The 60,948-nt window shown below is 31.4% G+C and overlaps 6 protein-coding genes, 1 long non-coding RNA gene and 1 pseudogene across 8 annotated transcripts; 5 read left to right on the top strand and 3 right to left on the bottom strand.

The window, feature by feature from the left end:
* The first annotated feature begins 576 nt into the window (after positions 1-576).
* Positions 577-3,343, top strand: LOC111810126 (uncharacterized). Its single transcript, XM_023696709.2, has 4 exons — positions 577-1,122; positions 1,544-1,780; positions 1,875-2,092; positions 2,763-3,343. The coding sequence occupies exons 1-4, from the start codon at positions 841-843 to the stop codon at positions 2,941-2,943; spliced, it is 918 nt and encodes a 305-aa protein (XP_023552477.1). The 5' UTR covers positions 577-840; the 3' UTR covers positions 2,944-3,343.
* A 7,050-nt stretch (positions 3,344-10,393) lies between these two features.
* Positions 10,394-14,905, top strand: LOC111809825 (protein TPX2). 2 transcript variants are annotated; one of them, XM_023696265.2, is made up of 17 exons: positions 10,394-10,794; positions 11,191-11,334; positions 11,438-11,527; positions 11,695-11,848; positions 12,164-12,266; positions 12,557-12,607; positions 12,950-13,047; positions 13,144-13,216; positions 13,307-13,369; positions 13,501-13,616; positions 13,714-13,792; positions 13,867-13,932; positions 14,028-14,087; positions 14,187-14,264; positions 14,394-14,438; positions 14,581-14,684; positions 14,767-14,905. In XM_023696265.2, the coding sequence occupies exons 1-17, from the start codon at positions 10,626-10,628 to the stop codon at positions 14,783-14,785; spliced, it is 1,512 nt and encodes a 503-aa protein (XP_023552033.2). In that variant the 5' UTR covers positions 10,394-10,625; the 3' UTR covers positions 14,786-14,905. The 2 variants fall into 2 exon arrangements, with proteins under 2 accessions (XP_023552033.2, XP_086973323.1); XM_087117197.1 differs by lacking the exon at positions 14,767-14,905 and having other exon boundaries at positions 14,396-14,438; positions 14,581-14,690.
* On the bottom strand, positions 14,885-18,472 carry LOC111809824 (guard cell S-type anion channel SLAC1-like). Its single transcript, XM_023696264.2, has 4 exons — positions 17,900-18,472; positions 17,362-17,823; positions 16,891-17,234; positions 14,885-15,675 (listed from the first exon to the last, which is right to left on the bottom strand). The coding sequence occupies exons 1-4, from the start codon at positions 18,440-18,442 to the stop codon at positions 15,333-15,335; spliced, it is 1,692 nt and encodes a 563-aa protein (XP_023552032.2). The 5' UTR covers positions 18,443-18,472; the 3' UTR covers positions 14,885-15,332.
* A 1,585-nt stretch (positions 18,473-20,057) lies between these two features.
* On the top strand, positions 20,058-20,741 carry LOC147789581 (putative F-box protein At5g55150). The gene has a single exon (XM_087117318.1). The coding sequence runs from the start codon at positions 20,058-20,060 to the stop codon at positions 20,739-20,741; it is 684 nt and encodes a 227-aa protein (XP_086973444.1).
* Positions 20,742-23,570: 2,829 nt separating this feature from the next.
* Positions 23,571-24,541, top strand: LOC111810486 (uncharacterized). The gene has a single exon (XM_023697193.2). The coding sequence runs from the start codon at positions 23,612-23,614 to the stop codon at positions 24,434-24,436; it is 825 nt and encodes a 274-aa protein (XP_023552961.2). The 5' UTR covers positions 23,571-23,611; the 3' UTR covers positions 24,437-24,541.
* A 7,498-nt stretch (positions 24,542-32,039) lies between these two features.
* Positions 32,040-33,891, bottom strand: LOC147789580 (uncharacterized). Its single transcript, XR_015411766.1, has 2 exons — positions 33,624-33,891; positions 32,040-33,264 (listed from the first exon to the last, which is right to left on the bottom strand). It is a non-coding gene; the product is annotated as an uncharacterized LOC147789580 (long non-coding RNA).
* A 3,185-nt stretch (positions 33,892-37,076) lies between these two features.
* LOC147789579 (putative sugar phosphate/phosphate translocator At1g12500) lies at positions 37,077-38,286 on the top strand (annotated as a pseudogene).
* Positions 38,287-39,074: 788 nt separating this feature from the next.
* On the bottom strand, positions 39,075-39,899 carry LOC111810482 (putative F-box protein At5g55150). The gene has a single exon (XM_087117317.1). It carries the CDS (start codon positions 39,897-39,899, stop codon positions 39,075-39,077), a length of 825 nt encoding a protein of 274 aa, XP_086973443.1.
* Positions 39,900-60,948: the final 21,049 nt, after the last annotated feature.

Below are 60,948 nucleotides of genomic sequence, written 5' to 3'. Positions count from 1 at the left end.
AAAAACGAATTATCCAATATTTTATAAAGTAATTTAATTATGATTATTTATTTTTTATTTTTAATTTGCAAGTGGATGCCACATAAGGAAAAACCGAATAAAATTTAAAATTTAAAAATTAATAATAATTAAATCCAAAATGTCTTTCCCGTCACCGTCAACGGCACCGCCCAGGAAACTAGACGTTAACTAGCGGCGCCCAACCGCCCATCCAAAAAAGAAAAAAGTAAATTATTTTAAAAATTATTATATAAATTAAATTTTAATTTAAAATAATAATAATAAAAAAATAGTTCGAATTTGGCGACGCTGAAACTCGGTGTAAAGCAGTGGACTCGTGTAAATAGAACGCGTCATGAGTCCTTATCTCACTGACCGTGACGGTAAAGCCACGACAGACCAATGACAGAAGAATCCACCATAGGATTAGCCAATTACACTCTGCCATCTGTTACCCGGCCCTTCACAACCACCACACGTGTGAGCCCACTGGCGATTAGCGAAATCTCAAACAACGGCAATATTTATTTTTTATTTTTTATTTAATTATTTTATTGTTTCAAGGAATTTATTGCTTTTCAGTTTCAAGTTTTCTCTTCATTAATCAATCCTTCTTTCTCTGATTCTCTTCCCCTTTTCTTGTTCGCTTCAAATTGGTCTCATTCCTTCTCACACCCTTCTTCGAATCATTCATTTCCCTCTCTCCCCCTTCGTTTTCTAGGGTTTTTCTGATATTTCCCATCAATTTTTTCTCGCTCTTGACAGTTCTGACGTGGGTAATCACCGGAGGAAGTCCATTTTTGTGATTTTCGAGCTTCTGGTCGGGGGGTTTTGCCACCGATGACATATTGTGAGACGGATAACGGCCGGAGAGGGGAAGTGGTGGCGGAGGATATCACGGTGGGGATTGGATGTGATGATGGTAATGGGGACTATGTTAGGTTGGGACAGAACCCTTGTAACTGTGAAGCTGAGGTCTCGTCTGATGGGGGTGCTTCTCAGCAGCCTTGTTCTCCAGGAAGGTCCTTGTGGCTTTGGTTTCGTTTGGTGGTGTTGTTCATTTTCTTGGTGTCATTAGCTGTTGTTTTTTTCAAATGGGTTGGACCATTCTTCATGAATAAGGTCAGTGTTTATGTTTAATTTTGACTGCAATTCTGATGTTTTTCTATTGGAATTGAATTATAGAGTGTTGTTGCTTGGATTTTGCTTTTGTATTTTAGGTTTTTGTTGAATTCTTCATGGAATTGCCTTGTCTCTGCTGTTGTGTTTCTGGGTTTGATTTACTTGCTTGGTTTTGAACCTATAAAACTTGGTTCATAACGTTATTTATTGTGGTAAGATCAAATTCCTCTTTAAGAAAATTCTTTGTATGTTAATGTCATATTGGAATTCAATCTTACGTTATTAGGCATTATTCAGCAGCTTTAGATCTTGGGTTATCTTCTGATTATGTTATCTTCTAGTGAAAAGATAATAATCTTGAAGAGTTTAATGAACTGTGTAGTGTTTCATTTTAGCCTGACGGATATGTCATTTGCTACAGGAAATAATACCGATTATAAACTGGGAAGCTGAAACGTTTAGTACTCCGGTGCTGGCAGTTCTCGTTTTCGCCTCGGTTGCACTGTTCCCTTCATTGTTTTTGCCATCTTCACCTTCTATGTGGCTGGCAGGGATGACATTTGGTTATGGTTTTGGGTTCCTGTTAATTATATCAGCAGTAACTATTGGTGTATCACTTCCATATTTCATTGGCTCCCTATTCTATCGTAAAATTCAAGTTAGTGCTTGTTTTAAGTTTATCTTCTATTCGTTAACTGCTCGACATAGTTCGTATCCCTTTGTAGCTAAACTCTGTGCCCCTTATTTTGCAGGGATGGTTAGAAAAATATCCTAAGAGAGCTTCAGTTTTAAGATTAGCAGGCGAAGGAGACTGGATTCATCAGTTTCGCGCGGTAGCACTAATTCGAATTTCACCGTTTCCTTACATAGTATATAATTACTGTGCTGTAGCAACAAATGTCAGATATGGTCCGTACATCTTGGGGTCGCTGATTGGAATGGTGCCAGAAATATTTGTTACAATATACACGTACGTATGCTCCTCAAACCACACTCATACATACACATGATGAATTCCATCTTTCTTGGATGCTTGCTTGTAAATTTACATTCTCTGGCATTTGAAAACTTACGAATCAGCCTCATATTCCTGCTGCAAGAAACGAGAACCCTTTCCACGTCGATACAACTGTTTCATTAGCTAGCTTGGGAACTTTTATGCTGTAAAATGTTAAGGGCCTTACTCTCATTTAAGTCGAATCTGATATGACCACATACGTCATAAGGAAATTCGCCAAACTTTTCATTGACTCATTGATCATAAAGTACATTATTGTGGAATTTATGGAAAATACTCTGAAAAATAATTGAGGTGGTGATAATTTAGGGAGTTAATGTCCAGTGTGACTGTGTTGCAGTAAACTAAACTCGTTTATTGTCGCTTGAGATTATCCGATGCATGTTAGGTAGCTCAAATACTCTCGGATATAGGTAAAAAAACACGGTGTAGGATTAAAGAGTACTCTTTAAACTAAGAAACTAAGTGACATATGTACTTACTAACCCTTGTTGGTTTCTTCGGATTAAATCTACACTGTTTTTCCTCTTTGATATTGCCTGTCTAGTCTTTGAAAATTTCTGTAAAATATTATGGATAAGTTGGATTATGGATATGATTAATCTTCCTTTTGTCACTGTAGTGGCATTTTAATCAGGACATTGGCAGATGCTTCACAAAATCAGCAGTTCCTCTCGGCCCCTCAGATCGCATTCACGATCGTCGGATTTTGCGTTACTGCAGCCACGACGGTTTTCTTCACTGTATATGCAAAAAGGAAACTCAACGAATTGCAGACAGAAGACGAACAATTATTGCAGTAGTGAGGCTAAAGTTACTTATTATTTGAGCACATAGAGCCACTGGACAAATGGTTGCATCGATCGAACAATTTCATATCCATGTTCGGTTTCAAAGAAGCTTCGAGTGAAGGTAAACAAAGAACTATCCAAATATCTTACACTAGATATCGTAAATCGATTATGAAACTCACACCAAAAGCATCAAAATGAAACGAAACGAAACAAGTATGTTGTCTTTTATCACTTCGTCTGCTTTGAAATCTCGATTTGTAGTGGTTGGAATGAGGTATAATGAAGTGAATTAGATTGGATTTAGGCAAATGCAGGGTGGTGGTCTGTATATGAAATGTTGTAGTGTTGTTTGCTGATTATAGTACATAATAATATTCATTCTTCTGCTGCTGAATAGTTTAACAGTGAATCAGTGTGTACAATTCCCATAATTGTTGGCCTCACATGGAAGTTCTTTGTGTTTGCCTATATCTGTATGTTTGTGATGAGACTGAAGGATAATTCCACTGTGAGATCGAAATATCTTTAAAAGAATCTTATCTTCTGCTGCTGCGGCTGCTGCTAGGTCCTACTTACATGGATAGATTAGATAAAATGGATGACTTTCTTTTGGACTCTTCTCGAGAAGAAGAAAATATCGGTCGTTCTAAGATCGTTTTATTACTAACTTGAGAATATATGATGTTTTAAGATTGTTCTATTACTAACTTGAGAATATCTGACGTTCTAAGATTGTTTTGTCGTTTTAAGATCGTTCTATTACTAACTTGAGAATATCTGTTGTTCTAAGATCGTTTTATTACTAACTTGAGAATATCGGTTGTTCTAAGATTGTTCTATTACTAACTTGAGAATATCTATCGTTTTAAGATCGTTCTATTACTAACTTGAGAATATCTGTCGTTCTAAGATTGTTCTATTACTAACTTGAGAATATCTGCTGTTCTAAGATTGTTCTATTATTAACTTGAGAATATTGATCGTCTTAAAAGCGTTCTATTACTAGCTTGAGAATGTCAATCATTCTAAGATCGTTCTCTTACTAGCTTGAGAGCTTGAGAATATCGATGGTCCTATTACTAGCTTGAGAATATCAGTCATTCTAAGATCGTTTTATTACTAGCTTGAGAAGATCGATCGTTCTATTACTAGTTTGAGAATTTAAATTATTCTAAGATCTAACTTAAGCATAATTCAAATAATTCAATAAAATCTCCGACAACTATAATTTATAAATTATCATATGTATAGTAATTTACTTAAATATATACAAATATATTTTCCTTAATAAAAAATTTACAAAATTTCTCTACTAAATTATTATATTTTCTTTATTGCCTTTCATATAGTAACATAATTTTTATTCTTTAATATGAATACATTTTTTTAATATGTTCTGAATTAATCTATTTTTATAATTAATGCTTTTGTGTGTTGTTTTCCTTTATTCTCCCTTTTATTATTTTTGCATTTATTAACGTGTACGCATTCTCTTGATTAATTTATTTATTTTTCAATCTTTTAATGCTTGCATCAAATAAATAATATGGAGCTATATTTTTGGAACACACAATAAATATATAAATAAATTTAAATCAATAGAAAAATAGGAAATATTTAAATAATAATAATGGGCCGAAGCCCATGGGCTTAGCCCAATGTGTTGAACAAGTTCCAAGCATTTGTCTGTCCCTTTTATTTTATTCAAATTTTTATTTCACAATAATTAAATAAATAAATACAAATTGAAAAATATAAAAATAAATTAATTAATTAAAAAGTTGTCTGATGTGTTAAGGAGAGTGTGAGAATCATTCTCAAACATGCCAATGGGCACCAAAATGCGTCTGAAAAACATGCGCCTAAGGAGGGGACCGGCTCTGAGAGTGGGACATCACATCCTCCACACCCATCTTCACAATGAATATCGTCCGTTTTGGCTCATTATGTATGCTAGGGAGAGATTTCCACACCCTTATAAGGAGTGATTCGTTCCCTTCTCCCACCGATGTAGGATCTCATACTCCACCCCTTTAGGGCCCATTGTCCTTGTTGACACACCGCTCAACGTTTGACTCCGATACCATTTGTAATAGCCTAAGTCACCTCTCTTGGGGGCCAAAGTTCTCGTTGACACACCCGTCCATGTTTGATTCTGATACCATTTGTAACAGTCCAACCCTATAAATAACATACTCTCATTCATAATTTTTTAGAGTAAAAAAATTAATTATTAGTGAAATTGGACAATTAAGATTTATTATTATTATTATTATTATTTTATATATTTCAACACAACTATGTTTAAATTGGTACGACAATATTTAATTTTAAAATTTTAATTTATAATATTGATTTTACTTTTTATGATTGGTTTGACTTTTTGTATTTTAGTTTTAATTTATTGACATTTAATGAAAACGTTTGCTTAGTTTGAAATTAAATTTGCATCCAAAAAAATTAAACAAGACCATGACTTATATGGGATCTGAGTAGCAATTCGTTTACTGGGTCGATAACGTTCGAGGTTCTCGGATTCAAGAACATGACTTATTTATATCTTAACCAAACATCATACCTTTGTAGGCTACGTCGCACTCGAGTTGACTCAAACTTTGACCGCTACTAAAAAATGCGACATCTATAGTTTTGGAATCATTCTACTCGAGTTGGTAATAGGGAGGAAGTCTGTTGAGAGTCCAACACCAAACTAGCTACTCATTTTGTGTCAATATGTGAGTTGTTGGACACTGGTTCTACTTCCGACTCTTTCAATCTAAACTTACGTGGCACTGCTGAATATGACCTCATCCAAGTCATCAAGTTGGGATTGATTTGTACGTCTTACATCCCTTCAAACAGACCAGCCATGGTCAAGGTTGTTCAAGTTCTCGAGTCAATCATAAATGGATCAGGATCGTAGCAATAGGAAAATCCAGTCCTTCATTTTATGGTTTAAGACAAGGATTCTTTTGTTTTACTATTAACATCATTGATCCATCGCTTCGGTCGTTCGTGAAATATTGTAATTGAACAATAAAATTGAGGAATGTTAGATGGATTTTGACTTTTGCATTTCTTTCACCTCGGCTCGATATGTAACAACTCAAGTCCATCACTAACAAATATTATCCACTTTAGCCCATAGTCATGGCCCTGAGTGTGAGTTTTTTTTTTTTTTTTTTTTTTTTTTAAATATTAGAGAAAATAAAATAAGAAATATATCATATTTATCCTTTATTTAATATTTTAGATAAATTTAAAATTTTTAATGAAAATGAATTAAATTTATTTTGGGCCTTTGATCCATAGTCATGGCCCATGAGTGTTGAGTTTTAATATGGGCCATAGATTATTAAATAAAGGTTGTAATTTGCATTAATCAATTGGATAGATTTGTAATTATACTCATTATATTTTTTTGTCCAAATTACCCCTAATATATGGGATCTGAGTTCCTTTGATTTTGAATTTGAGATTTGAGATTTGTTTTAATTACTCCATAATTCTAGGATTTTGGTCAACTACTTTGTCAAAGGGTGTTTTAGTCATTTGGTAAATCTGAATTAATATTATTGTTTGGTCATTTATCCAATATAAAAGTTTTTGTGCTATATTTCAAAATGTCAAGCTTGAGCTAAGTTGGTTGGGCTCCATTTAGTTTTAAATTAAAATTCGGTATTAATTTTTAAATATGTCTTTAATAATTAAGGGTGTTATAAAAAAATCAAATTCCTAGAAATTTAAATTAGTTTTAAATTAATTTAAGTTAAAAATAAAAATATTCTCCAAAAGAGAGTGAATCTTAACTTAAAAATTTATGATTATAAATTATTATAAGTTGAATAAGTTGACTTAAAAAACTCGAAAAATGAACCGACTTAATATAATTCAAACTAACTTTCAACCCATCCCAAATTGTATGAGTTCGATAAGTATACTTGCCCTATTCGAGCTACTGTTTCTTAATTAAATATATTAAAAATCATAGATAAAAATAAAATTTAAAATTTAAAGTCAAATTACCATTTTGACCCTTGAGATTCGTGGACGGTATCTAGTAACCGATTTTTTAAACTTTCAATGTTAAGTCTGTGTATTAAAAAATCAGAGATAAAAATAAAATTTAAAATTTAAAGTCAAATTACCATTTTGACCCTTGAGATTCGTCAGTATCTTATGAGTCCATAAACTTAAAAAATATATATATTTAACGGGGTTTTTAAGCTTTCAATATTAAGTCTAACGAGTTCCATAATTTAAAAAATTGTCGATAAATTTTATAATTATTTTTTAAAATTGATAAATTTAAAATAAATTAGTGAGTTGTGGGAGGACATGGTTGGTTCTCATTAATGTGTTTGGCAGAAATTATGTAAATAGAGACAGTGTCAGGCTGAAAATGGACCAAAAAAATTTAATAATTTGTAATTATGAACACAAAAATGAATACCAAGAAAGGAAGTAGGTGGAAAGTTCAAGTGAAAACCATGACCTTATTTAACTCCCTTATGGCCTCATTCTCAAAATCCACATTTAATTTGATGTGAACGCTTGGAAAGGACAAACTTCCCGACTCGTTTTCAAATTTCGTGGTTGAATCGTCACTTACACTAGGTGTACCTTCGTTTTTAAACTTTCTAGGATGCATGTGAGTGAGGGCAAAACATGTTAAAATAACTCGTGTTGGTCTGTAAGGATAGTTTTCACTCTTAGAAGTGAAGAGTAAGTAATGTGACCATGTTGTAGGGAATGTTGCGGTCATCAAATGTCAAATTCGAATTTCGAATCTTGGACATGGGTCGTTACAAGACATGTGAATTGGTATGTGGAGATAGTTTTCACTTTTAAAAGCGAAGAGTAAGTAATGTGACTATGTTGTAAGGGATGCAAGAGAATGTCGGGGCAATCAGGTACCAAACCTAAATTTCGAATCTTGATCTAAATCCTAGACATGGGTCGTTACATGACATGTTAAATTGTAACTAGAATGATAGAAATATGTCCTCTCGTTAGTCTGTAGGGATAGTTTTCACTCTTACAAGCGAAGAGTAAGTAAGGTGACTATGTCACCGGAGAATGTTCGGAAATTAGATTCTCCCATTAATGAAGGTAATGAATGTATTTACTCTAGAAAGTTTGAAGACTTGTAATTAATTCTTGCTTCTATGTGTTTTTTATGTGGAGAATATGGTTATGATAGGTATTAATAATGACGTTTTTTTATTTATTTAATATTTATATTTTTTAAAATATACTTTTAGTCTCTCAATTTTAACTTATAACAATAGATCCGTGTATTTTAGATTTTTATTTAATTTTAATTTTATTAACCATTTACTTCTTACATTTTAATATGTAACAATTTAATTTATGTAATTATCACGTATTAAAGTATGTCGGGATGAATTTATTTGTGTAGGATCTATATTTAATATTGAAAATAATCAATCACGTAAGTAAAAATTAATAATTAAATATTTGAATTTTGATGGACCACAAATAATTCATAGTTAATGGACCATTGTACGCGAGTCGTTTGATTACTCATACACCTAAGATACAAGTTAGCTTAATCGTGGTCCAATGACCCTATTTTGCTATCCTATTTTTACAATAATTTTGCAACTATCCTTTGAATTTTATGTTTTATCTTTCAAAACTTTCGATAAAACATATTTTTGAATTTTCAAAAGTTTAGTTAATATTTTAATTAAAAAAAAAATAAAAATTTCCTTTTAAAGTTAGATAATTTATGAAGTGGGTAGATTTTTTGTTTATATATTAAAGATAAAAAAAAAAAATTATAATTTTTTTTTAACTTAAAAAGTTAATTATGCTGAATAGTTTTTAAACGTATTTTTTTAAATTTTTTTCAGAATTTTGAAGGATTTTAATAAAATTTTATAAATTTAAGAGTATTTTAAAAATATTATTAAAAGTTGGAATGTATTATACATACAGAAGAAATACTATTTTTAAATAAATTTAAAAGACTAAATTAATAAAAATATTCTTAAACTTAGTTTTAAAAATATATTTTTTTTTAATCTCTAAAGATTTTCTTACCATTAATTTTTATGAAATTTAAAAAGTACACAAAATATAAATATTATTTTTAAAAATTACTTACAAAATTATAAAAGTAACATGTTTACTCTAAAAAACGTTATAACGATGTCTTATAGATTATATCCAAAAAAAATTTAAGTTATTTTTGGCAGTTTATAAGTATTTTTAATTGTGGTAAGTAAATATACTTTTAAATTTTTTTTAAAAAAATTTAAAAATATATTTTTTTAAAAAGTTGAGGATATTATTATTAATTTAACTAAAACTAAAAGCCTTATAAAAAGGTCAGATATGTAATTTACTCAACTTTTTTTTTTTATTGAAAATATTTTTTATAAAGAAAAATATAATTTTGCTAGGTATGCATATTCATTTAAAATTCAATATTACAATTATGGAAGGAAAGTTAAAAATTAACAAAATAAAATAAAATATAAAATTTATATTTAATTATGATAGATTGATTAATTTCTTAAAATTTTAAATTTGTAAGGTATTTATTAAATTTAAAATTTTATGGATTTAATTTATATAATTTTAAAGTCGGAAAGGTACAAAAGTTAAAAAGTTTGGTAAATTAGCCTTAAAAAATTTATTTGAAAATTGACATGTCACGTGCAAAGCAAAATAAAAAAAAAAAAAAAAAAAAAAAAAAAAAAAGAAAGACTGACAAAAAATACCCATCGCATCACCGAAACTACCCTTTTGTCCAACGTTCCATTTCCATATCCATTTGAATTTCCTTGCGGGCCCCACCCACCCTCCTTCCCTCCCTCATATAAAACGGCTAAAAACCGTTGATGGCAATCTTGTAAAATATTCAAACTCACAGGGGCAAATTAATCAGAGGAGCCGAAATTTTCAGTCTTCGACACAAAAGAATATCGCCGCCCCAAAACAGAAGAAAAGCTCGAACCCCCACATTTGTGTTCCCTCACTTTCAACCCTAACCTATCTCAAATGACGGTTTTGCCCTTCCCAACATTTGAATTTCCAACATGTCTCCACGCCATTTTCCACAATGTTCAGGGGTGTAATCGGAAGAGTAATTTAAATTATTTTCTCTGTGCTTATTTTATTTTATATCATATATATTATAATTTTATAAATTCAAAACTTTTTTTGGATCTAACTCCCATGAACGTTATGACAAAAAAAAAAAATAATAATAAAAAAAAAATTAAAAATTAAAATTATATATATATATATATAATATTATTTAATTTTGGTAATGCCTTTTGAGAAGTTGTACGCATTTGGAGTTTGTCCCCATCGGCTATTTTTCAAAAAGAGAAAAAAAAGTTTTTTTTTTTTTCATAAATATATATATAAATATAAATATATATATATAAATATAAATATATATATTTTTTGTGGGCAATAAATATTAAATTGATTGGAGTTGTATAGATTTTCGCTACAGTGAACAAGGCGAGAAAAGAGAAACCACGCTCCCCGTCTTCTTCTTCATTCTGCTGCAAATCGGTTCTTCGATTTCTGAGCTTAGGGCTTTATCGGGGAGTTTTCCGATACACATTGCCGCTCCTTGTTTTGGAAAAAGAGGGCGATCGGCATTTCGTTTTCAGCGGAGGTGGAGTGAACAGTGGAAGAAGGAAGAAATGGATGAGGAAATGGAGGTTGAGCCGGTTGTGTTTGAGGCTTATGAAGTTGACATTGAGTATGAGTTTGATGCGGCTAGGTATTTTGATTTCACTCGCGAGGAGAGTTTTGATGAGGCTTGTCAAGCTGAGCTTTGGTTCGAGTCTGCTGGAAGCTACCCTCCTTCTCGTGAGTAATCTCGAGGCTTTGTTCTTGGTGTTCTGTTTGTTTGTCCATTGGTTTGTATCTATGTCTTTGTGTTATTTTTGGAGTTTGTGGCTTGGTTCTGGTTTTGGGAGCTTTGGTGATCGTTTTTTGAGGGATTTTACTGACGAATCTGACGTTGAGATTTTCGTTTTTACTTGCTTATTACTAATCTTAAAGATGTTCCACTTTCGTTGTTTTAGCTGTGGATTTATTTCTTTGATTTTCGTGGAGTGAGGAGACTGGAATTTGTGATTTTCTTGAAATGTTGGGCACGAGGAGCGTGTCAAGGGAGTTGGAATTCATGATTTTCTTGAAATAATGTGGCATTTTCATTGCGCTCATTTTTTTTTCTTTTTCTTTTTCGTTTCTTTGTGTCAGCGTTCGTAGCGAAACTGTTTTTGAGGGAAGAATGTCTTCTTGCTATTGAAAATGCATCTAAAAAATCTGAGGGTCAGAATAACATAATTGGTTCGCTTAATGGTGCCAGTCAGGAAGCTGGTTCAGGACGCGAGAATGACCGAGGTACATTTCTGGTTTAAGTTCCTCATGTCTTCTGTCCATCTCTGCTTTGATATACTACTCTGCTTGGTGGTTGATGATAACAAATTACGAGATTATCTTGTAGATTACCAAGGAGCAAACAGAGGAATCTTCACCAATTTACGAGATGGAGATGTACAAAAACTTCATAATCAACAGCTCCAATTTACATCAGGTGGGTAGTCTGTTTTGAAGAAGTAACTAGTGAATGAAATCAAATTCTTTTCAAATATGAATGAATTTTACATTTTTGGGAGGGGAGACTATATGGGTATATGAATTGACAACTTTTCTTTTTTCCCTTTTAATATGTTTTTTTTTAAATCGTTTCTGTTTTACCAGGATCTACATCATACAATCATTCATCCCTGAACAAACCCAAAGTTAAAGCCTCATCTTGTGTCAAGCCATCTAAACCCCGGAGCACTACTCTGATGAAATCGACAGCAAGCCACTTAGCGAGACAAAACTTCCCTGCTCAACATACTGATATCAAGTGAGTGCTAGTGAGGCTGTTTCATTTAATTTTCTTGATTGTATATAGGCCGAATCTGCTTCTATTTGGTATCGTTGTGTGTTTTTTTTGCAAAATTTCACCAGCTTTTTGGTTGGACATTGGCCAAACTAAGAGGACATTTGTGGGTTTTTCTTATGTGCATAATTGTCACAATGTCCTCTTAGTTTGGACAAAGTGATCTAATTTTCGTAGAAAGCCTATTTGCTTACTGAGGCTAGTAATGATTCTGTTCTTTGAATAACAAATGCATGTTCTGTATTCATTCTTCTAGTAATTTTAGGTTTGGATGTTTAGGTTGCAGAGAGTAGTTAAAAACAATGAGACAAGTGTCTGTGGTTCTGTTATCGAAAGTCAGGCTATCAAGAAGCAGAAACTGGATGGTGGTCACTCGCATAAGGTACATATGTTGTACAATATATCATGGTCTCTCTGATCTATGATTTTGTTGATTTGTCCTGATATCTTTCTCTAATCATCGATATATTCTAATCTCCATAAATTATAAAAGGTCTTTTGATGGTGTTTCTGAAAAATCTTTCATTATTATTCATATTATCTTTACTTGTATTGTTTATCTCACTATAAAATGGCTCGTATTGTGCCTCGTATAGTGCTTTAGTGTGCAGTTGAGTACTTTTGCTGATTATGGAGTCTTGGTATGAGCTCTAACTTTAATCTTGCATACAGGTGAATGAAATAAAGCAGCAGACTAATTTAGTCCACAAGCTTCCCAAAAAGGTGTGCTATTTTTTTTATTTTTTTATGTATATATCAGCACTAACCCCTTGCATAAAGTCCATTTAAGAAAAAATGTTCTTCATGATAGCTTTCAAATGAACAAGTTAAGATGTTCTTCGAGACATGCTAGTGTATCTTCAAATTTTGATATCTTAGACTGTAAATTCCGTAGCTTTACCATCTTATTAACTGTGTTCTTCAGCCTTATATTTTTTCTTTGCCTGCACTATTTTTAAGTGTGATTTGGGGTAATTCAACTGAATTCGGATTCTAATTATACTGATTAGTAAATCTTAGTGTTATTATATGCAAGCATATAAGTATCTTGATGTGTATTGGCAGGATGGAGTTGCTGATAAAACTACTAAAAATGTCAAGCTGAAGATTACAATTCCTAGGCAGCCTGATCTTGAAACAGCACAAAGGGCACATAGAATAAGGTTTGAAATTGTTACGACTTCAATTTTCTTTAGTTACAAAATCTAGGTCCCAGATTATTCATAGGGGTTACAGTTGCTTAATTGCTTTGATGTCAGACTGAAAAGTAGGATGGAAGAAGATTACGAGATAACTACTCGAAGATTTAGAGCCCGTCCATTAAACAGAAAAGTTGGTACTTGTATCTGATAGTATTTGGAGATTCATGAATTGCTGTTTCCTTTTTGCTGATTGACGATGCATTTCCTTTTCATATTGCAGATTTTAGAGGGGCCATCACTTCCGCTCTTAAAGAAAAGCACTCCCAAATTGCCTGAGTTTCAAGTGAGAAACATTTCTATTCTTATCCAATAGGATGATAGCAAGTTTCCTTGGAGAAGAATAAAAAAGAAGGAATAAAATGGCTTTTATCCTATTCCTCATGTTGTCTTTTGTGTCTGTTTCTTTGCCTTTAGGAATTTCACTTGAGGACGTTGGAGAGGGCCATGCAAAATACTTCTGCTGTTTCATCTTCAGCCTTTCATCATGATTATTCTGACATTACAGTCACTAGAAACTTGGAGTCAAGAAGGTATTAAAATGAAAAAGAATCTTGTACTGCTTCCAATAAAATACAAATACTTATGTTCTTTTGTCGCAATGCTAATAAGTTGCATTCATCTGCCAAGATCAAATGCCATTGATGATCAAAAGCATGATGAGTATCATATAATGCAGAATTTCAAGGCTTGCCCTCTTAATAGAAAGGTAAATAATTACTTTATTGGTGCTTTGATTGATTAATGTTGAGCAATTAGACTTAGTTATGGCGTGATTGGTAGATATTTTCAAGTAAAGGTGAAATGGGCGTTTTTAGAAATAGCAAGCAAGAAACCACAATACCAATGGTAAGCTTTTATTTCTCCCCATATTTCCTTAACGCATATTCTTACCTTTCCTATTCCTAAAAGTCTCTAAGACGACATCAAATTACTGCATTCAGGAATTTAAATTCCATAGCGAGAAGAGAATTTTGCAACCACCAACAGAACTTTTCACCAAGGTAGATTATGTTAAATTTGTTTTGTTTTGACTTTTTTTTAAATATTTCTGTATATCATTAGTTCTAATATTAATATGATTGTTTTAATATTCTTATTAGCTTTCGCTAACATCTCAATTCCATTCAAATAATGGACACTTGACAAAAGTTCCTTCCCGTCCATCCATACCTTTGAAGGTATTAATTCATTTTCATAACTTCGAAATTGCCTGTATTCACTTGCGATTACTGATATTCATCTTTCTTTAGAAACTTAAAATTTTCTAACTATCTAAATTCTTTTACTGTCGATCTTTTTGGGATAAGAGCTCAAAGGAAAATAATTTGGTGTTGTTTCAACCAGAACGTAAGGTAAATATTGTTTCAACCAGATCTTTCTTGTTCTACATTTCATTTTAATGTCTTACAAAAGGTTTCTTCAAGATTCTGCATTCACTGGTAGATGCGATGTTTTATTTTAACTTTTGTCTTACATATTAGTATTCTGCTGTAGATAACTCAATTGGTGAAAGAAACGCCTCCATTTGCGGGAAAACATATTTATTTGGAAAATAATGGATGCATATCTGATTCCTGCAACAGCCAGTTGACCGTGAGGTACGTATGGATAATTGTGATAATTTTGCAAATCATCTTACCACTTGAATTAGATCTAAAGAAAAATCTTTTAACCATACAGGAACATGGGAATTCGCTAAGCATTCAGAACTCTGTAAGAATGGTTTCTTTCTGCCAGGGCATCTGATTTTGGTTTCAGCCTTTAAATAGAAACCATTAACATGATGTTGATAACAACAGTACAGGAGAGGTTCTCGAGCTATTTTTTCTTCATAGAAATCGATTGAAGTCCATAGAATACAGGAAAGGATGTCATTTTCTAGATTTTATCTATCCAACTCTTTATGTTCCCCCAACTTGTATCCAAATCCAAATAATCCTGCAAGTTTGCCGGATATGTACAGCAATCATTGCCCCCCCTTCAGCTTCTTTGTATCCCCGACGTAAATGTATTGGTCGCTACTCGAAAAAATATACATACAAAGCTTCATCTACACAGTTACATCCTCATGTTTGAATCGTTAAACCATCAATATTAGCCAGTAAAATTTTCAAATGGAAGAATCTGGGGTGAGAAGAATTTCATTATTGTACTCATTTCTTCTATATTGTGAACACTGGTATGAATCAAGTCTCAATGAGACTGTTTAGTTTATAGTTTGGTATAGACTACAACTAAAAGTAGTCTCAAAACGCTTCATTTTGTGCATCAAAATCATCCTTGGTGTGCTTGGTAAGAGCTTGCTTTGTCCAGCGTTTGAGGTCATAGGCTTTTTTGAATGGTTTCCTGTCCTTGATAAGTCTTTTCTTTGTGATAGCAATGGCCAGGTCATTGGGGAACAAAGTCTTCCAAACAAAAGCATGAAGGAGAGTGGAGACAAAGAGAAGAGACACCATAGTAGAGGACATGAAAGAAAGGGTGAGTGCCAGACCTTTACTTACAATTGTAGGGACATGCTCTGCATACTTTATGGTTGCCACTGAAGCTGTTGTCATTGGAAATGTGTAAGACCACCAAGCTAATGAAAACCTGCAAAAATTCACATGTTTCAGGTATCATAATAATTATTGTTGTCATTCATCTCTCTGTTCAAATTTTCAATCACTGATGTTGTTGTGATCCTAGGCAGTTTCTTGGGTTTGATGCATGCTGGTTTCTTAATAGGGGAAAATACAAAAAGTTGATTCTATGAATATGCCCTTTTCATTTCTGGTGTTAGTCTAATTTTTAAACTTTTAATTTTTGATTTTGATTTTGTATTTAACATGGGTACAGAATAATTGAATTTGTACCCCATAGATTCTTCGACTTTTAATTTTGTATCTAATAAATTTTGAATTGTAATAATTGTCAAATGATTTATTTTAGTTATAAAATTAAAAAAATGGATTTGTTAGATGTTCTAAAGTTTACGGACTTATTAAATGCAAAATTTAAAATTTAAGAATTTATTAAAAACTTGAGATTAAAATTTTTAATTGGTGTGGATTCTATAAATGTTTTTTTTTTTTTTTTTTTTTTTGTTTTTATCATAGATATAAATATTTGAAGTGAAATTAATCAGTGTGTTGTATTGTGAGATCCCACATCGGTTGGGAAGAAGAACGAAACACCCTTTATAAGGGCGTAGAAACTTTTTTCTAGCAGACGCGTTTTAAAAACTTTGAGGGGAAGCCCGAAAGGGAAAACTCAGAGAGGACAATATTTGCTAGCGGTGGGCTTTGGCCGTTACAAATTGTATCAGAGCCAGATACCAGGCGCTGTGTCAGGGAGGAGGCTGTTCCTCGAAGGAGGTAGACACTAGGTGGTGTGACAGTAAGGATGTTGGGCCCTGAAAGGTGTGGATTTGGTAGGGGTCTCACAATCGATTGGAGAAAGGAATGAGTGCCAACGAAGACGCTAGGCCCTAAAAGGGGTGGATTATGAGATCTCACATTAGGGAGTAATACGAAACACCCTGAGTGCCAACGAAGACGCTAGGCCCTAAAAGGGGTGGATTATGAGATCTCACATTAGGGAGTAATACGAAACACCCTTTATAAGGGTGTGGAAACCTTTCCCTAGCAGACACGTTTTAAAAACTTTGAGGGGAAGTTCGAAAGGGAAAGCTTAGGGAGAACAATGTCTACTAACGATGGGCTTGGGCCTGAGCCATTACACGTATCAACTATGAAGAACGACCGTGGATTCAATTAAAGTGAAAATAACAATCATTTTGAAGGGGGAAAGAAGAACATGACTGACCTGAATCCAGTGAAGAAGGTGATCCTTACAACAAGGGAAATGTAGAGAAACAAAGCAATGAAGAAGCAAGTTCTTGACAAGCCATCGAATTCGCCATAAATGGTCTGCCAAGCGATGCTGGCCGCAGAAGGGGCAGCTATGAACATGGAGTACACAGGGTGCAGCTCCTTCGGCAGCGCCTCACTCGTCGGCAGCCTCTGATACAGTGTCACAAACACCACTAGATAGTGTGCAAACCCCACTGACCATAAGAACTTTGCTGCCTCCAACCACCCACATTTCGCCGCCAGTATCGCTCCGACGAAGTTCCCGACCACCGACAAATGTGTCGATGGATTCACTACCTGAAATATGAATAAAACATTAAATATATCTTCGACTAGAAAGGTTCTTTTCCTGATCTAAATCGGGACTTAGATATACATAATCTTTTAACTTACAAATTTCGAATTTAGTGATAGTTTAACACACCTTACATAGACGCCGCTTCCCCCCGGACAACCATTGCCCGTAAATCTTGAGCTCGAGCAAGAAGTAGGGACCCATGAAGGCACACCAAACAGCCGGGTGGAGTGGCTCCGACACGAACCGCGGCGGGGCACCGATGGCAAGGAACATAAAGACAACCCAAGGAGCAAAGAAGAAGTTAACACGAATAGGGTGGAAGTACTCTCTCTTAACAGCTTCAAAGTAGAAGATGCACTTGAGAATGTAAGCCACAAATACAGAACAAACAGCAGCTGTGGCTAAGAGCCAAATGGCGATGTTGATAAATGGGGAAACATGAAGGAACTTAGTGGCAGGGCTCGTCGCCAGCGCCCGCCATAGCACGGCCTGGCTGCTGAGCCCGAGACAGATCCCGAAGCATCCAATCGGAAATCGGAGAAGAAATGGCCATTTCTCGTCTTTCGGGAGAAGAATGTCTTCATAATCCTACACGAAAAAGGACATTACAAACGATCAAACATTAAATTTTTTACATAAACGAATGATTATGATTATATGATACCTTGACTTGATCAAGTTCGGGTCCTCTAAGAGCAGCATAGTATCTTCCAACAGGAACACTTTTATTCAAAGATTCATCCATTCCTTCAGAGCTTCCATAAGTTCTTTGACACTCCATTTGATTATCTCTATGATCTTTCCTCAATGGCAATAGAGAATTTTGTTTACTTAGAGTTGACTTCGTTCTAAAAATACTAAAATCCGCTTTCTTCCCTTCAATATTATTATAATCAAACCCTCCGAAACTTCTTCCGCTCCTCGGAAGAGCCATTCGATCGATACCCTTCCCTTTAGAATTTTGATTCAAACCTGTTTCCAACGACATTTGTCGACCGAAACCCTGCATGGGTGGTGGTGGTAGCGATGGTCGTAATCGATTGTTATGTTTCTTATGTCGCTTCTCGGTATCGGCCAATGCAGATGTCGTTTTTGGCCGAACATGTTCTTCTTTTTCTTCGTTCTCCTCCTCACAAACTACATCGTGGACGCCAACCGAATTAGGGTTTGCATGAAACATGGAAGGCGGGGTTTGTTTTGTGTCCATTTTCTCTGTTGGTTGGTTTCTTGAGGCTAATGAAGATCATATTATATTGTTCTTTATGTTGGTTTGAATGTTCATGAGGTTCTTCTTATTGCTCACGAGAGTTTGGTAAAAGTAGGGTTTGCTTTTAGGTGGAGGATTGATATGTTAAATCAAATTGAGACCAATACTTTGGTGAAGGGATATCTCGTGAGATGACGCTCATTGATTCCTAGGAAAGGTTCGTGGCCATAATTTCACGGTTCTAGTAGGTCGGTTCGAGTTAAGACTTAAAAGAAAGATTTCGAACTTTTTCCTCTCATTTTAAAAATATCTCATTATTATTATTGATCTTTTATAAAAGTTACGATCATTTGAGGTAGAAATTTGTTAAAATGTTGAACAAAAATGTCTATTATTTTAATATAGCTCAGTTTATTTTGTAGAAAAAATTATCAGAGAATCGTATTTATTTAATAATATTGAAATAATTTATGTATTAATTTAATATAAAATTTATATAATATTTGGCTTTATTCATTCTATATATTATTCCTATACATTCCATGTGTTAATATATATATATATATATATTTTAAGAAATGATATTACACATAATCAAAATAGAAAAAGGAAATGATGTTATTATATTTCTTTTATGATTATAATTCTATTTTATTATTATTATTATTATTATATATTCTATTTTATTTATTGGGATCCCTAAATTGAGTGGACGAGTTAATTCATAAACTTCTAAATAAAATCCAAAATAAAAATAAAAATTTAATCCGGTTCTTTTTATTATTAAAGTTTTTTTTTAATTTTTTTTATTAGTATGGTCAGAATTTTTTAGAAATTTTTTCTATTTTAAGTAGTTTAATTTAAAATATTTTTTATATTTCAAATAATAGATGAAAGTAGGATTATGTTCTTGTTTTAAAAATAACTAAGGAGTATTTTGAATATATAAATAGGTTTATTTATTTTTTTCTAATATGTTTTTTTAACCATTAATATGTTTTTTTTTTTTAAATCATAGAATAAAACAAATAAATTTAGTAATAAGTTAATAAATGAAATATCTATAAACGATTTTAATGATTACTATAAAAGACTAATTAGAACGTTAATCCATTGAAAAATTTTGTTAATTATTTTGATTTCTTGTAAGAGTTAAAAAAAAACAAAAATTGAGAAATAGAGATGATTTATTATTATTTGATAAATTGTTAAAAACGGTAGTAAAGATGTTCTAATACTATTTTATTTTCAACTATAGCATTTGTGAAGGGATAAAAAAAGGGAGGATATCATGAATTATTCAGAGTCTCGAGATTGGACAACGCTTGAATATGATGTTCTCGGTGTGATTCTCAACAAGATGGTGTCTCTGTACGATTATCTCCAATTCAGCCTCGTATGTAAGTCTTGGTATTTTCTTGCATTACGATACAAACACCAACGATCCATAATCACTTCCAAGTTTCCTCAACTACCCATGCTCATTGTTCCCTCGAAAGATGGTTTTGAAAAGCAACATTGCTTATATGACCCCACAAAAAATAGAACTTGTCCGGTTGACTTCAAGTTTTGTTTCAACAAAAGGTGTTGTGGCTCCTCTTTTGGTTGGTTGATCATGTGTGAAGAGACACTCGATCTTACTTTATTCAACCCTCTTTCTGGAACTGTGATTTGTCTTCCTTCCATTATCATAGATAATGAACCTGATTATAATCCAGACCGCGTAGTTAAAGCTATATTAACCAAAGATCCATCGTTATATCCAAACAATTATATGGTTGTAGCTATCTATAATTCATATACAAGGTTGTGCCTTATGAGAGCAAATGATAAGAGTTGGACGTATTACTACCCAGAACCAAATATTCCTTTTATGGATATTAATGTTTGTAGTGATACTTTATATGCTACGAAAAATGATATGGCGGTTTGGAAAGTTGAAGTTAAGAATAGAGATGATGAAAGTTCATCGATTTCTATTTCTTTAAGGATGGTCCACGATAAAATGATCGATGTTGTAATTAGATCGTATATTACAGAGTCTTCCAAAGGAGAGCTTTTGTTAGTGTTGAGGTCAATATCTATAGAGCAAAGACAATTAGAGACTACCAAGTTTAAAGTCTACAAACTTATTGATGAGCGTGAAAATGGCATGCGAAGGGCGGTAAAGGTGAAGAGCTTAGATGGCAATGCTATGTTTATTGGAGACTCTCAATCCATTTGTGTATCATCAACTAAGGATTTTTACCGAATCGGATATATTTTATCAATGGTTGTAACAATTATATTCCTAATTTAGTCCAGGATTCAGGTATATTCAACATAGAAGATAAAAGATTTGGGAAACATTACATACCAGATCGTGCACACAGGAAGTTACCTCAACCCATTTGGATCATCCCAACCGTAGTTTGAAAGATTTTGATAATTAAGATTCTTATTTATTTGTGTTAGGATATGTTTTATTTTATTTTATTTCTCTTTAATTGTTGTAATCTAAAACAAAAAAATATTCTGATTTAGAAATTTTGTTGTAATCTAAAACAAAAAAAATATTCTGATTTAGAAATTTTGTTGATGTGGAGTGTAGTTTGCATTTAATATACTAATTTAATAGTTTAATTTAATATTTATTCTTAAATATTTTCGACCTACAAGTCACTTATAGATATCAAATTTGTTTTTTATAAATATAGATATTTATCAATTTTATCTTTGTAGATCTCTACACGAGCAAATTTATACTTTTGGAGAAAAAAAAAATATTTGATTCTAAAAAAATCCATCAAGTCCTCTCTTTAAAATATATATATATATATATATTATATTATAAACTTATTTTTAAACTTTAAAATGTATCTAATATATTTCTAAATAATTAATTTTAAATATAATAGGTCTTAAATTTTAAAAATATCAATTTATCAACCTTTTAACGAGAGGTTGATGAATAAACAGAATTATATACAAATGAGAGTGATCTTGAGGATAAGATGAATAAGAAAAGTTTAAAAAAATTGAAAGTGACTTTGATGACTAAATCATAAGAACTTCAAACTTAAAATGTGTTTTACGTCGAACAATTTTACGTAACGTGACCTCTTATTATAAAATATGATTCAGATAATATGGAAAGTTAGTCCAACCAAAGTAGAAGTCAGGTGGCCCAAAGATGAAGCCCAAGTTCATATGAAAACTCAGCCCACCCCAGAGTCGAAGTCAAGTGGTCCAAATCTGAAGCCCGGAAACTCAGTCCGAACAAAAAGAAAAGGTCAAGTGGCTCAAAGCTGAAGCCCAAGCTAATAAGGATAGTCAGGCCCAATCTGAAGTAGAAGTCAGGTGGCCCAAAATTGAAGCCCAAACTTATTTGGAAACTCAGGCCCAACCCAAAGAAGAAGTCAAGTGGTCCAAATATGAAGCCCAAACTTATATGGATAGTCGGGCCCAATCGAATTCGTAGTCAGGTGGCCCAAAACTGAAGTCCAAACTAATATGGAAAGTCAGGCCCAAAGCTGAAGCTCAAGTTCATATGGAAACTCAGGCCCAACCCAAAGTGGATGTCAGGCTCCAGACGTTACCGAAGCTCAAGCTCGACCCAAAGTGGAAATTTGAGGGTCTAGATTCTACCAACTATTTTACGGGCAAATTCATTGATGGGGAGCGTAAGGGTTTTCGGAGAGGGGTGTGATCGACGGTGCTTGTTTAGATCTGAAACGAGCTTCAATATCAGCCGTTGAATTAGGTTAAAAAAATTTCTTTTTTCTTTTTTTACAAATATTTTTGTGAAAAATTTTTTTAAATAATTTTCTATTTTTTCCTTTTTTGTATTTATTTTTACAAATATTATATATTTGTTGATTTAGAGAATAAAACAATTTCCTAAATTTCATCTCTCTTTTATATGCTATAAAAATTACATACTCACTCAATCACTCACTCACCCAAACCTCACTCAAAGGTATGCACCTCTCTTTCCTTTTCCTTGTTTATGGTTATATATTTTATTTTATTATTTTTTTTTTCTGATTGTATTTTATTTTTTATACCAATTAATTCATAAGCTTCTTAATAAAATCCAAAACAAAAATTAAAAATTAAAACTTAATCTGGTTTTTTTTTTTTTTTTTTTCTTTTTTAAAATATTTGCATAGTATAAATATAAGGTTTATTAGTGTTAGTTTTTTTTTTTTTTTTTTTTTTCTTGTCTTATTTGGTAGGGTTAGAATTATTTTACCATTTTAATGAGTTTAATTTAATTTTTTATTTTTTTGAAAATAGATGAAAGCAGGATTAAATTCTTGTATTTGAATTTTTATTTATTTTTTCTTATATATTTTTTTATTTATGAAATAGTATAATACATTTTCTATTTATTTGAAAATAATAAAATAAAACGATTTAGTAATTGTGAATAAATGAAGTATTTTCAACTATTTTTTTATAATAAAAAAAAATATAAATGTTTAGAAATTTAATTGCTTGAAATTAATTGTAATGAATATTTTGTATTTATGTATAGAGAAAAAACTATTTTTTTTATAATAAAAAAATATATAAATGTTTAGAAATTTAATTGTCATGGCAAATTTTTCTAAACGAAAGTTTATTTATATATGTTTAGTTTTTTTTTTTTTTTTTTTTTCTTCTTTCTTTTTCTGGTCCGTAAAGATAGTTTAGAAAGTAGTAAAAATGTTCTAATATTATTTTATTTTATGTGTTTGTTCCCTTCTTTTTGTTTAGTCTTTAAGATATTTTATAAAATAGTAAAGATGTTCTAATACTATTTTATTTTCAACTCTAGCATCCGTGAAGGATAAAAAAGAAAAAAGAAAAAAAGAGGATATCATGGATTATTCTAAGTCTCGAGATTGGATAACGCTTGAATATGATGTTCTCGGTGTGATTCTCAATAAGATGGTGTCTCTCTATGATTATCTCCAATTCAGCCTCGTCTGTAAGTCATGGTATTTTGTTGCATTACGACACAAACACCAACGATTCATAATTACCTCCAAGTTTCCTCAACAACCCATGCTCATCGTGCCCTCGAAAAATGGTCTTGAAAACCAGCATTGCTTATATGACCCCACAAAAAATAGAGTTCGTCGTGTTGACTTCAAACTTTGCTTTAACAAAAGGTGTTGTGGCTCCTCTTTTGGTTGGTTGATCATGTGTGAAGAGACACTCGATCTTACTTTATTCAACCCTTTTTCTAGGACTGTGATTCGTCTTCCTTCCATTTTCATAGAGGATGAACCTGATTATACTCCAGACCGCATAGTGAAAGCTATATTAACCAAAGATCCATCATTATATCCAAATGATTATATGGTTATAGCTATCTATGGTTCATGTGCGAAGTTGTGCCTTATGAGATCAAATGACAAGAGTTGGACGTATTACTATCCAGAACCAAATATTCCTTTTAGTGATGTTAATGTTTATGGTGATACTATATATGCTTCAAGAGTTGATATGATGGTTTGGAAAGTTGAAGTTAAGATTAGAAATGATGAAAGTTCATCGATTTCTATTTTTGTAAGGATGGTCCACACCAAAAGTATCGATGATCTAACTAGATCTAATATTACAGTGTCTTCCAAAGGAGAGCTTTTGTTAGTGTTGAGGTCAATATCGGTGGAGGAAACACAATTAGAGACTAACAAGTTTAAAGTTTACAAACTTACTGAAGAGCGTGAAAATGGCATGCGAAAGGCCATAAAGGTTGAAAGTTTAGATGGGGATGCTATGTTTATCGGCGACTCTCAATCCATCTGTGTATCAACTAAGGATTTTCCTAAATGTTTACCAAATTGTATATATTTCATGAATGGTTGTAACTATTATGTTCCTAATTTAGTCCAGGATTCAGGTATATTCTACTTAGAAGATAAAGATTTTGGTGATCATTATATACGGGATCCTGCACATGAAAATTTACCTCCACCTATTTGGATCATCCCATCAATATGTTCCAAAGATCTTAAGGATTGAGATTCATATTTATTTGTGTTAGGATATGTGTTTTTTTTTTTTTTTTTTTTTTTTTTTTTTAATTTCTCTTTAGTTGTATTATCCCTTGTAATCTAATTTAGAAATTTAGTTCTATTATTCATTGTAATTTAAGACGGAGAATATTCTAATATAGAAATTTTGTTGATACTTTCTTGCATTTAATACATTAGTTTATTAATTTTATTTAACATTTATTCTCAAGAAGGAAAGTTTTAATCTAAACATATTTGAGGTGAATGTGTTTGTAATAATATTTTTTAATTATATTATTTGATTTTTTTTTTTTTTTTTTCTAAAAAGATTTGATTCCAAAAAGATTCCAAAATTCCTCTCTCTTAAAATATATTTGAACTTTGTAATATATTCCCGAATAATTAATTTTAAATATAATAGGTCAAAATTTTTAAAAATATGGATTTATCAACCGATTAGATGAATAATAAGGAAAGTCAGATCAAATTGGATGAACGTCCAAAAGCAAATGCTTACTCATCAAGCAACCTAAAGCCCAAGCTAATAAGGAAAGTCAGGCCCATTCCAAAGTAGAAGTCAGGTGGCTCAAAGACGAAGCCCAAACTTATATGGAAACTTAGGCCCAACCCAAAATCGAGGTCAGGTGGCCCAAAGAGCTCGACCCAAACTAATATGTAAACTCAGGCCCAGCCCAAAGCTGAAGCTCAAGTTCATATGGAAACTCAGGCCCAACCAAAAGTGGATGTCAGGCTAGACCCAAAACCGAAGCTCAGGCTCCGGCCGTAACTGAAGCAGAAACTCAAGCCCAAAGCTGAAGAGAGAAGTGTTTAAACTAAAATAATAAGAAAGAAAATATTTATAATATTAATATTTAGATCAATAAGATAAATTTATATTTCATAAACACCGGAGAGAAGGAAGATATAATAGAGAAATATAGATAGATAACATGGAGAGATATAATAGAGAAATATAAATAGATAGCAACTAAAGGTGGTGAGACCATTGTTTTATTATTTGTGACTCTTTTCTCCTTGATGAGACCACAAGTCACTCTTCAACTTGTACTTGATCGAACACGTTCGACAAATAAAATACTTTCCATTGTGTTGGGTTTGGAGGTTAAGTAAGGCTTTCTCACGGATAGGATTTAAGTATATTGGACAGATTACTTCTCTTCGTTCTCTCCCTCCCCTGAAACAAAAACAAATCAGTTTCGGAAACCAAATACAGATTTTTTTCTCATTTTAAGGAAGGGTTTCTAGACACTAAACTAAAATAAAAAGAAAGAAACATTTATAATATTAATATTTAAATAAATAAGACAAATTTATACCTCATAAACAGACTAGAGTAGAAGTGAGAAATATAAATAGATAGTCATGAAGAGACATAATAGAAAAATATAGATAGATAGCAACTAAGAGATATAATAGAGAAATATAGATAGATAACGACCGAGAGGGGTGGTGAGACCATTTTTTATTATTTGTGGCTCTTTTCTCCATGATGAGACCACAAGTCACTCTTCAACTTTTGTACTTGATCGAACACGTTCCACAAATAAAATACTTTCCATTGTGGTGGGTTTGGAGGTTAAGTAAGGCTTTCTCACGGATAAGATTTAAGTATATTGTACAGATTACCTTCTCTTAGTTCTTCTCCTTGTTCTCCTCTTCTTTTTCCTTCTCCTTCTTCCCTTTTTTGAGTATGTTTTCTTCCATCGAATCCGCAAGCCACTCTTAAAATAGATAATAAAATAGATTAAGTAAGGCTTCCTCACGGATAGGACTTAAGTATATTGGACAGATTACCTTGTCTTGGTTCTTCTCCTTCTCTTTTTCCTTCTCATTCTCCCCTATTTGCCGATGTTTTCTTCCCTCGTATCCGCAAGCCACTCCTCCATAAGAAAGATAATGGATTTAAGAAAAACAGAAGAGAAACACAAAAATGGAAAATAAAATAGATTAAGTAAGGTTTTCTCACGGATAGAATTTAAGTATATGGGACAGATTACCTTCTTTTCCTCCTTTTCGTTCTTCTCCTTCTTCTCCTTTTTTTTCCTTCTCCTTCTTTCCCTTTTTGCGACTGTTTTCTTCCATCGGATCCGCAAGCCACTCTTCCATAAGAAAGATAATGGATTTAAGAAAAACAGAAAAGAGAAACACAGAAATGGAAAATAAAATATCGACCGAAAAGAAAAATAGGAAACTGAGTGTGGCATAACAGCAATTTCACTAGGAGCTATACAGGATGGAGGGAGGCTGACTGGAGAACCGCTGATGATTTTTACTCAAGTTTTAGAATCCATGAACATGATTTCTACCGAAGTTATTATAGTATGTTATCGTGTAAAACATATTGTGTTTGTTTGAAAAATATTATTGTTATTTTCCGTTATAGTATTATGTTATTGTGACAAACATTATTTTATATTTCTTTGTTGAATACTATTTTTATTTTTAGTTGCTAATTGTGAAAAACATTATGTTGTGTTTGTTGGGTGAATATTATTGTTATTTTCAGTTGCTATAGTATTATGTTATTGTGAAAAACCTTTCTTTTCTATTTCTTTGGTGAATATTATTGTTATTTTCAGTTGCTGTAGTATTATTTTATTATGAAAAACACCATGTTGTGTTTATTTGATGAATATTATTATTATTTTCAGTTGTTATAGTATTATGTTATTCTGAAAAACATTATTTTATATTTCTTTGGTGAATATTATTGTTATTTTCGATTATTATAGTATTATGTCATTGTGAAAAATATTTTGGTGAATATCATTGTTACTTTGAGTTGCTATAGTATTACGTTATTGTGAAAAATATTATTTTATGTTTTTTTGGTAAATATATTGTTATTTTTAAGTACTATAGGATTATGTTAGGGTGAAAAACCTTATGTTATGTTTATTTAGTGAATATTATAGTTATTTTTCGGTACCATATGTAAATTGGTTAGTTATTTTCATATCCAACCCCTCGAATCCGGCCTAGCAGATAGCCCAGATCCAGGGTCTGCCCAGCCCAGCTAATAGACCAGATCCGTGGGCTGACCCGGCCCAGTTGATAGCCCATATCTATGTGGGCTGACCCAACCCAACGGATAGCCCAGATCCTTGGGCTTACCCAACCCACTACGACTGCCCCAGATCCGACTCGCTTAACACTACTCAATGCAGGTCACCTTGTTTATTCTACTGTAACTCTTCTAACTCTATGTAGGCCAAAATTATGGCGAGGGTTTGGACTTGTGCCGCTACCAATCGGAAGCGCAATCCGAGTGCCAGTCGATCCACTCCGACTTCCCCCCGATCCGACCCGCTTATCACTCCCAATTACATGTCAATTTGTATGTTTATTTTTCGTTTTCTTCTACTGTCAAACATGTCTATCTTTCAGCCAAAATTATGAGTGAAAATGAGAGGGAATAAGTCTGAGTGCCAGCCAACCCGCTCCGACCTCCCTCCGATCTGACCCGCTTATCACTGCACAGTACAGGTCGGTTTGTCTATTTATTTTAGTTTATTGTACCAAAATTAGGGAACAGGTCTATTTCATTTGTGTAAACAGCTTGTTTGGGTTTTTTTTTTTTCTTTCTTTCTTTATAAAAAAACAATAAGTTAGATAGAGGGAAACATCGTGAGTATTTATTGACAAAATTATTATATGAGTTATACAAAATTAACTGTGTTGACCATCTTTGCTCATCAATCAATTTCCTCTATAAAGAATTGTTGTGTTCTTACTCACCTCACATCCATAACTCTCATTTCTCTGTTTATCTTACTCAGCTTCCTCCTGGGTATGTCTCTCTATCTTTACCTTTTTACCAACAACACTCTATTGAAGGAGCAGAAAATAACATGTTTTATTTGTCTGGTGGCGATTGGGACGGAGAAAGACATTGTCTACCATTACAGAATTCACAAGGGTAAGTATTCTATCAGCCCAACTTTCAACTTACAAGTTGAAGTTCCCTTCAAATAGCGACATGTAAATTCACCCAGAGAAGACGCCATCGTGGGTAGATAGATGACATACCTCAATCTGGTCAGATAGAGAGATACCTCATTTCTCTGGTTATCTTACTCAGCTTCCCCCTTGGTATGTCTCTCTATCTTTACCTTTCTACCAACAACACTCTATTGAAGGAGCAGGAAATAACATGTTTTATTTGTCTGGTGGCGATTGGGACGGAGAAAGACATTGTCTACCATTACAGAATTCACAATCGCAAGTATTCTATCAGCCCAACTTTCAACTTGCAAGTTGAAGTTCCCTTTAAATAGCTACATGTAAATTCACCCAGAGAAGACGCCATCGTCGGTAGATAGATGACATACCTCAATCTCGGTCAGTCATTTATGTTGTTATTAAATAGTAAATTATCAACCTCTGTGTTATATTTGTTTAGTGAATAGTAAATTATGTTATGTTTGTTGGGTGAATATTATAGTTATTTTCAGTTACTATAATATTATGTTATTGTGAAAAACATTATTTTATGTTTATTTGGTGAATATATTGCTATTTTCCGTTGCTATAGTATTATGTCAGTTGTTATAAAATTATGTTATTGTGAAAAACATTATGTTAAGATTGTTTGGTATATCATATTATGTATATGTATACATACATATATATGCATATACACACACATACACACATATATATATATATAGATATATAGATATATGCACGTATATGTAGGTACATACGCACCTTTATAAATAGTTAAAACGAAAGTAAAAATTGAGCAAAGAACACAATATCATAAAAAGGTTGATAATTCTGCATAATTAACCTATTTATATAATACTAAGAGGTTGATAATAAGAGAAATATTTATCCAAACAAAGCATAGACATAAATATATATATAAAACATAAACTTTACTAAAATTTAATTAGTTGAGTTTGATAATATATCATATTTATCCAAACAATTGAAAATAAGGGTAATATTTATCCAAACAAAACATAGACATAAATATATTATAAAACATAAATTCTATAAAACATAAACTCTAATAAAATTTAATTAGTTGAGTTTGATAATTATCATATTTATCCAAACAATTGAAAATAAGGGTAATATTTATCCCAACAAAATATAAAGATATATATATAAAATAAATTCTACTAATATATTACAAATGAAATTTTTTTGTTTTTTATAATAAACAAAATATTTTGTAAAACTATTGTTGCTTATAAAAAAAATAATTAATTAATTAATGATTTCTTAGAATATTAGACGAAACTACCAATAAATTACAAAAAAAAAAAAAAAAAAAAAAATTGCATGATCATAATTTTAATTATTAAAATTAAAAGATTAATTTTTTTATCTTCCAAACTTTTTTTACAAATATTTTAAATTAGATGGGAGAAATAAATATATAATATGACAAAAATAAGGTTTGTTGATCTATTATTTTTATCTCTCATTTTTTTTTTTTTGTTGAATTAAGTGAACTCTCTCACTTTTTCGTGACCCAATATCAAAAGATGTTGATAATTTTACATAATTAATTTATTTACATAATATTATATTATAGCAATTAAAAATAAAATAATATTTACAAACATATTATTTACTATTTAATAAAACACATAAACTCTCTATACAAAAAAAAAAATTTAGCATGAAGTATTTTACTTATTATCCTTATACGGTTATAGAAAGAAAAAAAAAAATAGAATTCACAAAACAATTCAAGGAAAAAAAGAAAAAAAATTAAAACAGAAGTAAAATTGAGCAGAAAACACAATATCATAAAAATGTTCCTAATTATGCACACACTACCTAATTCTCCATAATTAACTTAATTACATAATACTATAATTAATACTATAATAATTAAATGGAATAGTAATATTCACCCAACAAATAGAAAGGTTCATAATTTACTATTTAATAAAAAAATATAAATATATAAAAAAAACATACATTCTACCAAAATTTAATTAATAGTGTAACAATTTTAATTTCTAGTCGTACTAACCTCACATGTTTTTATAAATATAAATACTTTTATAAAAGTTAAATTAGAGTAATATTTATCAAATAAATAGAGGTTCATAATTTACTATTTAATAAAATAACATAAATATATAAAAAAGAACATAAACTTTACTAGTAGTATTTAAAACATAAAGGTTATAGCGCTGTCGGTTTCCAGATCGAATCCTATTTTTGCATATATAATTTTTATTATGAAACAATTTTAAATAAACCATTCAAAAAGAAATAATAGTTAAAACATGAGTAAACGTTGAGCATAATGATTGATAATTTTACATACGCAACTTAACTCTGCCTAATTAACTTATTTACATAATACTATACTAATTAAAAATAGGAGTAATATCTACCAAACAAGAGATTGATAATTTACTGTTTAATAAATAACATAAACTCTACCAAATAAATAAATAAATAAATAAATATATTTATATATATATATATATATATATATATATATAATATGTATGTTTAAATATATATGTTGTAATTAAAATAAAAAAATATATTACTTATAATAAAAGATTATGGCGAGACAGTTTAAGCTTATTTAACCATCAAATTCACCACAATGGAAAATGTTTTATTTTTTTGAAGGTGTTCGATAAAGTATAAGTCGAAGAGTGACGTATAGTGTCATAAAGAAGAGAAACACCACATATAATAAATCAATGGTCTACCCATCTTTCTCCCGTTGCTATCTATCTTTATTTTTTTATTATGTTTTTATTTCGTGTTTATGTTTATGAAAGTATGAATACATAAAAGTAAAATTTTTATACATTTTCAAACACATATATTTTATATATAATGAAATTGGTTTAAAGAGCACCTATGATAATTACTCCCTTCCCATTTTAATTTTAAACATTGTAAAGTACTAAATATATATATATATTAAAAATAATAATAATAATAATAATAAATAAAAAAAAAATACAAGTAAATTTTATTTATAGGTTAGTTTATAAACAGAATTCGTCTCTAATCAATCTATCCGATCCATATAAGAAATTCTATTTAACTATATTTCTTTACAATAATGATTAAATTATCAACAAAGTATCATTAACTAAACTTTTAAGATTAAATTGTTACTTTTATACCGGCCAATTTGTTTGTAAAATTTTATATTAATGTTAAATATACAACATTTTAGGGGGATAGAGATTTTATTTACATGGAAAAAATAAAAAAACAATGAAAAATGTGAAAGTTGAATATCAAATTTGGAATATCGGACTTAGGAGCTTCCATCCCCTTCAGCACAGTCTTGTTGGGCTTGAGTTTCCTTTTGGGCTAAGCCGTTTAGGCCCAATTTTAGATTCCCTTGGGCCTTGCTTTGCAAATCCCTCTAGTTGGGCTACAGTCTTGTTGGGCTTGAGTTTCCTTTTAGGCTAAGCCGTTTAGGCCCAATTTTAGATTCCCTTGGGCCTTGCTTTGCAAATCCCTTTTAGCGCTGCATTAAAAAAAGCTCAACAACGTTTTTCAGAGTCAAAAACAAAAAGAAAAAATGGACCTAATATATATAATAATAAATATCCTTTCCCACTCTGTTTCTCTTTTTATATCTAAAATTTGTTTTTTTTTTTTTTTTTTTAATTCTCTACCGGTAAGACCCAATAGGTATAATAGAGAAGCACACAATATGTATATATTTTTTTTCCTTTTTTTGTTTTTTCTTTTACAAATATTCTATAGCTTTAAATAATTTTCTATTTTTGTCTTTTTCTCTTTTTGTTATATTCCTGTAAAAATATATTTTTTCCTTTTTTGTTTTTATTTTTACAAATATATAGCTTTTCCATTTTTATTATTTAGAGAATAAAATAATTTCCTATTTCTAATTCTCTTTTGGAAGCCTGGTTGATATTTTCTTGCATTACGACACAAACACCAACGATCCATAATTACCTCCAAGTTTCCTCAACTACCCATGCTTATCGTCCCCTCGAAAGATGGTCTTGAAAAGCAGCATTGCTTATACGACCCCACAAAAAATAGAACCCGTCCTATTGACTTCAAATTTTGCTTCAACAAAAGGTGTTGTGGGTCCTCTTTTGGTTGGTTGATCATGTGTGAAGAGACACGTGATCTTACTTTATTCGGACTGTGATTTGTCTTCCTTCCATTTTCCATAGATGAAGCCGAAGTTTCCATATGAAAAAGTTTCCTTGCATTTTGGCCCAACCAAAAGAAAAAGTCAAGTGGCTCAAAGCTGAAGCGGAAGCTAATAAGGATAGTCAGGCCCAATCCGAAGTAGAAGTCAGGTGGCCCAAAACTGAAGCCGAAACTAATATGGAAACTCAGGCCCAACCCAAAGTAAAAGTGAAGTGGCCCAAAGATGAAGAAGTTCACATGGAAACTCAGGGCCAACCCAAAGTGGAAGAGAAGGATCAGTCATTACCCGCAGGAGAAGGATATGGACCTCTACCTGTTTCCTCACAGACAACACAAGTCATTCCATTCCATTCCATTATGTTTTTTTTTATAAGCGCGTTTAATCTTTGAGGTCTGGCAATGGCAGCCCTTGAAAAATGAGAAACCTGGGAACAACACATAACTTCAACTTTTGCTTCACTTACGCAACGTCCTTTCACAATCACAATGATATCGCTCCCAATATCCCAATACTTCAATACCCATTTCCTGCCCTGTCTTAAATTTCCCCCTTTCCCTTTCAATGATCAATGCTCTGTTTTTTGCTCTGTTCACAAATCGCTTCCTCCCAGACTGCACTTTCTGTGCATGTTTCCTGAAATGCTCTCTAATTACCACTGCTGGGCCTGCCACTCACTCCTAAAATGTACAAAGAAAGGAATTCATGCTCTCTTAGTTAGATCATCAATCAGGGAAAGAGGAAAAGAGAAAAAAAAAATGTACAAAGAAAAACTTAATTGTTTTAAAGGAATTCATGGCTAAAAGATATGGACCTCTCACTCCTTAACCGCAGGAAAAGGATCAGTCATTAAAATTAAAAAAAGATGAAGAAGCAAAAATGGCAGTAGGCTTCTCATCACTCATTAAAACTAAAAAAGATGGAGAAGCAAAAATGGCAGTAAAATACAGATGTATTCTCATTTTGGAGAAGCAGACAAAATCAACAATTTCAAAAAAAAAAAACTAGCATGTGAAGTATGGTGAGGAAGATAGCTTACCGGTAGCCATAGAAACTGAGAACGCATTTGTTGAGAAAGTATATGACCCTATGTCTACCATCGTCAAGGCGTTCCGCGTTCGGCGTTCGGTAGGATCTGATTGGAAAATCGGTGGCCCGCCGCTGTGCGGCCTGGAATGTCGACCGCCTGCCTAAGCTGAGAACAATAATTTCTCGGAAGGAAGACGATTGATGGCGATGGGGAGCGTAAGGGTTTTTGGAGAGGGATGTGATCGACGGTGCTGGGTTAGATCTGTAATAAGGTTGAATATCAGCCGTTAGATTAGGTTAAAAAAAATTCGTTTTTCTTTTTTCTTACAAATATATGGATATATTTCCGTTTTTGTAAATAGATTTATTTTTCCTTTTTTGTTTTTTCTTTTACAAATATGGAATATTTGTCGTTTTTTCTCTTTTTGTTATTTTCCGTTTTTGTAAAAAGATATTTTTTCCTTTTTTGTTTTTATTTTTACAAATATTATAAATTTCTTGCTTTCCATTTTTGTTATTTAGAGAATAAAATAATTTCCTAATTCTCATCTCTCAAAATTACTCCACACTACAACCCGACAATTATTTTTCCTAAATTTTAAATAAAAACTCTAATTCTTTCTCCACTCACTCACTCAAGCATATGCACCTCTCTTTTCTTTTTTTATGGTTATATATATATATATATATATATATATATTTTTTTTTTTTTTTTTTAATTGTATACTATATTTTTTTTTTGAGATCCCGAACTTGTATAGATCAATTAATTCATAAGCTTCTAAATAAAATTTAAAACAAAAATTAAAACTTAATTTGGTTTTTTTATTGTTTAAAATATATGCCTAGTATAAATATAAGGTTTATTAGTGTTGTCTTTGTTTTTTTTTTTTTCCGTCTTATTTGGTAGGGCTGGAATTTTTTTACTATTTTAACGGATTTAATTTAAAATATTTTTTATTTTTTATTTTTTAAATAGTTTTATTTATTTTTTCTAATATGTTTTTTTTTTTTCACTATTAATAATTTATTTTATGAAATAGTATAATAGGTTTTCTATTTATTTAAAAATAATAAATTAAAACGAAAGATTTAGTAATAGTTAATAAATAAAGTGTTTTGTTAACTAGTATTTTGTATTTATGTATAGAGAAAAAACTACTTTTTTATAATAAAAACATAGATATAAATGTTTAGAAATTTAATTGCTTGAAATTAATTGTCTTTTTGTGGCAAATTGTTCTAAATAAAAACATAGATATAAACTTCTTTTTTTTTTCCTAGTCTAGAAAGATATTTTAGAAAGTAGTAAAGATGTTCTAATACTATTTTATTTTGAACTATATCATTTGTGAAGGGATAAAACAATATGAATATGATGTTCTCGGTATGATTCTTAACAAAATGGTTTCTCTCAATGATTATCTCCTATGTAAGCCTTGGTTTTTTTTTTTTTTTTTTTTTTTTTTTTTTTTTTTCATTATGCTACAACCACCAACGATCCATAATTATCTCCAAGTTTCCTCAACTACCCATGCTCATCCTTCCCTCCAAAGATAGTTTTGAAAAGCAGCATTGCTTATATGACCCCACAAAAAACAGAATTAGTACTGCAGACTTCAAATTTTGCTTCTGTTGCTCCTCTTTTGGTTGGTTGATCATATGTGAAGAGACACTCTGATCTTATTTTATTCAAATCTTTTTTTGGGATTGTGATTGGTCTTCCTTCCATTATCATAGAAGTTTTGAGGTCAATTTCAGTAGAGGAAACACAATTAGAGACTAACAAGTTTAAAGTTTACAAATTTACTGAAGAGCGTGAAAATGGCACGCGAAAGGCCATAAAGATTAAGAGTTGAGATGAGGATGCTATGTTTATCGGCGACTCTCAATCCATCTGTGTATCGACTAAGAATTTTCCGAAATGTTTACCAAATTGTATATATTTCATGAATGGTTGTAATTATTATGTTCCTAATTTAGTCGAGGATTAAGGTATATTCTACTTAAGAATTCTGTTCTTTAAGGCTATATCTGCAAGCTGTTTGATGAAAGTTGTGAAAGAATTCTCTTCTTCTAAGGGCTGTGTTGTCTTGTTTATAAGCATTTTCTTGCCCCTCTAAGATCTATCGAGTGATAGCCAGTTTGATGCAAATTTTAAAAGTTGATCAATTGATTAGGCTAAATTAACACTTAACTTTCCACCAAATATCAAGAGTGCCACATTTGTGCTAGTCACGTTTCATCCCAAAGCCTTAAACTCTTATAAACTCCTCCCCACAATTGGTTTTTGGTGCAGTCAAGCTTCAAAATCTCATTTTGTCCTCCATTTTTAGCCATTTTTGAAGAATCTGAATACTTCATTATGTGATAAAAGAGAGATCATGGGTTCTAAAACTTTAATCTTAGCCGTTCTTCTGCCTGACAATCAGCCGCCCATCAACTTCTATCCTTCCTCTCCCTCCTATAAAATCTCTGTTACTACTTGCTGTCATGCCACACTTCCACAGCTCTCTCTGTTTTTTTCTTTTCTATTCCATTTTCCAGCTCTTTTTTCTTTTCTTTTCTCTTTTCTGTCAATGGAAGAGTACCAATGGGAAGGAGAAGAAGGAGAAGGAAAAGAAGAATCGTTCCAATGACACCACCCCGTCGAGCATCGTTTGTAACAATGCCACCGGTTTCCGGATCATACCAAGCGGTTGACATTCAAATTTACCTAATAATAATAAATATCTTTATTGCAAAATTTGCTCTTTTTTCACTCTTATAAAATGGGTGCATCCAAAAATTAGAAATCAAAATAGTTAACAAAATTTTCGAATGGGTAAATTCATTTTGTTTTAATTAATATTTTACCATAGTCTTTTTAATTTTGTAAATTTAAAAATATCTTTCATTTCTTAACCAAACAACAAAAGGAGGGTTTGAATATATAAATAGTTTATTTTTTATAATATGTTATTTATTACAAATGATAAAAAATACAATAAAATAGAATATATAATCACTAAAAAAATAATAATAATGGAGTGAGCGAGTCAACGAACAAAGAGGGTTTTTCTTGAAAATTTAGGGAAAATAATTGTGTTAAGTAGGGTGGGGGTAATTTTTTTTTTTAATCTTCAAGGGAATAAGAAATATATTTAAATTAATAAATTATTTTATTCTACCAAACAAAAACGGAAAATTACAAAAAGAGAAAAAATCTTTTAAACAAAAAATAAAAAAGTTTTTAAAAGCGACAAATATTAATATTTGTAAAAAAAAAAAAAAAAAAAAATAAAATAAAATCTTGGTACAAAAACAGAAAATATATACATATTTGTGAAAGAAAAAAGAAAATATTTTAACTTAATCAACGGCTGATATCCGCACTTGTTACAAATCTAAACATGTACCGTCCGATCACACCATCCTCCAAAAACCCTCACGTTTCCATCGCCATCAATCGTCTTCCTCCTGATCTGATCTCTCACTCTTCCTTTCTCTCCCTAAAACCTGCAACTCTATAGAGAGAGAAAGTATTGCTTCCTCTCTTGGGCTTAGACATGGACCACTCGCAGAATCTGACCCCTACGCCTCCGCGGATCAGACTGTCAACATTCCAATGACGCCGTTGAGCTGCGTTTTTAGCAGCCCCACCATTTTTTCCCGATCAGATCCTGCCTCTCGCCGAACGCCTTGACGACGGTAGATGTACTCTCATAGTACTTCTCCAATATTGGCGTTCTTCTTCTCAACAGATAGCTTCTTAGCTTCTATGGCTACCCGTACGCTATCTTCCTCACCATGCTTCACATGATTGCTTGCTTACATGGCTTATACCTATATTGCAATTAATTTTCTAGAGATTTCTCAGTTACTGAACATTCATTATCACGTTTTTTATTTTTTGTTACCTTCCGATTTCATTTCTGATTACATTCCTTTCTTTCGCTTCTGCCTGTGGTGTTTGAGATTACTTGTAAATTTCTTTTTGCCTTTCTGATTATTTGTAAGGAGTCTGCTAAGTTTATCTTGCGCTTCCTGTGTTGTTTGAGATAGTTTTAGCCAGCAACAGTGAGCAATTGTTTCATTTGTTTGGGTTTTTGGTGTGTGATTGCTTACCGATGGACAGTTGTGGAAACCTGTGGTTCAGGGAATATTCGGAGACGGAGAAACTTCACTCTATGAATTTGTTGTTGTACATGGCTCCAATTGCCCTCTACTATGATTTTGCGTCCTTTTAACCTTTATATTGAAGGGAATGTAGTTGTCATCTGTGTTCGGGTCGTTTTTCTTTCCTTGTTTCCGAGAAGCCAATCTTCAAAAGTGTATTTTTCCAACAAAATTTTGGTAGGTTTATATCTTGTTTGTGAAAGTCATAGTTTGATTAGGATTTTCAAATAGTGATCAGGAAGGCCGGGATTAGTTTGATTAATGTTCTTTTCATCTAATATCCTACTTTTCATTTGCTAGAAAAACGAGCTTCCCTCCGAACCGGATAGATTATTTAGCTTAAACATAGTTCAATTAGTTGAGTCATATATCTCAACTAGGTTAGACCTATACATGTGATAAAAAAAGTTGGAGAATTGAATCTTCCAACCCCACATATTGTTTAACTCGAGAAAAGCTTCTCCGAATCCTAAAAATCAAGAACCACTAGGCTTAATCCAGTGGAGTGAACTGAACTGAGATAATAGTTCTTAATTTTTTTATTTAGATAAAAAATAAACTCTATTCAAACGGCATAATTTATAACTCAATTTATTTTCAATTAAAATCTAGTGTGAACTTTTTCGTTTATTTTACTTTTTTTCCATTGTGATTATTTAATATTAAGAAAAAAGAAAAAAAGAAAAAAACAATAGCGAGTCCTTATCATTTCTCACCCGTCTTTTTTCTATTCCACTAAAAAAAATTATCAACCATAGAATAAGTTCAAATATTTCAATTAAAATCAAAACTAACACGTAATATCATTTTTTTTAGAAAAATTGTAATATTAAAAATTAAAAAAATTAAAATAATAATAGAAAAAAACCTCCCATTTTTCATGCAAACCCTAATCCGATGGATGTCCACAAAGTAGTTTGTGAGGAGGAGACAGAAGAGAAAGAACATGAGCAGCCAAAAACAACATATGCAGGTCACTGATTTTTCTCTGTCTTGTCAAAAACAACATATGCAGCCAAAAACAACATAAGCCACAAAGTAGTTTGAAAAGTTATATGGAATTTGAATATTCAACTTTTACATTTTTTTATTGTATTTTCTAAATTTCCATGTAAATAAATTCTTATCTTCCAAATATGTTGTTGTGTATTATCGCACTGCTTTTCGAGAATGAATATGAAATAAAACGAATAAACTAGTGTATTAAATACAAAGAAGAGCATAACTATAAATTACAAAATTCTTAGATTACAATAGAACTAAAAAGAAATTAAAAAAAAAAAAAAAAAAAAAAAAAAGAATCTTAAGCATCAAAATCTTTGGAACATATTGTTGGGATGATCCAAATGGGTTGAGGTAAATTCTTGTGTGCAGGATCTCGTATGTAATGCTTCCCAAATCTTTTATCTTCTAGGTTGAATATACCTGAATCTTGTTCTAAATTAGGAATATAATTGTAGCAACCATTGATAAAATATATACAATTTGGTAAACATTTAGGAAAATCCTTAGTTGATACACAAATGGATTGAGAGTCTCCGATAAACATTGCATCCCCATCTAAACTCTTCAACTTTACGGCCTGTCGCATGCCATTTTCACGCTCATGAGTAAGTTTGTAGACTTTAAACTTGGTAGTCTCTAATTGTGTTTCCTCTACCGATATTGACCTCAACACTAACAAAAGCTCTCCTTTGGAAGACTCTGTAATATATGATCTAGTTAAATCATCGATCATTTTATCGTGGACCATCTTTAAAGAAATAGAAATCGATGAACTTTCATCATCTCTATTCTTCACTTCGACTTTCCAAACCATCATATCATTTTCCGTAGCATATAAAGTATCACCACAAACATTAATATCCTTAAAGGGAATATTTGGTTCTGGGAAGTAATACGTCCAACTCTTATCATTTGCTCTCATAAGGCACAACCTCAAATATGAACCATAGATAGCTACAACCATATAATTGTTTGGATATAATGATGGATCTTTGGTTAATATAGCTTTAAATATGCGGTTTGGAGTATAATCAGGTTCATCATCTATGATAATGGGAGGAAGACCAATCACAGTCCCAGAAAAAGGGTTGAATAGAGTAAGATCGAGTGTCTCCTCACACATGATCAACCAACCAAAAGAGGAACCGCAACACCTTTTGCTGAAGCAAAATTTGAAGTCAACAGGACGAGTTCTATTTTTTGTATGGTCGTATAAGCAATGCTGCTTTTCATGACCATTTTTCGAGGGAACGATGAGCATGGGTAGTTGAGGAAACTTGGAGGTAATTATGGATCGTTGGTGTTTGTGGCGTAATGCAAGAAAATACCAAGACTTACATACGAGGCTGAATTGGAGATAATCATAGAGAGACACCATCTTGTTGAGAATCACACCGAGAACATCATAATCAAGCGTTGTCCAATCTCGAGACTCAAAATAATCCATAATAAATATATTTTTTATCCCTTCACAAATGCTACAGTTGAAAATAAAGTAGTATTAGAACATCTTTACTATTTTCTAAAATATCTTAAAACTAAACAAAAAAAAAATAAATAAACTTTCCTTTAGTTTAAATTTGTAGCAATTAATTAATTCCATTCTAACATGGGCTACGGGTTATGAGATTATAATTATTTCCCATAAGAATTTTAAATCATAATTAAGATGTCACTATTGATAATTAGAATGACTAATATATCTATTTTTTTATAATATTTTTTTCTCTGTACACTATCATGCTTTCAAAATAATAGTCATGCTTTCATCTAATTTTTTATTTTTTATAATAAAGAAATTAGGTGTCAAAGTTCTCTCCTTTGTTCTCTCCTTTGTTTTTATTTTTAGAATAAACTTTCCTTTAGTTATTGTTGAAAATTTAGGAAGAATAGTTATGTGTTGTAGTGTGGTGGTAATTTTTATAGCTTCCAAAGAGATATGAGAATTAGGAAATTATTTTATTCTCTAAATAACAAAAATGGAAAGCAAGAAATATATAATATTTGTAAAAATAAAAACAAAAAAGGCAAAAAAAAAATCTTTAAGACAAAAATAGAAATTTATTTAAAGCGACAAATATTCCATATTTGTAAAAGAAAAAACAAAAAAGGAAAAATAAATCTTTTTACAAAAACGGAAATATATCCATATATTTGTAAGAAAAAAGAAAAATTAATTTTTTTAACCTAATCTAAGGAAAATAGTATAGGTCATCATCTTTTCATAGCCCAAAAAACAGGTACGAGGGTAATGGAAAATGAAAAAACAGGTACCAGGGTAATGGAAAATGGTATAGGTCATTATTTTTTCAGTCTGATAGAGTGGGCATCAGGAGATAAATCTACACAAGTAGAAAATGGAATGTATAGGATTCCGGGAGAAAAGAGAAGTTTATTGATCTAATCTAAGTAGAGAATGCCATTAAAAGTGTATTCTCTCCCTTTTGGCCCTGCTGTAGCTTGTAAGGTGCATACGAAACACAAAGAAGATATATGTTCAATTTGATTCTACTGAAAATTCTCTCGTTTTAAATTATTTGAGATATCTTTTATGATGGACAATTATTGTTGAAATTGCATGATTTCAAAAAGGTTTATACAGAGAGAGAGAGAGACAGAGTGTCATTTGATGAAGTAAAACTAACCTCACACACCCAATTGGCCTACTACCTAATATAATCTACCGTTCATTGTCAATATGTCATCTTATTATTTTGCCTCATATTTGAAACTCACTTTGTTGCCATTCTTTCAAATGGTCATCTTATTTGTGTTCTGCTTGTCTTTCTTTCCTTGTTTCAGGGGAGCCGGTCTTCAAAAGTGTATTTTTCCATCTAAACTCTTCAACTTTACGGCCCTTAGCATGTCATTTTCACGCTCATCAATAAGTTTGTAGACTTTAAACTTAGTAGTCTCTAATTGTAATTCCTCTTCAGATATTGACCTCAAAACTAACAAAAGCTCTCATTTGGAAACTCTGTAATATAGGATATAGCGAAATCATTAGTTCTTTTAGCGTGGACCATCTTTAAAGAAATAGAAATCGATGAACTTTCATCATCTCTATTCTTAACTTCAACTTTCCAAATCATCATATTATTTTCGGTAGCATATAAAGTATCACTATAAACAGTAATATCCTTAAAAGGAATATTTGGGTCTGGGTACGAATACGTCCAACTCTTATCATTTGCTCTCATAAGGCACAACCTCGAATATGAACTATAGATAGCTACAACCATATAATCGTTTGGATATAACGATGGATCTTTGGTTAATATAGCTTTAACTATGCTGTCTGGAGCATAATCAGGTTCATCATCTATGATAATGGAAGGAAGACCAATCACAGTCCCAGAAAAATGGTTGAATAAAGTAAGATCGAGTGTCTCTTCACACATGATCAACCAACCAAAAGAGGATCCCCAACACCTTTTGTTGAAACAAAATTTGAAGTCAGCACGACGGAATTCTATTTTTTATGGGGTTGTATAAGCAATGGGCTTTTTCGAGGGAACGATGAGCATGGGTAGTTGAGGAAACTTGGAAGTAATTATGGATCGTTGATGTTTGTGTCGTAATGCAAGAAAATATCAAGACTTACATACGAGGCTGAATTGGAGATAATCATAGAGAGACACCATCTTGTTGAGAATCACACTGAGAACATCATATTCAAACGTTATCCAATCTCGAGACTCAGAATAATCCATGATATCTTTTTTTTTTCTTTTTATTCCTTCACAAATGCTATAGTTGAAAATAAAATAGTATTAGAACATCTTTTACTCCTTTCTAAACTATCTTTATTAGGGAAAAAAAATTATATCAAGCAATTAAAATACAATTTGCCACAAAAAGACAATTAATTTCAAAATATCTTTACAGACTAAAATATATAAATAAACTTTCTAAAATATCGTTAGAGACTAAAATATCTTTACCGACTAAAATATATAAATAAACTTTCCTAAAGTAAAATATAAAAAACCAAAAAGGAAAAAAAAAAAAAAACATTTTACAAAAAGTAAAATATATACACATGTTTGTAAAAAAAAGAAAAAGAAATTTTTTTAATCTAATTCAACTGCTCATATTCAAGCTCGTTACATATCTAAACTATCACCGGTCGATCATACCACTTTCCAAAAACTCTTATACTTCCCATCGCCATCAATCGTCTCCCATCCTTTCTCTCTCTAAAACATGCAACAAAGAAATTAGCTTCTGCAAATCAGGCCGTCGACATTTTAATGATGCCGCTGGGGAGCGTTCGTAGTAGAGCCACCGGTTTTTCAATCAGATCTTACCGAACGCAGAACGTCTTGACAATGGTAAACACAGCAATGTTATTTTTTAACTTTTCATAAATGTTTCAAAAACTCTAATTCAAATAGAAATTCTTGGACGGTGTCCTGAAATGACATAACAATTGCATGTTTAATGTTTCAAAAAATACGCATCTTTAAACTTTTTTGCTGATTCGGGTCGGGTTTGGGCTTAAAGTTAGGCTGAAGCATCAGTTTAAGTTTGGGCTTGGGCTTGGGCTTCGGTTTTGGGTCGAGTCGAGCTTCTGCTTCAGTAACGGCTGGAGACTGACATCCACTTTTGGTTGGGCCTGAGTTTCCATATGAACTTGAGCTTCAGCCAAAGTTGGGCCTGAGTTTACATATTAGCTTGGGCGCCATCTTTGGGCCACCTGACCTCGATTTTGGGTTGGGCCTGAGTTTCATATAAGCTTGTGCTTCAGATTTTTCTGTCCTATCTCCTTTTCTTTTTCTGTCCATTATCTTTAATCAAATTTGATTAAGAGAACCAATAAACAGTAGGAAAGAGGGGAAGAAGGAGAAGGAAAAAAAAGGAGAAGGAGAGAAAGAGGGTAATCTGTTCGGTGTTTCGCGTGAAGTTTTTGAGAAAAACATACTTAATCACCAAAGTCAGAACAATAGAAAGTATTTTATTTGTCGAAAGTGCTCGGTAAAGTTCGAAAAGTGACATGTGGTCTCATCAAGAAAAGGATAACCACAAATAATAAATCAACGGTCTCACCACCCCTCTCGGTTGCTATCTATCTATATTTCTCTATTATGTGTTTCTTCTCTTAATCTGAAGTATGAATCTGCCTTATTGTGAATAACTTCGTGTTTTACCTAGCGTGTTACGAAGTGTAATGTTTTCTTGTCTTATGAAATATATTGGTAATGTTATTCTTTTTTATTTTATTTTAGTTTAGTGTTTACCAACACTTTTACAAGATGAATATTGCTGCCCCGTTATTGGAACAAAAAAGATGAGTTTCTGTTTTGTATTTAGTTTTTGTAACTGATTTTTATACATTTTCAAACCATGCATTTTTTTTGGGAACGAGCTGTTTTTAAGTTTGCAACTACATGACCCCCTTGTCGAGAGTCTGACATTTTTTTTATATATATATTTTTAATTTTAACCTTAAAATCCTATTTTGTTGAAGTATTATTTTGTTCTTACCATTCACGGTATCCTAGCTTATTTTAATCTATAAATTTTTCAAAAAATAATTTATTACCTACCATCTAGTTCTAATACACCTTAGTATTGCTTAAAAGTTAACGAATGAATTAATGTTTTAATTAATTTTTATGGTAATCATTATTCTAATTTTGTAATTTTGTAAATTAAGTATCCAAACTTATTTTGTTCTTTTCTAATTAATATTCTAAATTTTGTAAATTTAAAAATAAATTTAGGGGTGTACATTCAACTCGGCAACCCGACAACCCGGACCAACCCAACCCGAACTATAAGGGTTGGGTTGGGTTAGATTAGTATTTCGAGTAGGGTTGGGTTTATTTTCACAAACAAGGTATAAACCCACCAAAATTATGTTGGAAAAATACACTTTTGAAGATCGGCTCCCCTGAAACAAGGAAAGAAAGACAAGCACAACACAGATAAGATGACCATTTGAAAGAATGGCAACAAAGTGAATTTCAAATATGAGGCAAAATAATAAGATGATATATTGACAATGAACAATAGATTATATTAGGTAGTAGGCCATTTGGGTATATGAGGTTAGTTTTGCTTCATCAAATGGCACTCTGTCTCCCTTTCTGAAACCATGCAATTTCAACAATAATTGTCAATCATAAGAGATATCTATGCCGCTTACAAGTGACATCACAGCCAAAAGGTAGAGAATACACTCCTAATGGCATTCGCAAATTTGATTAGATCAATAAACTCCATTCTCTACGTTCATTGCCACTCCACCCGACTGAAAAAATATTGACCTATGCCATTTTCCATAACTCTGTCATCTGTTTTTTGGGCTATAAAGAGATAATGATCAATACCATGACACCTGTTCTTTGGGCTAAGAGATAGCAACAAAGATATAAAGTATATGTCCTAAATTAGTTTAGGAAAGACCTATGACTATGTTGACAAGGTATTCTAAAATTGGGTCTATAGGCTATAGTTGTACCTATCAATTCAAATAGTAGGTATAGGACTCTGCACTTGATTGGAAAGCTCAGTCCACATCAACACTCTTCAATAGTTTCAATTGTGTAGTTTAAATTTTTTTAGTTTATTCCTACCAAATTCTTTATTAATCATTTTAAAAAAAAAAAGTCGCAGTAAAACACGAGAAGTATTCTCACATACATTTTGGAGAAGCAGACAAAATCAACAATTTCAAGAAAAAACTAGCATGTGAAGTATGGTGAGGAAGATAACTTACCAGAAAATAACGTTAATATCCATCAAAGAAATCTAAAATAATTTTTTTTACCTTAACATAATACTATAGTAACTGAAAATAACAATAATATCTCCCAAACAAACACAATAGAATGTTTTTCATAATAAAATAATACTATAGCAATTGAAAATAATAATAATATTCACCAAATAAATATAAAATAAAGTTTTTCACAATAATACTATAGTAACTAAAAATAACAATAACATTCACCCAACAAATAAAAAATAATTTTTTTCACACTAACATAATACTCTAACAATTGAAAATAACTATAATATTCACTCAACAAATACAAAATAATCTTTTTCACAATAAAATAATTTTATATCAACTTAAAATAACAATAATATTCACCAAAGAAACATAAAATAATATTTTTCACAATATATCAACTGAAAATAACAATAATATTCACACGACAAATAGAAAATAACGTTTTTCAGAATAACATAATACTATAGCAACTAAAAATAACTATAATATTCACCAAAGAAATAAAAAATAAGGTTTTTTACAATAATAAAATACTATAACAATCGAAAATAATTTAATATTCACCCAATAAACATAAAATAATGATTTTACAATAACATAATACTATAACAACCGAAAATAACTATAATATATATCAAAGAAACATAAATTAATGTTTTTCACAATAATATAATACTATAACAACGAAAAATAATTATAATATTCACCAAACAAATATAAAATAATGTTTCACAATAATATAATATTATAGCAACTAAAAATAACAATACTATTCACGAAACAAACCCAAAATAATGTTTTTCACAATAAAATAATATTATAACAATTAAAAATAATAATAATATTCACCAAGAGAAAGAAAATAATATTATACAAACCGAAAACAACAATAATATTCATCGAAGAAACAGAAAATAATGTATTTCACAATAACATAATACTATTAACAACAGAAAACAACAATAATATTCACTCGATTTTTCTCTGTTTATTCTCGATTTTTCTTCTATTGTCTAGGCCAAAATTATGGGTGAAAATGAGAGGAAACAAGTCTATTTCATTTGTGTAATAAGCCTATTAGCAAGTTAGTTAGAAACAGGGAAATCATTAAATCATCATGTGATAGGGAAATCAGCAAATTATCAAATGATGAGTTGTTATTTACATAATTCTTATATGAGTTATACAAAATTAATTACAGGCTATCCTTGCTCATCAACCAATTTCTCTCTAAAGAGCTATTGTGTTCTTCCTCGCTTAGTATGATTGCCCTCTCTCTCTCGATTGCCCTCTGCTTAATATGATTGCCCTCTCTCTCACTTAATTCTTCCACTCCTTTTCCATACATGAAAAAAAAAATCACGCAAACAGCCTTTTACATGTTAGTAAATGAAATCGACATTTTTTTTTCTTTTATTCCCTCTGACTCTCACCCATGATATTGGCCGAGAGAGAGTTAGACACTTGGATTTTTTTTTTCTTTATGTTTTTTTTGCTCAATTTTTACTTTCGTTTTAACTATTTATAAAAGTGTGTATGTACCTACAGATACGTGCATATATATATGTGTGTGTGTATGCATATATATATATGTATGTATACATATACATAATATATAATATATATAGATATACAGAATATAATATACCAAATAATTTTAACATAATGTTTTTCACAATAACATAATTTTATAACAACAGAAGATAAATATAATATTCACCAAAGAAATAAAAAATAATATTTTTCACACTAACATAATACTATAGTAACCGAAAATAACAATAATATTCACAAAATAAACATAAAATAATGTTTTTCCCAATAACATAATATTATAGCAACTGAAAATAACTATAATATTCACCAAACAAACCGAACATAATGTTGTTCACAATATCATAATATTTTAACAACTGAAAATAACTATAATAATATTCACTAAACAAATATAACACAGAGGTCGATAATTTACTATTTAATAACAACATAAATGACTGACCGAGATTGAGATATGTCATCTATCTACCGACGATGGCGTCTCTTCTCTTGGTGAATTTACATGCCACTCTTTGAAGGGAACTTCAACTTGCAAGTTGAAAGTTGGGCTGATAGAATACTTGCCATTGTGAATTCTCTAACGGTAGATAATGTTGTTCTCCGTCACAATCGCCACCAAACGAATAAAACATGTTATTTTCTGCTCCTTCTATGGAGTGTTGTTGGTAGAAAGGTAATAAAGAGACATACCAAGAAGGAAGCTCAGTAAGATAACCAGAGGAATGAGAGTTATGGATGTGATGTGATAAAGAACACAACAGTTCTTTATAAATGAAATTGCTTGATAAGCAAGGATGGTCAGCCCCATAGTAGTCGGGTCACCTCACGAACCTAGGCTTGTCGGAGTGGGCATGTTTTAAATTTTGAATTAAAATGTTAAAATATTTAACAAAAGTGAATTTTCATGTTTTAAATTTTGAATTAAAATGTTAAAATTTTTGAACACCTATTAAATCTGATAAAAAGAAAGAAAAGGCAACTTTGAATATATTTAGATTATAAAATAACAAAAAGAAAAAATTTTTAAAGCAGGAAAATGCTTGATGAGAATGGATGACAAGTCATAATTTGAATTAGAACTCTTCAAATAACAACTAACTCTGACTTAATAATTGCCCTCTCTCTCACTTGATTCTTCCACTCTTTTTCCATACATGATAAAAAACTATGCAAACAGGCCTTTTACACATTAGTAAATGAAATTGACATTTTTTTTTTCTTTTATTCCCTCTCACTTTCACCCATGATATTTGCCGAGAGAGAGTTAGACACTCCACAACATACAAACTAACCTGTATTGAAAAGTGTTAGCGGGTCGAATGCGGGGTCGGCTGGCACTCGGATTGCGCTTCCAAGCTTGAGAATTGGTAGCCCCACGAGTCCAAACCCTCCCCATAATTTTTGCCTACAGACAGACAGACGAGTTACAAAGATGAACAATCTCCCACAATAAACAAACTGACCTGTATTGAGCAGTGTTAAGCTGGTCGGATCGAGAGCAGTCGTAGTGGGTCGGGTCACCTCACGAACGAGGGCTTGTCGTAGTGGGCCGGGCAGACTATGGATCTGGGCTATCCATTGGGTCAGACTTGAGCTGGTCGAGTCTGGACCTGGATCCCTTCTCTATGTTCTCGTTCTTGTAGGATATTGTCGGCGGAGTTTCAAGGGATATTGCCGGCAGAGTTTGAAGCGGATATTGCCGTAATAAGGAGGGGAGACATCATATTTGAATGCTATTTGGGAAGAAAATTATAAGAGAAACCCAATATTTTTAAAAAAAAAATAAAAAATGATAAAGTTTTTTTTTTTTTTTTTTTTTTATTAAAATGAATCTCTAATTGTTGTAAAATGAAAACAAAATTAGTAGAGAAATAAAAACATCCAACACAGTCCTAACTATAACAATAATCATTAAGAAATAACATATGAAACGGTAGGGTGGTGAAAGCATTTATTTATTTATTATGGGTGGTTCTTTTTTTTTATGACATTTCACAAACCACATTTGATCACATGCTTTTCATTAGGGTGAATTTGGTTGTTAAGTAAGCTTTTAAAACTTTTTCTAAACAGAGACATATTACCTTCTCATTGTTCTTATCCTTTCTTTCCTTTCCCTTCTTCTCGAGATTGACATGCCCTTTTTTCGATGGTTCTTTCCCCACTTTCCATTGGTTCTCTTTTCGAGATAGAAAACAAAAACATAAGCTGAAAATGGAATATTGACAAAAAAGAAAAAACAGAGAGTTGTAAAATGCATATGACATTTGAATACTATTTCAAAAGAAAATTCTTATATTAACCAAAGGTTATTTCTTCTTTAAATGATAAAAGTTTCTTATTAAAATAAAAGTCTAATTTTGGAAAATAAAAACAAAATCAACAAATAAAAACCTCACCCACAACCATAACCATATACAAAATAGAGAAAGACAGGTAGCAACTCGAGATTGGTGGTGAGACCATTGATTAATTGTTGGTGGTTCTTTTCTTTGTTATGACACCACAAGTAACCCTCCGACTTATATTTCACCAAGCACCTTCGACATAGAGAATGATTATCGTTTTGGTGAGTTTGGTCGTTAAGTAAGCTTTTCCCATTCACTTTCTCCTTACGTTCAGCAGACTGCAGCAATGTCTCCTTACGTTCTATAGATTCCTTGGCAGAGCAATTGGAGCCATGTACCATAAAAAATTCATAAACGGAGGTTTTTCAAATAAATGAAACAATATCTCACTGTTATTAAGCCAAAACAATGACAAAACAATCTCAAACAACACACAGACAAAAGAAAAAGTAAACCTCACTCCTTATAGCCTATTTTTAGTATCTTTGCTTTTTGTAAACTCTTTAGAGAAATTGTAACCATGTACAACAATGCAATTTCCTTATGTTTTGCAAGCTCCTTGCAATCTTCTTACGTTTTGCAAACTTCTTGTAGCAATACTCCATGTAAATACTTTATGTTCTGAAAACTCCTTGCGCTCTGCAAATTCCTTGCATTCTCCGTACGTTATGCAGACTCCTCTTAGAGCAATACTCCTTGCAAACACTTTACGTTCTGAAGACTCCTTGCGCTCTGCAAACTCTTTGCATTCTCCGAAAGTTCGTCAGACTGCACCTTACTGTCCCCTAAAGTTTTGTGCAGAGCAATTGGAGCCATGTACAACAACAAATTCATAAACTAAAGTTTCTCAACTTCTGAGGCCAACAATATTCCTTAACCACACCAAGTAGAGCAAAAACACAAATAAATAAGACAATAACTCACTATTATTTGCAAAACAATCTCAAATAACACAGATAGAAGCAAAAATAAATCTCACTCCCTACAAACTACTTGTAGTCTCCTTGCATTCTGTAGACTCCTTGCAGAACAATTGGAGCTATATACAACAATGCAGCCTTCTTATGTTCTGCAAGCTCCTTGCAATCTTGTTACGTTCGACAGACTGTACCTTGCAGTCTCCCTACGTTTTGTAGTCTCCTGTCAGTATGTACAAAGGAGGTAAAGATGGAAAGTGGATAACTCTAAAGCAGTAAATTAATAATTTCACGAACATGAAATCCAATTTGGAAAGAATGCCCTTATAATAAACCAAATTTCCAAAAATAATCCAAGTGGCAAATTATAAAAATGATGTTAAAAATTATGAATTTGGAAAAATGGTCTCGTAACAAATTGGAAATTAAGTCCACCCAACACTGACTGATTTTGGAAGCTATCTCATACGATCCAAAAGGTATATTTTTAGTAATAAAATAATGATGGTTTTGGAATTAACTATCAAAATATTTATTAATAATTTTTTTAAAAAAATTTGGGATAGTTTATTAATTATTTATTAATAATTAGTAATAAAATAATGATTGTTACAAAAAAAAAATAAAATAAAATTTACTTCTCTCTAGGTGGAATTCAAATTTGAAAAAGTGTATTTCTATGTTTTAAATAGTGAATTTTCATGTTTTAAATTTTGAATTAAAATGTTAAAATTTTTTAACACCTATTAAATCGGATAAAAAGGAAGAAAAACAACTTTGAATATATTTAGATTATAAAATAACAAAAAGGAAAAAATCTATAAAACAGGAAAATGCTTGATGAGAATAGATGACCAGCCACACTTTGAATTAGAACTCTCCAAATAACAACTTAATCTGACTTAATATGATTGCCCTCTCTCTCATTTGATTCTTCCACTCCTTTTCCATACATGAAAAAAACTGTAGCTTAATATGATTGCCCTCTCTCTCATTTTGATTCTTCCACTCCTTTTCCATACATAAAAAAAATCACGCAAACAGGCCTTTTACATTGACATTTTTTTTTTCTTTTATTCCCTCTCACTCTCACCCATGACATTGGCCTAGAGAGAGTTAGACACTCTGATTTTTTTTTTCTTTTTCTTTATGTTTTTTTTTTTGCTCAATTTTTACTTTTGTTTTAACTATTTATAAAAGTGTGTATGTACCTACATATACGTGCATATATATATATGTGTGTGTGTATGCATATATATGTATGTATACATATACGTAATATATATAGATATACAGAATATAATATACCAAACAATTTTAACATAATGTTTTTCACAATAACATAATTTTATAACAACGGAATATAAATATAATATTCATAAAAAAATACAAAAAAAACTTTCGAATTTTTAATAATTAGTTCATGTATTAATTATAAACTTTTTAATTTAACTAAAAAAACTATTTAACACAAATTTTTAAAATTTAAAATTTATTATGCACATCTTAAAATTTAAAAAAATATACACAGATCATTTCAAAAAAGAAAAAAAAGGTTACAGTTTAAGAAGAAAGAACAAAGAATAGATGTAAAACTCAGTTTAAGAAGAAAGAACATAAGTAAAAGTTGAGAGACGAGAACAATAATATCTACAAAACAAACACAACACAATACAATGTTTTTCACAACAAGCAACTGAAAATATAAGTAATATTCACCAAACCAACAAACAAACATAACAGAGGTTCATAATTTAGTATTTAATAAAAACATAAATGGCTCACCCAGATTGGCTATCTACCATCATGTCTCTCCTCTTGGTGTGAGCTATCTATCATGTCTCTCCTCTTAGTGTGAGCTATCTACCCGATTTAAAATACGAAAGGCCTTTACCAGACTGGTTCAACTTTTGAAGTCGGCCCGTATGAATGAATGGGGGTGGGCAGGTGGGCTAAACCAACCAAGGTATGATGGCAGACTACCTGAAAAGCAGGACAATAATCATATTATAATATCAATACACTAGTAGTGATTTTTAGAAGAGAAAAAATTTCATCAATGATCATTCAAAATATAGGGAGTAGAAACCTCTCAATCACCGGAACTTATCTAGTTATTAATTAATGATGAAAGACTACCATATGAAGGACTGCTATGCGTACTCGATGAACCCCGTAATCGTAAGAAAGTAAGTTTTTTTTTAGCTATGGGCCAAGCAAAATAAAATTCTATAAAACCCCCCAACTACTCTTTGTTAAGGTTCTCCTCTCCACAAGAGTCTAGGAAAACGCAAGCCACAACATCTTCTTGGAACCATCAAAAGGGTAGCCCACAAAAACATTTGCAAGACAAAAGACATTTGCAAGATTTTCATAAACGGTAGAAAAGGCACAACAAAAGACAAGCCAAAAGTATCCACCATACAAAAGAGGTAAGGATGGAGAGAAGGTTAAAGATAAAAATTGAGGTAACTGGAACCTGTAAAGCAGTATTTTTGAAAAAATAATCATAAAAAAGTAAATTAAAAATTTGAGCAACATGAAATCCAATTTGCACAATAATAAATCAAATTTACAAAAATAATCCTATAAAGTAGCAAATTATAAAAATGATGTTAAAAATTATGAATTTGTAAAAATGGTCTCGTACTTAATCAAATTGAAAATTAAGCCACTCGACACTGACTTAGCTATCTCATACGACAAAAAAAATGTATATTTTTTGTAATAAAACAATGATTGTTTTGGAAATAATTATCAAATTTATTTATTAATTTTGGAATTCAAATTTCAAAAAAGAATAAATAGCTCACTTTTCAGGTTTTAAATTTTGAATTAAAATTAAATCTGATAAAAAATAGAGAAAAAGGCTTCAAATATATTTAGATTATAAAATATTTTATTCTAAAACAACAAAAAGCGAAAAATATATACTAAATAAAATATAAAGGAAGGAAAAAAATCATTTAAAAAAAACTGAAAATATATAATACATAAAAAAAATGGAAAAAAAAGAAAATGGTTTACTCTAATCCAACCGATGAATCCACGTTTGTCATAAATGTGTAAACATACTTGGATCACATAACCTTTTAAATTCGTTCTCACTCTTCCTTCTAAATGTGTACCATTAACATTCTTTTTTTACATATTATTATTAGATTTAGAGAACTTGAATATTCTTTTTTGACATATTATTATTAGATTTGTATTAGAATATATATATATATATTTTTTATTATTTCTCTTTTATTCTGTTATCTCTGGTAATCTAAGACGAAGAATATTTGAATATAGAAATTTTGTTGAAGCTTTTGTTTGCATTTAATACACTAGTTTATTAGTTTCATTTAATATTTATTCTCATGAAAAAAGTTTATATATTTAGATTCCTAAATTGTCTATCCATACAACAAATATAAAAACGTTTATAAATATAGACATTTATCAATTTTATCCTTATAAATTTCTACCATTAAAATAATTTATCGAGTATAAAAATAATGTATGTGTGATGATATAAAAATTATATAGTATAAAAAAAATTATATTTCAATTAATTTATATATTTTTTAATAGATATGTGACACTCAATGTATAAGTCAATAAGATTAGTATATAAAGACCTAATAAATTAATTTGAGAGGTGGTAGCTCTGAGAATGAAGAGCCAATACGATATATGACGGAGTGTAAATGTGGAAACAGGACAAGAGTGTAAATTAGTCAGCATTTCCGGATAAAATTTATTAAAACCTCGGGCCCAACTCAAAGTAGAAGTCAAGTGGCCCAAATCTGAAGCCCAAGCTAACAAGGATAGTCATGCGGAACCCAAAGTAGATGTCAGGTATTTATTTTTCTTTTTCTTTTATTTTATAAATATTGTATATATATTCCATTGAAAAAAAAATTCCTTTTTCCTTTTTCTGTTATTAACACTTTTTTAATTTTTTTATTTTATTATTTTAGTTTAAAAGATTTTTTTTCTTTTTTATAATTTATTTTTAAAAAATAAAAAAGAAATATTAAAAAATGTCTGGAGATGTAATAATTTATTTTTTAAAAAATTTATAGATTAAAATAAACAAGAAGTTAAAATTTGAGATTAAAATAAGCTTAAAGTACCTTTTTCAATTAGGAGAAGAACAGAATAATACTTCTAAATACAAAAGAACATGAGATTTTAGAGTTAAAATTACAAAAAAAAATATATAGAAAATGTCTCAACAAGTCATGTGATAGTAAACTTCCAAACAACACATTTACAAACAAAAATAAATAAATAAATAAATAAAATGGATTGTTTGAAAATGTATAAAAATCAGTTACAGAGACCACCTTTGTTACTAAATACAGAAACTAACTTTCATCTTTTTTTTTACACCAACAGTAATCATATTGTAAAAGTGTTGGTAAACACTAAATTAAAATAAAATAATAATAATAAAAAAAAGAATAACACCACCAATTACATATATCATGAGATAAGAAAACATTACATTCGTAAGTAACACATTAGGTAATACACGTCCTTATTCACAATAAGGCAGATTCATACTACAGATGAAGAGAAGAAAGACACAACAGATCAATATAGATAGATAGGGGTGGTGAGACCGTTGATTTATTATGTGTGGTTATCCTTCTCTTGAGGAGACCACATGTCACTCTTCGACTTATACTTCACCGAGCACATTCGACAAATAAAATATTTTACATTGTGGTGACTTTGGTGGTTAAGTATGCTTTTCTCAACAACTTCATGCAAATACACTGGACAGATTACCATATTTTTCTCCTTCTTCTCCTTTTTTTTCCCTCCCCTTCTTCTTCCCCTTCTTGCTGCTGTTCTCTTCCCTCCACTCCCATTGGTTCTCTTCCATAAGAAAATCAAAGATAATGGATAGAAAAGAAAAGGAGAGAGCTGGACAATAAAATATGGACAGAAAAGAAAAGAAAACCAGAGAATACCGACCGAAAAATAAAAGAAGAAGAGAGCTGGAGAGTGTGGCATGAGAGCAAATGTGTTTTATAGGAGGAAGGAGGAAAGATGGAAGTTATAGGAGGAAGGAGGAAAAATGGAAGTTGATGGTGAAAGAGAGAGGCTGTTGATCTTCTCTGATTTTGTTCTCTTTTTGTTCTCATTGTTTTGACCAAATGGAGATGACGCAGACAGTGAAGACAGTGATATTTTACTAGGGGTGGTGGCAGAAGAACGGCTAAGACAGTGATATTTCTACTCATGCATTATGTGCATGCATCTGGGGGATACCCCCATCCCATCACGAGGGTACGGACGCGTACATCCAATGGCAGGACAATGATCGTTATGCATTGCATAGCGCTGCCTGACGGTTCTAGTTTTAACGGGTCTCGGCATAAGGGGCTCCCAGAGTATGCCCATCGGCTAACGACAGTGGCCCAGCGATGTGCGAACTAGCTGGTGAGCCCATACTCGCACGTATGGGTTGTGTGTAGAGTATATGGTACACGTCCACGATTAACCGTTAGGATTACACCGTAGGGAAAACGAAACGAAACGAAAGATAGGTCCCATCATTTCATTGCATGTGATTGTTGCATTTAACCCCAATAGTGGGGTCACTTACTGAGTATTTCTTTAAATACTCAAGTCACGTGCTACTACATTTTTTAGGTTAAGGCAAGGCATTCCTGTACGGCTGACGACGACATCGCAACTCGAGACCATGGCACATGCATAGGGTAGTGGTATTTATTTTCTTAGTCTTAGGCTAGAATAGGATGTTTTTAACTTAAACTCTTATTCATTTTATTTAGTCTTTTTTTGTGTCGTTTTAAAGATGTTTTCGAAACACGTAAGTCCATGGCTGTGTTTTAAGACAAATGTTATGTTTTATGGAATTTAAATGAAGTCTTCCGCATTCAATGTTTATGGTATGTATACAGTAACAACCTTAAATTAAGTAGAAAATTTTGGGTCGTTAAAGATATTGTGTTCTTTGCTCAATTTTTATATAAAAGTGTGTATGTACCTACATATACGTGCATATATATATATATATATATGTGTGTGTGTGTGTGTGTGTGTGTATGCATATATATGTATGTATACATATACATAATATAATATACCAAACAATCTTAACATAATGTTTTTCACAATAACATAATTTTATAACAACGAAAGATAAGTATAATATTCACCAAAGACACAATATAATATTTTTCACACTAACATAATACTATAGCAAATGAAAATAACAATATATTCACCAAATAAACATAAAATAATGTTTTTCACAATAACATAATATTATAGCAACTGAAAATAACTATAATATTCACCAAACAAACATAACATAATGTTTTTCATAATATCATAATACTTTAGCAACTGAAAATGACGATAATAATATTCACTAAACAAATATAACACAAAGGTTGATAATTTACTATTTAATAACAACATAAATGACTGACCAAGATTGAGGTATGCCATCTATCTACCGACGATGGCGTCTTCTCTTGGTGAATTTACATGTCGCTATTTGAAGGGAACTTCAACTTGCGTTGAAAGTTGGGCTGATAGAATACTTGCCCTTGTGAATTCTGTAATGGTAGATAATGTCTTACTCCCAATCGCCACCAAACGAATAAAACATGTTATTTTCTGCTCCTTCAATTAAGTGTTGTTGTTGGTAGAAAGGTAAACATGTTATTTCCTGCTCCTTCAATGGAGTGTTGTTGATAGAAAGGTAAAGATAGAGAGACATACCAAGAAGAAGCTCAGTAATATAACAAGAGTAATATAACAAGAGAAAGGAGAGTTATGGATGTGATGTGAGGAAGAACACACCAATTCTTTATAGAGGAAATTGGTTGATGAGCCAGGTACATAGTAGTTAATTTTGTATAACTCATATAATAATTCTGTAAATGAATACTTAAGATATGATGTTTCCTCTCTCTTATTTGATTGTTTTTGCATAAAAATAAAATAAATAAATAAATAAAAAAAGCAAACAAGCTTTTTACACAAATGAAATAGACTTGTTCCCTAATTTTGGTAAGTTAGATAGTACAAGAACACCAAAAATAAACAGACAAACAGACCTGTACTGTGGAGTGATAAGCGAGTCAAATCGGAGGGAGGTCAGAGCGGGTCGGCTGGCACTCAGACTTTATTCCCTCTCATTTTCACTCCTAATTTTGGCCGAAAGATAGACATGTTAGACAGTAGAAGAAAACAAAAAATAAACATACAAATTGACATGTAATTGGGAGTGAGAAGCGGGTCGGATCAGGGGGAAGTCGGAGTGGATCGACTGGCACTCGAATTGCGCTTCCGATTGGTAGCTACACAAGTCCAAACCCTCCCCATAATTTTGGCCTACAGAGAGTTAGAAGAGTTACAGTAGAATAAACAAAGTGACCTGCATTGAGCAGTGTTAAGCGAGTCGGATCTGGGGGCAGTTGTAGTGGGTTGGGTAAGCCCACAGATCTGGGCTATTAGTTAGGCCGGGCAGACCCTGGATCTAGGCTATCCGCTAAGCTGGATTCGAGTGGCTGAGTCTGAAAATAACTATAATAACCAATTTACATAATATTATGGTACCGGAAAATAACTATAATATTCACCAAATAAACATAACATAAGGTTTTTCACCATAACATAATCCTACCGTACCTAAAAATAACAATAATATTTACAAAAAAATATAAACTAATGTTTTTCATAATAACATCATACTATAGCAACTCAACACACCAAAATATTTTTCACAATAACATAATACTATAATAACCGAAAATAACAATAATATTCACCAAAGAAACATAAAATAATGTTTGTCACAATAACATAATACTATAATAGCAACTGAAAATGACAATAATATTCCCCAAACAAACACAACATAATGTTTTACACAATAACATACTATAACAACTGGGTAGAAATCATTAGCTGTTGATGGATTCTAAAACTTGAGTAGAAATCCTCAGCTGTTCTCCCGTAAGCTTCCTCCATCATTCCTCTTTCTCCTATATAGCTTCTAGTGACATTGCTCTCATGCCACACTCCACTTCTTATTTTTCTTTCCTGTCAATATTTTATTTTCCATTTCTGTGTTTCTCTTTTCTGTTTTTCTTAAATCCATTATCTTTCTTATGGAAGAGTGGCTTGCCGAGCCGATGGAAGAAAACAACTGCAAAAAGGGGAAGAACGAGAAGGAAAAAGAGAAGGAGAAGAAGGAGAAGAACGAAGATGAAGTAATCTGTCGAATATACTTAAATTCTATCTGTGAGAAAACCTTACTTAACCTATTTTATTTTCCATTCCTGTGCTTCTCTATTCTGTTTTACTTGAATCCATTATCTTTCTTATGGAGGAGTGGCTTGCTGATCCGAGAGAAGAAAACATCGGCAAAAAGGGAAGAAGAAGGAAAAAGAGAAGGAGAAGAAGGAGAAGAACGAAGAGAAGGTAATCTGTCCAATTTACGTATGTCCTATCCGTGAGGAAGCCTTACTTAACTTATTTTATTATCCATTTCAAGAGTGGCTTGCGATGGAAGAAAACATCCGCTAAAAAAGGAAGAAGGAGAAGAACAAACAGAAGATAAGCTGTATACTTAAATCTTATCCGTGAGAAAGCTTTACTTAACCTACAAACCCACCACAATGGAAAGTATTTTATTTGTAGTATTTTATTTGTCGAACGTGTTCGATCAAGTACAAGTCGCAGAGTGACTTGTGGTCTCATCATGGAGAAAAGAGCCACAAATAATAAAACAATGGTCTCACACACCTCACAGTTGACATCTATCTATATTTATCTATTATGTCTTTCCTTCTCTTCTCTGTTTATGAAATATAAATTTGTCTTATTTATCTAAATATTAATATTATAAATGTTTTCTCTCTTCTTATTTTAATTGAGTGTTTAGAAACACTTCTCTAAAATGAGAAAAAAAAAAATCTGTATTTGTTTTAAAAAAAATATGTATTTGGTTTGGGGAACTGATTTCTATTTAATTTTTGTTTCATGGGAGGGGAAGAATGAAGAGAAGGTAATTTGTCCAATATACTTAAATATTATCGGTGAGAAAGCCTTACTTAACCTCCAAACCCAACACAATGAAAGTATTTGATTTGTCGAACGTGTTCCATAAGTACAAGTCGAAGAGTGACTTGTGGTCTCATCGAGGAGAAGAGAGCCATAAATAATAAAACAATGGTCTCACCACCCTTTCGTTGTTATCTATCTATATTTCTCTATTATATCTCCACATGCTATCTATCTACATTTCTTTATTAGGTTTTCCTAAAACAAGGAAGGGAGAAGAATTAACCGAAGGTAATCTATCTAATATACTTAAATTCTATCCGTGAAAATGTCTTACTTAACCTTCAAACCCACCACAATGAACAGTATTTTATTTGTCGAACGTTTTCAATTAAGTACAAGTCGAAGAGTGACTTGTGGTCTCATTAAGGAGAAAAGAGCCACACATAATAAAACAATGGTCTCACAGCCTACTATTTTAGTTTAAATACTTCTTGAAAAAAAATATCTGTATTTAGTTTCAAAAAAAATTTGTATTTGGTTTCGTAACTGATTTGTATTTCGTTTTTGTTTTAGAGAAGGGCGAAGAACTAAGATCTGTCCAATATACTTAAATCCTATCCATGATAAAGTCTTACTTAACCTCCAAACCCAGCACAATGAAAAGTATTTTATTTATCGAACGTGTTTGATCAAGTACAAGTCGAATAGTGACTTGTGGTCTTATCAGGGAGAAAAGAGCCACCAATAATACAACAATGGTATCACACCCCTCTCCGTTGCTATCTATCTATATTTCTTTATTATGTCTGTCCATTGCTATCTATCTATGTTTCTGTATTATGTCTTTCCTTCTCTTCTCTGTTTGAAGTATAAATTGGTCTTATTTATCTAAATATTAATATTGAGTGTTTAAAACATTTCTCTAAATTGAGAAAAAAAAATCTGAATTTCTTTTTTTAAAAAAAAATTATATTTGGTTTCCCTTCACTGATTTCTATTTTGTTTTTGTCTTAGGTTTGTTTTTGTCTTAGTGTGGGAGAAGAACAAAAAAAAAAAAAAAAAAAAAAAAGTAAATTGTCCAATATACTTAAATCCTATTCGTGAGAAAGCCTTACTTATCCTTCAAACCCAACACAATGGAAGTATTTTATTTGTCGGAACGTGTTCGATCAAGTACAAGTCGAAGAGTGACTTGTGGTCTCATCAAAGAGTAAAGAGCCACAAATCACATCTCTCTCCGTTGCTATCTATCTATTTATGTCTCTCGATATCTATCTATCTATATTTATCTATATTTATCTCTTAAGTTTTTCTTTCTCTTCACTGTTTATGAAATATAAATTTGTCTTATTTATTTAAATATTAATAATATTATTATAAATATTTTCTTGGTTCTTATTTTAGTTTAGTATTTAGAAACACTCCCCTAAAATGATGACAAAAAAAAATCTGTATTTAGTTTAAAAAAAAAGAAATTGTATTTGGTTTAGGTAACTTATTTTTATTTTGTTTTTGTTTTAGGTTAGGGAGAAGAACTAAGAGAATGGAATCTATCCAATA

This window comes from Cucurbita pepo, chromosome 14 (genome assembly GCF_057944985.1).
Source record: "Cucurbita pepo subsp. pepo isolate OVF chromosome 14, ASM5794498v1, whole genome shotgun sequence".
Taxonomy (NCBI): domain Eukaryota; kingdom Viridiplantae; phylum Streptophyta; class Magnoliopsida; order Cucurbitales; family Cucurbitaceae; genus Cucurbita; species Cucurbita pepo.
This window is presented reverse-complemented; position numbering and strand designations above follow the sequence as displayed.

Bases quoted from the DNA above. Each gene is read 5' to 3' on its own strand.
- LOC111810126 (XM_023696709.2), top strand. From the start codon at position 841: ATGACATATTGTGAGACGGATAACGGCCGGAGAGGGGAAGTGGTGGCG. The intron at 1,781-1,874 runs GTTAGTGCTTGT...CTTATTTTGCAG, and splicing joins TATTCTATCGTAAAATTCAA to GGATGGTTAGAAAAATATCC. The intron at 2,093-2,762 runs GTACGTATGCTC...TTGTCACTGTAG, and splicing joins ATATTTGTTACAATATACAC to TGGCATTTTAATCAGGACAT.
- LOC111809825 (XM_023696265.2), top strand. From the start codon at position 10,626: ATGGATGAGGAAATGGAGGTTGAGCCGGTTGTGTTTGAGGCTTATGAA. The intron at 11,335-11,437 runs GTACATTTCTGG...ATTATCTTGTAG, and splicing joins AGGACGCGAGAATGACCGAG to ATTACCAAGGAGCAAACAGA. The intron at 11,849-12,163 runs GTGAGTGCTAGT...TTGGATGTTTAG, and splicing joins GCTCAACATACTGATATCAA to GTTGCAGAGAGTAGTTAAAA.
- LOC111809824 (XM_023696264.2), bottom strand. From the start codon at position 18,442: ATGGACACAAAACAAACCCCGCCTTCCATGTTTCATGCAAACCCTAAT. The intron at 17,235-17,361 runs GTGTGTTAAACT...TTCATATTTCAG, and splicing joins GGAAGCGGCGTCTATGTAAG to GTAGTGAATCCATCGACACA. The intron at 15,676-16,890 runs GTCAGTCATGTT...GAATTTTTGCAG, and splicing joins ACCTTCTTCACTGGATTCAG to GTTTTCATTAGCTTGGTGGT.
- LOC147789581 (XM_087117318.1), top strand. From the start codon at position 20,058: ATGTGTGAAGAGACACTCGATCTTACTTTATTCAACCCTCTTTCTGGA.
- LOC111810486 (XM_023697193.2), top strand. From the start codon at position 23,612: ATGTGTGAAGAGACACTCGATCTTACTTTATTCAACCCTTTTTCTAGG.
- LOC111810482 (XM_087117317.1), bottom strand. From the start codon at position 39,899: ATGTGTGAGGAGACACTCGATCTTACTCTATTCAACCCTTTTTCTGGG.